Below are 72089 nucleotides of genomic sequence, written 5' to 3'. Positions count from 1 at the left end.
GACCACGGTTCAGCCACGCGACCACCCTTGCTGGAGATTGCTGCCCGTTACCGCCCTGGTTCAGCTTTCCACCTCCATGCAGCAGTTTATAACCTTGGCTGTGCTTGTTGAACTTTTTGGGCTATGTTGCAATGGTCAGTGAAACGTTCTTGTTTATATATCTCTTTCAACAAGAACAAAACATGACGCTCAGCAGCTAAGGATACAAAATTTTTTAAACCAGCTTTGCCACCAGAAGAACCGTAACGTGAAACTATATCCCTGTTCATCTTTGCAAGCAGTTAATCTACTCTGCCATTTTGAACCTTAATACCCTTCAATTTACCTTCCCTTATTCACTAAATGTCCTTCTCTCCTCTCTCCACCCATGCATAAACCCACTGAAACATATGAAAAAGCAAAATGTGTTCATGCTAGAAAAACATGAGGTGGGTGAAATGACTGATCTTGGGTTTGTAGGAATCTCTCTTTTCTCCTTTTCCTTTTCCTTTGCCTTCTTTTTGTTTTTGTTTTTTTCTCTTTCTCTTTTTACTGTTATTTTTACTTTTACTTTTATTTCTCTTTTTCTTTCTTACTCTTCATGCCAGGGCTGGCCAGAAACAACAGATTTTTTTCATGTATCAAGGCAGAATTACTTTGTGCAATCTGGAGAGGCAGAGCGCACGAGACACACAGGTATATACTTACGTATGCGTACCAAATTCTATAACTGACTCTGCTTCTTTAAATAAACAGTATACATTCATTTAGCTTAAAATAGGATGCCTGTCAAGCTCCTACCCTAGAGCAACTACCCATTGCACTGTCAAAATCACTCTCTGCGGTTCTGAATAGGTTTCTTAATGAAAGAGCAACATTAGCTCTTTAGAACATTTTGTCCCTGAAGGATGCAGCAGCAACAGCCGCTGAATGATTTCTGGCTCAGACATGCTCATAAATGGTAGGAAACATAACGGTTTAAAACACGAGTATCAGGTCCCTGGAAATGCTTCGTAACAGTGATTCAGGGAACCAAGAGACAAATGGATACGAGGAACGGTACCCACTGACGAGCGCTTTGTTTCCCCGGTGCACACTGACCCCCTTAGGAATAATTATGGTGTGGGTATGTTGTCACTGAAACAATGCAATAACCGGGGAAGGAAATTATTTGGGACCCAATCCAAAGAAAAATATGTTCTGGTAAAATGAAATCTTAATGTCTGCTGGTTGCTGGATTAAATAATGATGAGCATCCGAATGAAATTCTCTGTTTCTATTTTTGCAGTCTGGTCATTCTGACTGTCATAGTGGTCATTTTTTATTCTGGCTAAACCTAGAGGCAGCAGCAGAGTGGAATTTGACTTGAGTAGAAATGTCTAGATTCAAACCAAAGAAAAAGAGCTTTTGTTATAAAATGCTTGGTTGGAGGCAGGACTCAGGTGTTCCCTTCTTTCTTTAGTAGGGAGGATGTGGCTGCACTTGGCTAAACTCCCCAAACTGGGGCTTCAGCACCATTTAAAGGCTGAAGAATTAGATTTACCAGCAGCCTTGTGCATATCCCCAGTCTCGGTTCCAGACAGTTTCAGATCAAATGTCACTGTTCTTATGCAGGAAAAACCCGCAAGCAGCTTTTCCACAGCACGGAGGGTATCAGCATCAAACCCAACAACAAAACAGATGACGTTTTTCATCAGAAGATAGAAGTATCTGTCCATGCTTTGTCAGAATTTTCTCCCCGGCAGCAGGAGAGTGAATTTTTCCTGGTGTGTTTGATCCTGTTTCTTGCTATTTTTCTTTGTAGTTCTAAAATTTATTTGTTCCTTTTATGCCCCAAGATCTGTTTATAGGCAAAGAGGAAACACACCTTATATATGAAGCCAAGAATTTATTGTAAGTGTAGTTGTAATCCTTGCAAGAGCCACTATCAGCCCAGACCTACAGAAAAGAAAAATTTCAATACTAATAATAAACCAGTTAAAATTTCTCTTCCTATGTTCTGCCCTGTTTCCTGATGGCAAGGCGGCAGTGGTGGGGGGCTGCTGCAGCAGGTCATCAGCATCTGGAGTTCTTCGCCAGGAGGACATGGTGTTCATGTTGATAGTTTGTCTTCCTCACGCTAGGATCCACTTGGGTTCATTTTCGTATGTTTGCTAACCTGCTTTACAGCTTTCCTCTTTCTTCATTGTTCTGCAGCTCTGCATCACATCCAAATTTTCTGTGTACAGCACCTTTTAAATGTGCTAGATACTATTTATTTGTTATCTTTGTTATCCCTAAACCCAGTTTTGTCCAGGTCTGCGTTTCTTTGGCAGACCGTGGGCGAGTTCATCGCTGTGGGGTGTCTGGTGCGAGGCATGTGCCCCATCCCTTTTCGCCCCATGCCAGTATTCCTCTGCTCTAATGTTCTCAAGGCCTCAGCCATCGTACCAGCCCCGTATTTCTCTGTACGACGCCATGACGTTACAGTGTAGAACCACAGCAGTACCATTGCAACGATAAGCAAAGTAAAAGAAATCAGCCATAGCCGTCTAGTCAGAAGGAAAATGGCTGTTACAGCTAAATTGCATTAAAACAAAGCTGCAGGCAGGTCAATAAAAGTTCAGACAAAGCAAACCTGACGTGCCTCAGCCCTGAGGCCTTGCAAATTCAGCACAAAACCTGTGGCCTGTTACTAGCAATGGCAATATGCTGTAACAGGGTTACATGGCTGCTTTATTATTCTGTTCTTAAGTTTCTCGTTTCCTTCCCATCCAACTCTGACACTGCTAATAGCCAGCTTCATAGCCCGAGGTAGGGAGCTGCAGGCACGGGGATCAGCCCCACATCAGGAGTTTGCTGCTCACCTGCCTTAATGAAAAACCACTTATTAAATACTGCGTGTGGGATTGGTGCCTCCTTGGCTGTGTTTATAAAATTTCAGGGAGCCTGGGGGATGAATGGTACTGAATTAATATAAAGCTATAAATAGGTTAATCAGGTGAAATCCTCAGCTGCTGAAATAGTTGAGTTACACAATTATACTGACCTTGGCTCATGATGGTGCAAGTTTTCTTTATCGAATTTCAGACTCAACCTGGAGAAGATCTTTATCTGGCATCTAGGTCAGCTTACTCTTGAAGTCCATACTCTTCCACTGAAGTAACAAATCATGGAGCCAATGTTGGAGCAATTTCTTAGGGGCTTCTGATAATGGTTCATATAGCTGCTGAGCATAAAATGCTTCTGCAGAAAACTGAGTCAAGACTAAGAAGTCAAGACCCTTCCACCACACAGTTTAATATCTGAAGAGCTGAAAAGATGAATTGCACCTATATAGCTTGTACTTCAAAAAGTTAAATGAAGTCTATATATGTAATTTCTCTGTGACAGCTTCCTCTACTAATAGACTAAGTCATCCAGCTGTCACATAGAGAAAAAACCTTATTTGTCACTCAAACTCAGAAACCCAACAAAATTGCTAAGATTACTCAGCATCACCTCAGTGTGTCGATAGTAAGCAAACTGCTTAAAAATAACTAAACAATTGGCAGAACAAGACACAGTGATCAGGGGTAAGAAGTAGTATGTTCCTTGAAATGGCACCAACTGCTGCATATGCTGCCTTGGGATTATTAGCATCGCGTGACTTCCAGCTCCCACACCTTTGCTACCTTCTCAAATAAAATGAAATAAACGAATAATGGTTTACAGCATAAGTATATATACCATAACCCCAAACTGTCCATCATAATGTACTTCCACTTTCTACCTCAGAGGTAAAAGATAGAAACTTTTCATGTTGCAGCTTTTCCATCTTAGACAAAAGCAGCCAGAAGGCTCCTGGTCACCACCTCACTTGAGAGACATAAACTTGAGAGAGTGGTTTTGAAGTTGTGGTACTGTCCCACTGGTTGAACAGATCACATTTAATCATATCAAGGCATTTATTTTTTCATTATTATGTTTGGTTGATATTTAGAAACAAAAAGGCAACCCTATTTTAGAAATTTGGCAATTAGAGTCGTATTAGTAGATTAAATTGACATTTGGAATTAATTATAAAAGGAGGAAAAAAGGGCTTGTGCTCCCTCTTGATCTTTTAGAACGTAAAAATAAGGTCTGATAGATCTAGTTTCCTGCATATTTTCCATCTTGGAAACATCAAGGTTTATTGTGATTTGTTGATTGATATTAAACCAACTCCGTATTTAATGATCCAAGCTGAGTTCATGGCTCCAGAGAAGCAGACATTTAATATATATAGCATGAAACTGCTCGCACAATTTTGATGCATGATTTACCCAGTGTTACTATTACTTTTCCTAAATTTCAGCAAAAAGTCAGGCAACAGCAGAATTCTAAGCTGTTGATGTAAGGTGTTACTTAGAACAGCAAAGCTGTCTTCTGGCATATGGCTATGAGAGGGTAACACTTCAGTTATTGCTGGCATAGACGTGTATCTTACATGATCCTGACAAGTTTTGCCTCTGTAAGCAAGGCCAAGAGATTTGGGTGACTGAATTTTGATCCCAAATTCATCAGGCTTTGGCTCCTTAGGAATTTGTGCTCGATTATTTGAACGAAGAAGCACCATCAAAACAATAACATTTTGAGCCATTGGAAATATGAAATATATGAAGTATATATTTCATACCTATTGGAAATAACGATTCTCCTGTCCTTGGCTTACGCTTTACCTCTGTGGTAATGCCGTAAGATCCCCTCTGAGGGTTACAAACTATGGCACTTCCCTTGGTCCAAGACACCAGTTGTCCCACACCTGCCTGAGCAGAGCCGGGTCCTCTCTCCCTGCCCCGAGCTGGTGTCAAATGCGGCTGTTGGAAGCTCCGAACTGTTGCCAGGTCACTACTAGTGCAGACGTGTTCTTTAAATCAGTAGACGGTGTCCCCTTAAATGTCTGTCTTTTAAACACGACCAAGCTATGTAGTTTTCTTCAGGCATCGTAAGAAACTCAGGAACCCAATTTTTTCTTCTCTGGTAATTTTCACTCCTGTTTTCCTTCTGAAAAACATAAAACGTTATCAGAAATGCCAAAATGAGCTTGCAAAGCAGAGAGCGAAGACTTCATATCATTTTCTAACGACGGCAAAATCCCCATCGGTTTCAGCGTGCTCGGGTTTTCCTTCTGATGCCCCATTTGCTCTGTAGATAAGATTTCCCCTACAGATCCTGCAGCTGGACCGGGGTGGACAGAAGCAGCCCCGCTTTTGGCCGTGTTGTCCTTCACACTCCCTGCTGCTGAGCCGCACAAACTGCTGGCTGCGGGATCCCCGGCATGAAGGACAAGGCAAAAAACATTTTCAGGGGTTTGAAAGGATGGGATTAACAAGGCAGGAGAACGTGAGTCCCAGAAGGCAAGATAAACAATACAAAGATCTCTCTCCCTTACAGGAAGCTGAAAGGAAAGTTGGCTGGAAGCATGCACAGTGTTGATGGACGTCCCGCTAACAGTAAAAATAGGAGTCTCCGAAAACCTTAGGAAATAAAAATTCATGACCCAAATTAAGAAATACAAACTTGACAGGTGCTTCCTGTGGATGCGGAGATGAGGGAAGTAGAAGTGGGTTTCTCAAGTGAAGGATAATGACGATTCAGAGCACAGGTAATCTGCTCTCTCCGAGGCAGCTCGGCATGGGGGGTCCTGGCCCCGCTGATCAAGCTGTACCGCCCGCTGCCTGTGATGGCTGCCGCTCCTGCAAAGAGCTTGTTATGTACGTGGGTCGCGTTTTGGAAGCCTGAGAATTGCTTTTCTCAGGTTGCAGCAACCGTCCTCATTCAGAGGAGACGCTTGAGTGGGTCGGTCCGTCTCACTGCTTGCTAGCAGAACAAATGCAAGTTATTCAGGAGTCGTTAATTAGTGGAGTCTGAGGATGTAAAGGCATGTTTACTTCATCTCCTCACCGACACGGGCTGGTTTCTCCTGAAACATTCAATGTATCGCCCAGTGTGGTTTTAGAAGTGTGAGGTTACAGGCTCCTTCCACTTCTGGTCTAGCGGCATTCATGGTCGGGAAGTTTTCATTGACGACCAGTATCAGTTTTCCTCAATGACATTACTTCATTCTTAACTGCATTTTGATAAATTATGCTCCCTAACTCCTTCAGTCTTGGTGCTTAAGGCTTTCAGATCTTTTCATTGGGAAGTAATATTCCTCTAATGCTAAGTCATAATTTAACTCGCTAAACTTAGTTCTGTCTGTTGCCCTCCTCTCTTAAATCAGTTTAATATCTTTTGCTGTTTTCGGCAGAATTTCCTGCAGTCTTGTTATATTATTACTTGGTGCAAGAACTTACATTTTTGGCTGCTTCATCTCTCCAAACTGGAAATGGGATACTATACACCTTGAAACCTGTGCAGATGTCTTGCTTCTGCTGTCCCCAGTGCAAATTTCCAAAGCAGGTTTATAGTTACCACCTAGGGCTCGCCGTGGAGGATACCCTCCCTCTTTTCAACAGTTATGTCAGAGAGCTGTTCACTTCAGAATATAATAAGGTTCACCCTTTCTGAAAATGAAGGTGATTAAGAATAATAGGCTTTTCTTCATGTTCCTACAGCCTAGGACTGTAACAGGATCCTTCCTTTCACGTGTTTCCGTAATTTTTCCGTATGTAAAATGGTTTACCAGCGGGAGGGGACACCATACAAACCCCTACTGAACTATGATGCCAGAAAGGCAAAGCCAACAAGATATATCTACTTCATTAAAGTTACAAGACACTGACAAAGTTGTCACTTCCACAGCACTATTCTAACAGATTTTATACCACCAGCAGCATTTATTGTAATAACCAGCAGGAATTTAACGAAACATAGTTCAGAATATATCTACTATCCTAGCAAGGGCAATTTAAATAGCCTGGTGAGATACTGCATTCCAGGATGCATCTTTTTATCCTTCCAGATCTGACTCCAAAGGCAATGCCAGCAACCACTCCAACTTGTAAAGTTTAACTTTCTTTCCTTTCTTTTCTGGCATTCCCAAGGATCTTATGACACCTGAAAACTTTAATCCGCCATATGCTTCACTTGATTCCTAAATTGCTCTTCAGTTCTCTCTCATCCTTCAAAGGGAACCTCAGCTGACAAAGGATGTGCCAGGAACATACGAGTTTAGGCTGAAAGGGCTCATACAAGTTGTGACAGATTCACTTCTCTGAGCATTAATCCATTTTAATCCAATTGGATCACATATCAAACTATCAAAAGCCTCGAGACTTTGACAGCACCAGTTCTGTTAATATTTAAAAGTTAACAAATTCAGTAGATCCTGTGCTACTTGTATCTACATTGAGAGCTTCGCCTGAGAATCTGCAAAATAAGTTCATGAATATGAAGTAGAGACCACATGCTGATAATACTGTTTTTCTTCCAATAGGATGTAGAGCCCCAAAATCTTGCATCAGAATGCAAGTTCCATAAGATTATCACGTGTCAATAATCCAGTCATTTCAAGGATATCAGAGTAAGAGAAAAATACAAGAAAATATAAAATGTGCAATTTTGATACAATTTCCTTACTGCTTGAGGAAGCAGTGTCCCTAAATCTCTATATGCCTCATGCAGGCACAGCAAATAAATGATCTGGGGTGGGAGATGACAATCTCTAGGACCCAAGAGGATGGGGGAAAGATGCTGAGAGCTATAAAAAAAGCTGTCAAGTGTATCATCTTGCTGTAGCGCTCTTCTTGTTAAAGATGCAAGAGCACTTGCAGCTGTTAAACACTGAGAAGGAGAAACAGCTTAACATCCAAGTGTAGCCCTCAGAGGGGATCTTACAGAGCGATGAGATTTTAAAAAAGCTGATGAAAACTCGAAGGACACCAAAACCAGATGGGCTACTAAGAAAAAATACCCAACACACCCAATTCTAAAATATATTAAAAAAATATAAAAACCTACATAAAAACGTACATATAAAAGCCTTCCTCAAAGGCCCTGAAGGAAGAAATGCTTACTCATGTACATGACATTTGTACCCAGTTCAATAAACTAATGATGTGACTGACGCACTGTGCACTCAAATGCAATACAAAACCAGGGTCTTGACTGGCTGCAGCCTTGAAAGATATTAGGGCTCTCAGGAAGAGCAGACGTTAATCTGGGTCCAGGATGACTCCATCCTGGCCATTGCCCTTAGCTTTCAGTTTTCACGGGCAAGAGTAGCTGATTCACTCTGAGCGCTGCACAGCACAGTACAGGAAACAGGTTTACTCCAGAAGATGCTGCAGGGACAGACCCAAAATAAATGAAAGGACTTCAGGATGCAATAAAAATAAATGACAGGACTTCAGGATCAAAGGCATGATGTAAAAATGTTAAAACATTTTCTGTCTGAAGGTCATCCATAGAAAACCCATCATGGATTCTGTAATAATAGAAGCAGTCGCTTCACTGAAATGATTTTGAGAATATCCCCTTTAATCCTCCATGCATTTTCTAGCACAAAAAGTTGGACTTTATCACCACCTCCTTCATAAAACTTAATATTGTATGTCTGGTAATGTGGCTGTTTCAGCAATTCCTCACTGGAAATCCCACACCTGTGAAACCTTGGCAACACTGTCAGTAAGTGACCTACACAAAGTTTAATAGAAAAATTTTACTGAATATCCTCTGTTTAATGTAAACAAGGCAGAAGGCAAAACAAGGAGTATATATTTTATAGAGTTACACTGTTTTACAGGGCACAGAAAGTATTGAAGATCATGGTTTGAAAACCCTGTATGATATGCAATATCAAATATGGATTTTCCATGTAGCCCCAAGTCTCCAACATAATCCTTTGATTTTACCTAGCACTTCAGTCTAGTATTTCTTTCGGCAAGACAAATAGCAATAATAAAATGTCATCTGTGAAATTACACAGCAGGTTATGGTAGAAATTACCACACATTTACAAAGTCATTCCATGATTACTTGTGCCCTGTAAAATCAAGTGCAACAATCTTTACACTAATTGTAGTGTAAGCAAGCTTGGGATTCTGGTCCTTTTTTTTATATATATATATATGTATATATATACATAGGTGATGTACAACCAGACTCAAGCTGTGTATCAAATCACAGCTTTTATATTGCACAGACAAATACATAGTAAGAACATTACACAGACAGGATCTGAATACCAGGAATATTACAGTCATATGAGAAACTAAGGACAAACTTGTTCTACCAGAGCTAGCACATGGCTTATTACAAAATTTTCTGTATCAGAGTCTAAATCAAATACATACTATAAATGGGAAAAAAAGTAAAAAATGTGTCTATTTACACACATGTGCATTTAGGGGTAAAATGTGGTTTGGATCTGCTTTTTGAAATAAAAAATTATTCTAGTATTACCTCTCAAGTATTTCAATCTAATACTAGAGGGCATATTTTCTAAGGTGATAAGCACTTGCATTTCCCACTGACATCTGGAGGATCTGCATATGCTGTGGACTTCAGGCCATTTACTTTCTCAGGTGTCCATCTCTGGGTAATAAATAACCACATACAAACACACACACACAGAAACAAAATAGGAACCTCAATGACATGCATAGATCGGAAACATGAAAACATGGACCTGAACTAACTTCTAAGCTTTTTTTTTTAAAAAAAAAAAAGTGCATGAAAAATATCACCACAAAAAATAACTAAACGAGTTCCATTTCTTAAGGAAGATTACATAACTTTTACAAAAATAAAGGTCATTGTCATCATGTATGGTAATTAAGGGTTTGTAGGCAGCACTCGCAAAAGCTGTTTAGGCTGAAGGAACTTTAAGGATTCCTTCACTTCTATCAAGATGGATCCATGTCTTACAAATTTATCAACTAAGTAACATTTGGCTTGCAAGAAAGTCGTCAATGTTGCTGAAGACTGAACAATTATATCCTGAATTTAAGAGTGCTTATTACCTACTTATTCTTCTCATGGACAAGCATGAAAGAGTTGTGTTTGCAGCTCGGTAGACTGTTTTGCATTAAAATGCCACAGAGGTTGCAGCAGTCCTTCCAGAGGCTGACTGATGCAATCCTTACAGTGAAATCAGCTCAGGTATCAGCAAAAACAACAATAACAACAAAAGAGGTGATGTTAATGTTTTCATTTGAGATCAGGCATCTCTTGAATGGCTTTATAAATTGTTATATTACTTGGAATGCTCTTGCAAGTTTTGTTTAACATTTCTCTCACTTTCATTTATAGTAGTAGCATCACTTCCAGCTTCCACTGAAATTGGGACATTAGAAGTATTCTGGAACGCACACTTAAAGAAAAATAAATAATGAAAATAGAAATTTGAGGAGTAAGTAAGCAAAACCAACAAAGAGCCAAATTCAGTACAGCATCAGCCTTTGTGCTCAACAGCTTAACTTTGTTCATGTAAGAGGTTGTGATTTAGGAATAAAATTCTTGAAATTAAACTTATATTTAACTGCTTTGCTGAATTGGGACCTTATTTATAACAAATGTATGTATTAAACATCACTCTTCATAGACATTTACATGTTCTAAACTATGTGTCAAGTAAGTTACATTAACGAAGCTTCTAATATGGACTAATACATATCACCAAAAATTGTTTGCTACTTTCAAGGTATTGTTTCTAAAGAACAAAAATGCAAGAAGTGTTATTTTTTTAAACTTTATCCTACTACGCTACTTTGACCTGCAGGTACTATCCTACCTGCTACTTTTGACACTCTGGGGCTAAATTCAGAAAAAAAAAAAAAGGTGAGAAAGTAAAACATGCTTTTGTTTGCCAGATAAATGCAACGCTCTGTACAAAAGCCTTCCAGTACAGAGAGCCACTGAATGCAGGTTTTACCTGCCAAAATGTTTCCCCATTTCCAGAACTGCCCTCTCCAGCTGAACGTGTACCGGAAGCTTTTACAGCAGGACCCTCTTCACTGTTGTGACAAGTATAAATTTAGCCCATTAACTGTGACATTGTTCTAATTAACCTGCTAATTTAAATGGCCTCTCAACATCCGGGTTCCATAAATATTAAAAAAAAAAAAAAGACGTCAAAGGCATGGATTCAGAGCAGAATCTGATTCTAGGTAGTCATGTAAATCCAGAAAAACTCTAGTGACTGAGAAAAGTAGTCCATATTTGCCTATGAGCAATGACATCTGAAATGGGCATTAGTTGTGCAAATAGGATAGTAGGAAAGGCAAATGAAGAAATACAACGTAAACACAAGGAGCTAAACTCTACCTTGCCTGCCTACAATATTACGTTCAGAGGAGGGGAAAGAGGTACTACACACCTGTGAGGAGAGCAGGACAGGTCTCATCCAAGTCACTCAGTGTGACTTGAAGGTTAAAGCACAGCCACCTGAGCCTGCCAGTGCATATGTGGCAGTGAGCAGCAAGTACTGCCTCAAGTGCAGGCTGCCATCACGCTAGAGAAGCAGAAGCAAAGCATGCTGAAGACCAAATGGCCCTCTGCTTGCAATGCAAATGCCTGCCCTGGCTGAGAGTATTCATATTGAAAAAGGTTCACTGAGAGATATTTCTGCATCCCAGCACTATGAAAAGCAGACATCAAGTTTGGTCCTATATATGGTATCAACGCTTTAACTGAATTGGCATCAGTCAAATCTTTTGCTGGGCACTATTGCTATGGTTAGATAAGCAATAACAACATTTCTAAAAATGACAGAATGTTTATGCTGCCAATTTTCAAGGCACAAAAGATTCTTAAACCAATTCAGGCTAAATACCAATTTAAGAGAAATTGAAAACACAGTTTCAGCAACAACTACTAATGACCTGTAATTAACTTCCCTGTAAAGGTGACATGAGTCAAGCAACTAGAGTTCACATACAAAAACCTAAAGCAAATCTAGTTACACAGATAACCTGAAGAGCAATCACATGAGAGACAAACATGCTAGAAACATGTACATTTCAAATATATTTGTTATGGATGTGATGCTGAATTAAGATTAATTCCATTAGTATTGATTTTACACTGGTATATCTCCTCAAGTAATCCATCAGGGAATCAAGCTGAGAGTTGCCTTTAAGATTCACCAAAACAAAAATGATCCCTCATTAATATATCCCACCATATATGGATTGGTGGATTTTTTGAACCTCTTCATTTTTAATAATATACATTGCAGCTATAGTTCTAATTTCCTTTCATATATCCAACTGAAAGGAACAAGAATTAGGAGGTAAAAATGTTATAAAATTAATTTGCTTTTTAAAAGTAATATGGTCACAAAAAGCGAATTGGTGCATGTGAGCCCCAGAACATACAAAAGACCCAATTCTCTAAACACTGTCATTGTAACAGAATAACCGAGGTCTGATGTCTGTGGTTCTTCATGCAGCTTTTGCAGCTCTTCACACAGTGGCTAGAAATGCTATGTATTGGTTTCTCCCAAAATGCCTTCAATCATATTCTAGGTCCATTTGAATCCCCCTCTCTTGCAATGTCAACATCTGGTGAAAGTAACTTGTCTTCCAATTCTGCCAAATGTCAACTGACACTTTGCCAGGAGGCACCACCTCTTCTTATCTCGGTGTTGTCAACAGTCTTTTCACTGCAACAGGCGAGGTGGTGTTACGGCATGGCTGCTCATCAAGGCTGCTTACGGTGTAGATGAGGCATGATACTTCACAAATGCAATTGCTGCCAGCTCTTTGCAGAATTCTTCCAGCACAATCACGCCCTCTAGTAACGTCATGTGGTCAATGCTGAGAAAGAGAAAAAAAATGAGCAGAGAATCAGGACGGGCACACACAAAAACCAGCGCGGGTCTTTGAGAATATGCAATGTTTTTACTCACATGGGCCCTTCGGGCTCCAAACCCAGCAGGCGTTTTCTAACCAGCAGAAGTTTGGGAGTGAAATCTGGGATGCGCTGGATTCTAACCATGAGATCCCCAACGACCTGTAAAGCACAGTGCCATCAACACACGAGTTAACACCTTTGCAGAGTGCCTGGCAGCAAGATTAAATGACAGCCTTCAGTGCCCAGGATGCAGACCCACTTCAGCATCCTCACAGGTTCACAAAACAACTGGCTGCTCTGACCCCAAAAAATGGGTGTAGAAAGTAAAAAGAGATAGAAAAGGACAGGAACTCGAGCCTTACTTGCCATTGCCACAAATGGCATTACTTATTTTAAGTACGTCAATGATTAATTTGTATTAGTAAATGTTGATGCAGGCAAATGACCAGTAAATTCCTGGGTTTAGGGAAAACACAAGGAAAGAGAGTGAAGATTGTATTTTGAAATGGGGAGGGCTGCTGTGAAAAAGGGAGCTAAGCCCTCTGTTAGTATTGGGCAAGCACCATTAATAGGCTCCTGACCATTTTAATAACAGCTGGTGCGAGCGGTAGGTGAGGGATCACTGGCTGAGAAGACTGCAGTGTGACAGGCACCCAGCCAGCACTTCTAGGATGCAGGTCTGGCAGGAAGGGATGGAATCAGAGAGGGAAAGGAAGAGGACTTTTGAAAAATCAGGACTTCATTGTCAAGAAAGGCCTTCATCAGAAAAAAAGGAGGATGAGCAGATATGCATCCAGCCACAGGGTATTCAGGAGTGTCCTTTCCCATCCAGGTGCAAACCTGTACTTAGCCTGTTCTTACAGCACTACCTGACATTGCCTGCAAGTGACAACAACGTGCCCTAGTCCAGTTTAAAGCAACATCATTACCAGATGGGATATTTTGCATCTACACAAAGAAACAAAGCAAACAAACAATTTTGAAGATACGCAGAATGAAAATAAATGCTGGGAAATACATTTTCCAATGTTTTTGGCAGAAAATCCATAATTCTGATTTTCAAAGCAAGAGGGTAAGTATCTATTTTCAGTGAGAAGCCATTTGACAACTTAAACTAGCCAGCAACTACTACCACTAACTACAAAGTTACTAAATATATCACTGCTGTATAGCCATATGTAAATATTAATGGTGTGCTTACTCACCCTGACAATAACAGAGAAGAGAGACCTGCAGCCAGGAGCTAGGTTTACATAAGGATCCAAAAGGTATTCATGTATATGAGGATGGGGAAACAGGGACAGTTTGGACAACACTGACGTAACTTGTAAATTTACATCATAGGGCTGCAAAAAATGGAAAACACAGTGCTTAGTTATTTTCATGCTGGTTTCTTTTCATCCAGCCAATGTTTATTTAACTACTAGAACCTTATATGCAGGGTTATGAATATAAAAAGATTAAAAGTTAGATTAGAAGACAAGCCCAAAACACTGCTTTCCACAGCAGGAGTGATGTGAATATCACAGTTAGAAATTAGATTTTATTATCCATGTAACTGCTACAACCACCTGAAGCTTTTGCACAATTGTTTGTTGTAGGGTAAGTCCTCTGCCTGTGAAATATTTCTTCAGCCCAGTAGCTAAACAAAAAACATAGAATCAGCCTAGATTAAACATCTGCTTGCTTCTCCTCGGTATCTGTGATGAGCTCAGGAAATTGAGACAAATCCATGTTTATGGCTAATATGGTATTTCTCTTCTACTTTCTTTTCTCTTGGAAAGTACCTTTGCAGAAGGCCTAGTCATCTTGTGGCAGCATGATATGGGAGGTGAGACAGTCCTAGGCTCGGAAAGCAGCATGACATTCTGAGCTTCTTCGCTACCTCCTTTCCCCAAATCAATCAAATGGGAGAGGCAACACTGTCAGATGCTGGAAAATGCTGATCAGTCATGAGGAAAAAAATAGTACCTAACTTTCTAGCAAAAAAAGAGTGCCTAGCTTAAAGGATTTTACCATTCCAGTGAGAAACTCACTTCCGTAAAAGCAAGTACTTTCACCATAGCTTCTTTTATGTTCCAAGTACTTTTTCTTCCATCTTTGATTTTCTCATGACAGTGAAAACAAGCTGACAGTTTAATTCAGCCCAAAATTTGCAAACTAATGGAAATTCCTTCCATCTATTCAGTGGTGGAACAGACTACATTGACAAGAGATGGACAGACATTCCCTTGGTACATCCCTATGCCACTCTGAAGGTATCACCAACACCCAGATAGTTTAACTTAATCTTGTTGATTTTACCTGAAGTGGATTACAGGGCCCTCATTCAATCTCTTTGACTGCATATTGGCAGTAACATCCTCAGTGGCATAATCACATCTAGAAGAGGATGATTTCATGGCCTCAAATTATCATCTTTATGCTCTCAAGTTAGCATTCCACTGAAGAATCAGAGAACAGATTCTTCCCTTTTCTAGACTGCAAGATTTGGAAGAATTCAGCTTTAGATTAAAACAGATATATTTAGATGCGTCTACATGCCTAAGCTTGCATTGGCCTACTCAACAGAGATCTGACACTCGATACACTTGCCTACATACAAATGTCTCGTGCCATCTCAAATGCTCGAGACTATCTGCTGGTCTCTTGATGGTTCCACAGAGGGTGGATCCTGCAAGATCTGTGTTGTAACTGCAAGCTTGTGGGAATATCTTGGGCATCACAAAAATGGCAACAGATACCTCAGTTCAGGCAACTGAGTCGAGCTTTCAGTCAATGCATTAAAAGGAAGCTGAGATGGTGATTCACTTCCCACTAAAAGAGACACCTACTTGCTTTTCAGTCCAGTAATTCCAGAGACTACTGGGGCTGTTCTGACAAAATTTCCGCTAACTAGATGTGGACACGTAACTAATATTTAGGTACCTTATTCCTGAATTCATTACTACACATTGTTGCATTGCAAAGGGAGTTGTCTTACAGATCTTTTAAAGTGAAAGCACATATTTGTCCCAGTCAGTAGCAGTTATTTCTGTACTTGATATTCCAGCAATAGATTCATCCCAATCTTCTAACAAACGAAGCTTTCAGACCCTGGACCAGAGATGTTATAGGTAAAAGAGATCACTACATTTTGAGTTACTGTGGAAAAGTTACTCTGCAGACAGAGACACAAATTCCTTCCAAAAAATCCATTCCTCTGTCTACCTAGCTGAACTGTAGGAGAATGTCTTTAGGGTTGTCTGAGTCAGTCAATTCATTAGGAAGCTTTGAAGCCATGAGCATTATCTGGTATCCACAAAAAGAGAAGGAAACAAAGTAGGAACACGTGCTGCAGACAGATTGTTGTTGCGATTTGAACTAACTGAGAGCATTAAGGAAAGCTGCTTCTTCACACAGAGCTTTTATTTCTGCCCATATGTGTCATCAGACTCAGTACAACAGCCTTGTATCAGATAACATCCTAAAAAATTTCTCTATAACTAAAAAGGTTAAAACCAGCAAAATCTGCAGTTCAGGAAATTCTTATAAAATTCTTGGGCAACAGTCAGTTCCATAGAAATACGTAGTATTTATAACAGGAGGAAGGAGGTACTGTCTAGCAGATGAGGTACTGGATTTGAACAGCCTTGAAATAAGTTACTTCACTTGTGTGCCTCTGACAGAAGACAGCTGAAACTAGGTTAATGACACCTACTACCTCTACAAAGTTTTCTGGTATCTACTGATAAAAACTGATAAAAACACAAGCACTACCTGTATTATCGTGACAAAGCAAAAAAGACATTGAACACAATGTGTAATTAGTACTGTGTCACCACTAAAGGCTTTTCAACGTTTTTCACTTTGTCTGGACATTAGCACCCATTATGTCAAATTTGTCATTGATAGGGCCCAGGTTTTGACAGCTTGGGTTTTGCTTTTTTCCCTATGTGATTTATGTGTTTCACTGTGAATAATCCCTAGAAATTTCGGTTTGGTTTTTAGGACAGGGGTTTGGTACAATATCATAAGAATTTATCCCTTCTGTCTGATTCAGGCAGTTCATTTTAATTCTTCTGGGGTCAAGAACCATTTTCGACACCACAGATCGTAACACCTTGCTTGACTAACCCAAATGTGTGTCATGCTGACAGACAGTATATCAAAATGGGCACTGTGCTTCCATGCCAGATGCTACTTTTGCTGTAACCGTACATATCTGACACTCAAGTGTTTCTCAAGGGATGTAACTTGGGTTCTTTACTTTTTGCAATTTATGTGTCATTGCTCAGACAAGGTTTTCATATACATGAGGCTTTTTTTCCCTAAGAGCTGATGATGCCCAGTTTTCTTCATGACTAATCTATAACCATTTCAGCTAATGAAGTGTGCAGAACATGCTTACTGGAAGCAAAACCCCGAGAATACACAATGTAACTATGGAAGTATTTGGCTTTCTTTTCTGACTTCTGAATTATAAAAGTTGGTACTCTCAAACATCCTTCTCCACTGAACACTCACAGAGCTGACCTAGAGGCTACTACCGGCTTCCTGACATGTTTCCTACACATTTATATGTTCAAATGGCTCTTGTCCTGCTTATGACCAGGAAGCCTGGCACTATCACAGCTAACTGTTTATTCAATAGATAGCTCCACATGCAGAAAAGAAAAGAATTGTACAAACTTCTGAAACTGGTACTACTGCATCTGTAGCAATGCCAGCTGGTATTACAGGGAGGGCAATCTAGACTTTCAGGGCTTGTTTTCACTGGTGATAAAAGTTATCTTCTTGATCTACAGCAGCAATATTGACTTGACTAACTTAAGTTCAGAGTTTATAGAAGGCAAACAAACATTAAGTTTTCACATAGGGCAACCGCCTTTTCACCTCCCTGAAACTTCACTTCCTCTCAGAAAGACTGGCTCATGCAGGCTGGCTAAACACAGAAACAAACATACATCAGGAAAATTCACTTTCTTTAAATTCCTTTGTACTAATCTGGGTCTGACATGTCACACCCCCTTTTCAGAACAAGGAGCCAGTCAGATCATATCTCATTTGTTTGCCCTTGGCAACTGTACTTTTATTATTTGAAGATAATCAAACAGGAAAAAAAAAACCTATTTTACATTGCCAATGGAAAAGGATACCTTCTAGAAACCTTCCATGCACTGGTAACAGTTTTTTCTAACTGTGAAAAAATGGGGGAAATGTTAGCAGTGATACAGTAAGTTCTTTTCATCTTACACAGTGACGTAAACTGCTTCCAGAACACGACTTCAGACTGAAGTTCACTGAAATGTGGCATAAGGGAGCTGTACAGTGTTTTATTTACTGAAAAATGTACATGCTTTCTAAGTGTAAATGCTAGAAAATGAAAACAGAATCAGTGATGCTAGCACTGAAGGATTCCGAAGATACTGTCTCACCCTTTTCTTTTACTTAAAGGATATTCTTGTCTTACTCATTAATTTAAATTATACTTCTGGTCAAGAAAACATTTGGTACACAAAGAAGTGAGTAACAAAGATAAGAGAGCTTTTGTTCTCTGCTTTTGTTAAGTTGATCATGCTGATCACTACAACATCCTGCCATCTACAGAGACCTGCACCAAGAACATGGGACATTCCACAATAATACAATGCTATAATAGACATCTGAGTGATGGGACTCCATGGGACCTTGGAGATCAGCCTTTTAGTAGTGATAAAAGTATCAGAAATGGAATTCATAACCTGCTTTTCCTTACCTGGTCAAGAATCCTGCCCATTCTTTCAAACAGGACTTTCAAGAAGTGTCCTTCAAAAAATGGTGCTTCTAAATTGCACTTTTCCAAAGATCTGGGAGATCCAGGCCACTCCCACCGTAAGCAGATGACACAATAATCTCGGAACTAGAAAAAAGTAGCGAGGAAAACAGATTGAAACCTCCACAGAAACCATTTCTTTTCTTTTAATACTCAATATACCTTAAAACCATACATTAAAAATCTAAGCCACAAAAGAACAGTCATTCTAAAATAAACACAATTGGTTTCTGTGCAGGCACCTCATTTTCTTCTTGATATTCATGCTACTCGGGTAGTCTCAAAAACACAATGAGTGGAGAACAGCAGCTGGGGCCAAAACACAAAGCAAAGCCAACAATACATATTCTGATAAGGGTTCTTCTAAAGCAGAAATTGCTTTCATATACATTCTTGTTGTCAGGACATTACCACACTTTTACTGTATTATGTGTAGCTTATCTTGCTATCCAATCTATATTGCTCTCTAATTCCCAGGATGGGAAAGGCATCTGTATATGCAGGAGATACAAATAAAAAAAGTACTTGAGGGCTTCCTCTTCCTTCTCTTTGTTTTCTGTCACCCATAACAGTCTTTCTCAACCTCTGCCTCTGCCTCTGATTTGCTGTGGGCTGCCTGATGTCTCACTTTTAGGGAATTACATATTGAAAGGAGCACAGGTTATAGCAGTGAAAATAAGGAACACAGGAATAAACAGCAAAAGAGAGACAAAACAGACTCAGAAATTCATCACTGCATGTGGCTTACCTACTTGTACAGGCTACCAGGAATAGAAATATGGAGCAGAACAGCTATTTGGATGTAGTAATAGCAATAGGCAGGGCTATTCTTAGGGGGGAAATATTTTAAGAGTAGCTGTATCATTGTCAGGAAGTGACAGAAACCAATTCTGTAATAACTCCCAGAATACTCTTTTTCCCAAGGCATGAAAGAGATACAAAGATTATATGTGTTTTCTGAAATCCAAGAATAGAACATAGGGGAATTTTACATCAGCCTTTGTTTTCTATTCTTTGTTTTCTATTCCCTTGCTTTTCAAGGGAGACTACAGATAAAACAATATAATAAATAGAAAAATCCAAGCTTCCCATCTTAAACTGCTGATATCATAATTCAGAGGTTATGGGATTTTTGAAGTACCTACTAAATATAGCGCTCTCAGTAACTCTACTCCTTTGCATAAATTTTTCAATTCTAGAAGGAAGATTCACAGGGCTTCAATAAGAAAGCTGCAAATAAACGGTGAGTGTCCTCTGACTAATGAAACTTTAGATTACGTTTGTAAAAACAAATCCCGCATTTATTTCAAAACAGTAAATCATAAAGCTTTCCTACCTATCAAAACTCCCAACTTCAAACCTGAATGCCTTAGGCTGCGCATTCCCTGTGATGAGCCTTTATTTTTCAAGTCCCAGATTGCATAACTCCTATGCAGCATTTTAATTTCCCTTTAGTCCTTTCAAGCAGCTTGGCAGGCAATTCTCCAAGAGAATGCAGATAAATGCAAAAGCAAATTAAGAATCTATCCGCAGTTCAGATTTTCTCTCAGTGTATTTGTTATATAAATATTAATGCGTTTAATGTCATCCATTATTCCCACTAGAGTAAGACAAGGTATATTCACCATCAAAAGGTCTCCACAGGTAAGTTTTTATTAGAAAATAAAAATTGAATTTTCCCATCTTCCATTATAAAAAGATGCATTTAATAGGACTATTTATAGAATAATTTATATAGTCTCAGAAGCATTTCAAATGCTGAAGGACCAAGGAAGACTTCACTGACTTACTTGTCTGTGGGCATCTCTGAGGTAAGTATCATAACCTGTACCCTCCACATGGTATGATGACTTAGCTTCATCAGGTACAAGACAGAGAAAACTAAGGAAAAAAAAAGTACATTCATGAATATCTATAATCCACAGAGCACCAGATCAATACTTTCTCATCATCTGTAACAGGGTACACAATACTGAAATGTGTGGCCAATTAATCCACAGATTCTACCACAACTTTATGTGAAGTACAGAGAATACGAAATCTGTTTAAGCATGTCTATTTGTCGTGGTTTCGCCGAAACCAGGACACTATTCTAGCTGCTGTTTGTAATAACAAGATACATACTTCAGAAATTTTTGTACCTAGCACTAGAGGCAAGAAACTCAGCATTTTCTGAGCCTTAGCAGAGAGAATGGAGATGAAAAGGAATATTCATAACCAGGTCAAGTATTTGCTATAGGTCAGACTCCATCTTATTATAAAGCATATGGAAAATCTACTGGGGAATAATGAGCTAAAAGAGGAGGAGAGTTACAGTTAAAATTCTTTTTAACCTACTGGACAGGCAGCTTTATTTACCATAGTTTTTTGTCGTAAAAAATGAACATCTAAGAACACACGGGAATATTTGCATATAAATGTCCCAGTTATAAATACCTGCCTTTGCCAGGTATGTAGTGCAAATACTATATGCCCTTATTACTTCACCAATATCTGACATAAAAAGCACCAGGAAATTCTGAATCTTCTTAGAGAGGAACTGTCCTTTAAAAATAAATAAAAAACCCTAAAGTTTCTGGACAGCAAAATAAAACTCCGTCTTTGGACCCTGTTTCCAAATTTCAGCTTTCTCCACACCCCAAGAACTGCTGGGGGCCGCTGTAAGATTTATATGCAGAAATATGTAGTAGCTGACTCTTTGTATGGGGTCCATCTTATCTGAAAAAATATAAATTTACAAAACATTGCAAATCCTGAAGACATTTCTATTCACTGATGGAGATTACATGAGTTGAATTTAGGGGAGTGTACTTTGCATCTTTGCTCCAAACCATGTCCACCATAAACTATATATAGCAGTACTGGGGGAAAGAGGGCAAGAAGTGACTACACCATTCTATGCTGACTGTCCTCAGGCTGTTTGCTTCCTTTGGCTAACACCTTTGATTATTTCTGGGTAAGTAGATAGGTCAGCACTGAAATACCAGTGCTGCTTTGCTGGCATGTATTAACAGAGCAAACAGCATTTGTCCTAATATTAGTTGCTAAGAGAATTACCATCACTAAGTTGCTTAGAGCAGAGCCTGTCCTCTTTGTGATATCCAATTTGCAGTACATCTAACATGCAGAAAGGTATGTTACCAGTGACAGAGATGTCCCTCCATTTTCAGGGAGCACAAGGTTATCCCTAGCATGGCAATGCTTTACTTATACATATGTGTTTAAGGAACTTTAGGAAGTTTGAGGGGTTCTTTCCCCTAAAATGTTTATGGCAAGACTCCCCAAACTTCTCCAGGAAGGTCAAGTCCTGTAACAGCAGTTTAAGTACAGCAAATATTTTTGAGAAAAGAAAGTTTTATAAAGAACAAGCCTTTCATCATGAAATCTGAATATTCAACTAAACTATGAGCTGTAAAATTCTTCTATTTTTCTCATTTATGTTGAATTATTTTTACTTATTGTAAGCTCTATTCTTTCAGGAGTAGCTTTCTGATAAAATGCCACATAATTTCCTTCTGTGGAGTCATTTTACCAGCTGGCACAGAGTAACATCCATTACAGAGTACATTTGATTTGCACAGTATGTGCAGACACCCACACATTCAGAGATTTCTTTAAGTGTTTGTTTCAACTTACCTATTTACAATTTTATGAACTTCAGTCTTCCCATCATTTTTTGGATGTTCTGGACTGACAGGTGGTGAAGCACTGAACCACTCTTGAGTTGACAATGTGTTATCTGGAGACAGATCAGTAAATAACGGATCTTCTTCTAGGTCTCTGTGAGATTATATTAGACAAAAACATAATCATTCACAGCATGTTATGGAAGGCAGGAAAATCTCTAGGTCAAAGGGCATGCTTTCTATTTTTCTTCTCTGAACAACTAAGATGTTTAGAACACGATCATATGCATGTCTTTTTACCTAATTAATATTCATAAATATCAACCTTTACAAATACCCAACAAACTTGGTTTTGAAGAAAAATCCTAACTTCTTGATCGGAACAACAGAGTAGACATTTTTGACTCGTACAAAATGACTGCATTAAATCAGTTAAACTCTTTAGCCACATTTTTTACATGAGAGAGAGTCATACTCCAGGAAATCATTAGATTATTTTAAATGACTCGGAAATATCTAAATTAAAATGCCTAAAATAGCTGGTGTGACTAGTTCTTACTCCTCCATCAGTAAAAAAGGGACTTACAAGAGTTATGTAGGGTAATTAAAAGGATTTTATGTGAAGTGTCTCAGAAAAGTTCTTCCATCAAAAAATGATTCAAGAACATAAATGTAAGTAAGAGACCTAAGTGATTGACTTCAAGAATAATCTCACTGAAAACAATACCAATATGCATAGACTTAAGCTAGGTAGATGCATAAGTAAATTGATATGAAGACCTTTGTGTGCCTATTGTTCTGGAAACAGGCTTTTGGTAATTTTAGCTTTTCTTTTACTGTTCTAAAGTTTTCCGTAAGTTGCTGACACAGTAATTTCTGCACCACCTTATGGAGAGGGATTAATACATACAGCACTCACAGTGCTATCTATGCTCACTTACTGAAAAAAACCTGTTTTGCTCTAAAAATAAGGATCCAAGTTAGCTGTTGTGAAAACTTCCCTTAAAAAAAACTTACACTGCTCCTGCAATCTGTCCATTTTCAACCACATCTTTATCTTCTTGACAGAGAGGCTTGTATTCCATATAGTTTCGTTCTTCTAAATTTCTCAGAACCAAATTATAAAGAATGTGCTCATTGGGTTTTTGCAAAAGGTGCTCAAACATTCGTAAAGTCATTATGCTGATCTGCAACATAAAAAGCAAAAAACCTGATGAACCACTGCCTTATGCTTTTTGCCTTATATCTGGTTTGTACATCCTAGAACATTGCAATCACTTATTTACATTATGGAAGGAAGCAAAAATCCTAAGAAGAATTAGGAAATTGTTATGCTGAATGTGGTATAAACATGGATGAAGAGTTCACACACATTTGAAGATCACTATGTGGATGTATTTTTTTCCTGTAAAATAAAAATTACTCTAAAATCTGCCAAAAGTACAATACAAAGAACATTCGGAGAACTGGCAACTTAGCTTTGCATATTACAGTCAGATCCATGCTGGAAGATGATTAGCATTGTGCAAGTGAGACACAGAACAGGACTTAAAGTTAGTGATAAAAACCCAGAATGAAACAAAGTAATACTGCGATATTATGACTAGAACTATAGGCTAAGATTTTTACATGGGGATATCATATAGGTTTTTAAAGGAGACTGACTTTAAGCAATACAGAGACAGTTTTTAAAGACAGCTTTAGAGTGCTTAGCTTTGCAAAGATCAACTAATATATACAGATAACTCGTTTTGACAGGGTGAGCAGATAAGTGTACTGAAAAAATGGGTATGTGAAGGCATAGATTTGTATTTCAGGCAAGCTTGGTTTTTATTTGAAAAAGAAGAGGGTGGAAAAAATGAAACAAGCAGCTCCTGAGACGGGATTTTAGTGAAGTCAATTATTTTAACAACGTTTACTGTGTGTGAAGTGCTTAAAGTTATTATATCATCTTTTAATTGGCATTGTGTATATTCTCTGACCACAGTTACTTTATATAAAAAATAACAAGCTTTTAACTATGCCTTATGTGGTAACACGACAGAATTGACACATGGAAAATAACAGCAATGCAACATATAACAAAGCATGAATTAAAATGTAATTACAGAAATTGATTTTGCCGTATCTTACAGATGAGCAAGCCCAACTAGATATGCATAGGGGGCAAGCAAATTCAGCAAAGAATCTTTATTAACAGGAACAATGTGCTAGCTGGAGAAAAGAGCTTGCCTTTCATTTTCTAAAGGGAATTTATAGGGCTGGCAGTCAGAACTCTTTTCCTTGGCAAAATAAGTTAGCTGACACAAATACGAAAAGACCTCACAATGGTGTTTTTACAGACTCTGTGCAAGACAGAACTGGCCAGCAGACATTACCACTTCTCACCTCATCAGAAATATGATCACAGTGTTCGATTAACCTGTGTCGCAATGGATGTCTGTTGATGTCTGTCAAAGTTTCTGGCTCTCTGTGTTCTCCAAGTATGAAATAAACTACTTCCTGCAGCAGGACATCTGAAGTCACTTGACGCACAATGCGATGCAATAGCGCAGTTGATGTGAGGATTCCGATCTCTGAACTGAACAAAAGACTTCATGTCAGATATGCCGTGGATTTCAGATGAAAAAAAATTAAGCTTGATTCAGATTCTGTTTTGCTGTGTCTTGTAGCATGCTACTCACGTTTGCATCAGCTGAGGTTCCATAACATCAATGAAAAATCGTTCCCGCACAGCTTTTGCCATAGCAACAGCAGTGGTCTGAAACAAAAGTAGAAAATGGTACGTCTCAAACTCAAAAGCTAAGAAACAACTGGAACTACTTATTTGATAAATATATTCGTATCATTTGTAAACATTTCAAACCTTTTGTGCTTCTTTGATGAGTTGATCACAGTAGTCAAACCATGAAAGAAACGAAATCAACGCTCTTTTCCCTGGAAAAGCAGATGCATCTTCTTTGTGGCTATAGGAATCCAAACTAGAGAACACAGGGAAAAATACTTAGTCTACCAGTAATTGAAGAATCTTTGACTTTATTCTTACTGAACTTAACAGAGTAATAAATGATCTACTTGCAATAAAGTGAACATTAAAACAGCTTTTCTGCTGGTCTGTACTATTCTGCTAGTGCTATTACTACATGCTTTTTCAGTGGCATGCTAAAGGATACATAGTATGCACAGCAGAAGAACTCTGTTTGGTTAAGTATTTCTTGAGTCAGAAGGGAAAACTGATCACCTAGCTTTGTTCTCGCAGGAAACAGACCACAGAAAATGAATCAATAACTCCTGTAGTCAGAGAACCGTAAAATAAAGGGAATTGCTCTTCTGTACTCTTTAAGTGACCTCAATCAAGTCCACCAAAATGACAAATGTGTACCTGAACTAGATTGTATCCTTCAGAAAAAAACATGTATCCCAATTTAAAGACTCTACAAATTCACCATTTTTCATTGGTAAAGCACTCCAATACTTATTTATCCCACTATTCAAAGTTGTGGGTTTTTTCCCTTCTAACTTCAAACTCCAACCACCAGAAATTTTGGTAGTTATTTTGCACATATCTACTTTTTGTCTCAGCACCAATAGATCACGAGCAATTCATAATAATGAAGGCAGAGTGGGGAAGAGAAATGTTTTGAGAATCTAACACGCAAGCAGTTAGGATAACAGGCATGTACCTTTTGCTTCATGCTGATGAGTTATGCAGTAATTCTTTCCTTTTTTGCTGCAAAAATTTTGCAACAGGCTGCTATCAGACATCCTTCCTGTCCCCTGCAGCAGGTTACAGTGCTCACTGTGTACAGTGAAAAGTTTATGTTTCCTAAATCCTTAACATCTGAACATGAAAATAATTTGTCCCTGATACTGCAACTACACCACCACAAACTGCTAACATAATTCAGTGGAAAAACTTGCCCCTGAGGAATCTCTGCAAGGCACTAGCAGCCAAACCTGGCCCCATGTCAGAAATCACACATACACTGGACGCCCGAAGTTGTACCACTATGCTGCAGCTGGGATCTCAGCTCTGCTCTTGAGACTTTAGCATAGGGATGTGAATATTTTATACATCTTATCTTCCTATAGAAAATTAGTTTCAGGGAGGGGTATAAAGTTACCTTGGGTATTAAATACAAAAATAAAATTCTTACCCCCAGTTAATTGCCTCCACTGTTTCAATGTCTAAGGGATCCAGTGACTGAGGCAGGGCTTTGTAGAGGGTGGCCAGCCTGTCTGTCAACAATTCACATAAACAAGTGCTTTGAGTCAGGCACTTGGCAGCTGCTGGTTCTGGCAAACTCACCAAAAGCATGAGACCTTCACAGGCCTTCACTGCTATCCGGCCATCCTGGCAGAAGGGCATGGAAGAATTAGTCAGAGGGTGAATGAAACTCACTTGGAATCAAGAAGCAAACATCTCCCAAATAAAACCACTCCATTCCCCCACAGTGAGTGAATGCATTGATTTTTGTTGCCTTTCCAGCAATTACAATTTATTTCTACTGAATTTGGATAGTACAAAATAAAGAATCTCACCTGAATCCATGTCAAATACTAAGAATGCAACTGCAGCCTTCAGGTTGACAGAACTAGTGCTGAAGGTCCGCATAAGACCAAGATATTAGACAATGTAAACTATCCCTTAACAATAATGAGGCACATCGGTAGATTTGGTTTTCTGCTCTCAACACTGCTGTAGCAATTACAGGCTTACCCTCCTCTAAGTTTTCTGAAAGAATCCGAGTATGAAATCGAGGATGGAGCTGGGTAAGACATATACCAGTTGTTTTTCAAAGAAATCAAAACCCTAGAGATAGCCCAGTGCTCTTCCAAAAAAAGTGGATTTGGTTCAGTCAGTGCAATTGTGAGTAGTTTTTAAAATATTCTCTTGTGGTATATTTAACCTAATGATTACCCTGTGTAGCTTGTCTGTGAAATATGCAGCATCCTACACAAATTGCTCAAAAAACACATTACCATCAACAAACTTAATATTAATGTAAAAAATAGTATCTTTACTTCAATCTGAATTGGCAAAGAAAATTGCCAATTTATAAAAACCACCTGCAAAAGAAACCTCGTTTTACTTCTTATAGTTAAAATACAGTTGTGTACATACATGTATATTCACTCCTTCCCACTTCACACAGCATCCACACTTTTTCATCATTTTATCACGTTAAAAAGAACAACAACAAAAAAAAACTCACAGGACTTTTAGTGAGGTTTAATAGAGAATTCACTAAATTGTAGTCTTGATTGGGACAAACAGTGGAGGACTCGGGTGATGATGTGACATTTAGTTCATCCAGACTGAAAGAGAGATCATCCGCCTGTTGCGGGAGGTCACCTTCCTTCTCCATTTGCTCCACTCCAGCAGCACTAGATATTTCTTCAGGCTGAACAGGCTGTCCCGTGTCTGTTGTCAAAGAGTCTTGGCCTCTCAGCATGTCTTCTGTGATTACACTTGCTGATCCTTTGGAAGCCATTGCTTTTAACTTACTCTGCAAAGCATTTTGTTGGAATTACATGGTTGAAATTACTGTCCATCCTGAAGCAGAAATTTACTAAAAGCAATTTTTTTACATCAGCATTTGAAGTAGTTCTCTACAAGGCTGGATAGTAACCATGTAGAATGTAATGGGTTGCAGGAGCATGGGAGTTTTTAAACTTTGCACTTTTTTTAACCTGCTTAAATTTCTCTTAAGCCCTGTACCATTTTAGTTCAAGGCTGAATATGCCGTTTACAAAGAGGTGGCATCTTTTTCTCTCCACCACTGAAGGCAAATATACACTTGATTTGCCCACTATTTGATGGAAGTTTTTTATTCACCTTGTGAGTGCACCTTTAGACCCTAGCACACAGTGTAAAACGTTCCTTCTCGGTCAAGGCCTCAAATTCATCTAGCGTCTGAAACACTACTTCCAGTTAGAGTCATACAATTAAATTAATTCTAAACTTCTTGAGATTTTATCTTCAACACAAAATGGAAAAAATGTCTTTTATGACAGCTGAGTATTCTCAAGTTGTGTTTCACATGAAGAAAAAGTTCAGTAGATTGAATGGACAGAAGATACTAAAAGTCAGCACTGGGCACTGAATACTATAACAGATCAAAGAGAGCCTTCTTGGAAGCTACAAAGCATCTCTGCATAGCTTGAAAGAAAGCAACCCATCTCTCTTCCCATAAATCTGTCTCCGGCACGTAAAAGAGACATTTAAATTTGTGCTCTGTAATACCAAAAAGAAACTCATGGCAAGGCAAGAATTCAGTGCTCTTCTGGCATAAGCAGAGGTGAATAATACTATATTAGAACTATAAATTAGGTTTCAGCACAAGACATTTTTTCAAGTGAGTACAGTAGTGAGATTATAAATCCAAAGCGTTTCCCTCCTCTGTGGTAACACCAAAATTATTACAAATGTATCTCAAGCATTAATAATTTAAAAGAGTAACCATTTGGGGTTAATGGTGTTGAGTACATACAAACCAGCAGGGACTAATTACATAACAGTCTTAGGCAGCAAACTAGAGAACTACTGTGAATGCTTGCTTGCTTGATGTGCGTTCATTGTGGAGAGTTTGTACTGAATGTTGTGATACACTCATATAACCAATTCCCTGGAAAGGCAACCCAGTGGTAAAAGCAGCACACTGCATGCTACAAAAAAAGTATGATTCTTGACTACAATAGAAAAATTACTCCTTCACCATGTATTTTTTTTACAGTGTGAAATGCATAAGGCTGCAAAGCAACCAAAATGTGTGTCTGAACCATGTCTGTCTCCCTCTAAATCTTCTAAAGTCCTCCAGTATCCTCCCGTATATTTTATCAATACACAGGAATATCTGAATCACAGTGATGAGCCTTGCGTATAAAGCAAAACTAAAGGAACAGCATTTCAATCCTGGATTATACGTTGTTGCTGGCACTACTCAAGTAGCAGGTAGGGTTGCCAAAGAGAAAAGCTACTTTTTTCAAAAACTAGATAATATTTTGTAAAATACTTAATTTATCATATACTGGCCTGTTACTTCACGACTGGACTCTTGTGTCATTTGAAAGGCCATAGTTTGTTTAGCTAAGGCATCGATGAGAAGACCTAACCTGCATAAATGCCCCTAGAAATTTGTCCATAGCTCATTACTTTTACATTGGCAGGTGACACAAAGCAGTCTGTACATTGAACAACAGAAAGGCAGAGTTTTTGCATGTATTTAAGCTTCCAATTGTCTAATCATGCAACTCTGCAGCTTAGCTGCTCACCTGCCTCCTGTAAAGGTGCAAAACAGGATCCTGAATGACCTAATAGAAAAGGTTATATAAAATACATATTCAATGCTTTCTAGACAAAATATTCCTCTAAGTGAATTCAGCATCAACAGCAAGCAGACGATATAAAAATACATTTTTATATTTTTGTAATATGTAACTATCAGAATTTCAAAATCTGTGGTGGATGATGCCATGTCTAAGTTCAGACAGGTTTAAAAAGAATTCTGTGAAAAAATCAAGTGGTACCATAGCTAATTAGAATCTCTACTCACTCATGGTGAGAAATATAAAGCTGGTAATTTGTCGTAACGAAAGTAGAAGTGAATAATGAAATTATTGTTCATTTTATAAAATGAAGGTACAACTTTTTAACAGACACTATATCAGAACTTGTTTAAGGTCTCAAGAGCAGAAAGTGAAAGACAGAGAAACAAGTATCCCTTTACATGGAACAATCAGTTGCAAGGGAAATCTCGCTTAAGATGAAATGAGATGCGATGGGCCAACTAAGGACAAAACAAATAAGGAAAAACACGAGTTAACAAGTTTAGCATAAAATAATGACCAAGATAGAGGTGATAAATCAAACATCCCTATGTCTGTTCTTTCCCTCTACACAACAACAAGTAAAACACAGTTTAAAGAAAGGAATAAATTAAAGTCAAAATAAAATTAGTATATGGATTTTAAAGGTTTCAAAAAGTAGAATGCAGTTCTTCCACTTCTTATTTCCACAACAAAAGTCACTTGCCCAAGAGATACAGTTGTGACATATAGCCTTATTGGTTAATTAATATAGGTAAAAGATTCTACTAAAATATAAACAGCTTTCTAATAACCAACTATTTAACATGGACTCACACCGAGGAAACCCCAGGTTTGTACCTACTTGGTTTTTCATGTTCATGAAATACTGTAGAAACTGATCAGGAAAAGTCAAAGAAGGAAGCAAAACCATCTGAGATGCAAACAGAGTGCTTTGGAAAAGTGTATTTGCATTTCAGTTTGTAAGTGTTGGAGATTTGAGAGATAAATGCCACTCAGAATTCTGTAAATTTACCCTTTCATGCATTTGAAGGTCAAAACCAAATATCAAGTCACAACAATAGCACCTCTAAGAAGCATAGGTGTGAACAAACAGAATACTGTATTCTAATAAAGGACAATTCTGCACCACAAATACTGGAAACAACAATCAAAAGTTGTAAAGACATATGCCTTAGGTGATGACATTTAGAGTTATGTCGTGAAAGAAACAGGAGAAATGTTCTTCAGCTTGCCTGAACTCTATTGCCAGCATTTTGTGAAACTAGAGATGCCTCTGAAATTTGGAATCATCTGTTTTTTTCCATGTCTGATTTTTAATGTAATACTATTGCTCTTTTGAGGAAGAACACTGAAGTCTGACAGAACACTTGTGGTTTTTATGATTGGGGTTCTCAGGTTTGATTTCAAGGGCAGTACTTGAGTGTAAGAGTCATTCAGAGGGTTCTGTTCAAACCCTACAACTTACATAAATTATGTAAAAAGTAATCCTGGTTTGGACTTCTACCTACCATATTCTGCATGTAATGTATCTAGTAGTTTGCTTCTGAGTGCTTCTAATGTTTAACCACGAACTTTTCAATCCTTATACCATTTCTACTTATTCTACTTATACCATTTCTACTTATACCATTTCGTACAACTACGGTGGATACAATGGCAATTAGGGTGGTATTTACTTATGGTAAAAATAAATGTAAGATGGGTCCTTTATTAACTGACTTATAAATTATATTCATATACTTAATGGAAAATAATGTATCTTTGCTGTTTAGCAGCCTCTGCTGTTACAGATTTTGTCTACAGATGGCTTGTAAAATAGTCCTGGGGTACTGTACCTACATTTTTTCACCTATGTATCACATGCTTAATAGACACTGTGTCACCACATCAAAGTGGTAGCAGGAGGCATTTCTAAATGGACTTTTATAAATTAAACTTTTATATGCTCCTTCTAAATGGGAACAGAAAGCCAGTCTAGAAATTCTTTCTCCTCCCACCCCGATTTCATCAATGCCACATGTTAAGTTTGAAGAGGGAATAAAGATATTTGGCTTTCTTACAGATAGAAAATAACGTCATATTGTAGATTTTGAGCTGGCACTGCAGCTAGACCATATGTGCCACTACCAAATAATGGCCCAATCCTGCAGAACACAGCAACTTGCAAGGTTTCAATGCCTCATGCAATCTGTCCCTTAGTCTTTATTGGGCTGAAGACAGAACAACATAAGAAATCCAAGGTCTCCCTCACACAGCATTCTACATTACAATTCATATCCCTACTATTTCCCTGGGATAAAAAAAATGCTTTTCTAACTTGGAGAGTGCCCTCTAAAGGCACTCTCACTGCAAAGGAGAAGGACCGCAGGCAGGTATATTTGTGAGCCCTGAAAGAAATTCTAGTAAAAATAATCAGATGTATCAAGTCTCTGGAAGAAAAAAACCAAACACAACGCCCCCCCCCCCCCTTCTATTATCACAGGAAAAAAAATCACAGAATGAATGAAAACTAAGCTATGAAGCATAATGTGATACCTCCAGTTGTCTATTAGATTTTGTCTGTGACACAGTAAATACACCTTGAAAATTTTTATTTCATTTACCCACCTCAAGGAAGAAGTTGACCAGGTATGGATCTTGTTTCAGTTTTGCACACACTATACAGAGAAACTGAATTTCTTCATTTTCTGTTGGTGTTGCCAGAACTTCACCACACAGCCTGATTAATTTCTGTCACAGAAAGAAAAGTGAACAATTAAGACAGAGAGCGAGTTATAGCTTTTTCCAGGAATGATGGACTGAATTATTTTTCTATATACATAGTACAATGAGGTATGATTATTGATTTGAACATTTGCTTTAGATTTAGATTGCTATGAACAAGATTTCTTTATTACTCATGATTTGCATTGCAGTGACAGTTCAAGGTTCTAATCATGAATACACTAAAACTGATATTGCACTCAAGCAGTTTCTTTAACTACCTCAACAATAAAGAATTAAAGATACCATTAGGTACAGCAGAGTAAGAGAAACTTGCCATACAAAAATACAGTTTACTTAAAACTTGAACAGTACCTGCACTGGCCTATGCACATTTATGTGGGGAAGAAGAGGTTGCCGTATTCTTCCAAGAAGTTTTGTATAAAAAGCCAAAACTTGCTGTTTCATTCCTGGAGGGCACTGCAACAAAACCAAATGAAGAATAAGAAAATACAACAAACTTGGAGAGAAACACAGACACAAATTTGTCACTCAAAATGGCTAATCAAACAGCAATAATTTATCCAAAATATTTTAAAAAAAATCATCATCTGTTAACACATTACTTTTATCGATTTTAACAGAGCTCAACAAAAAAAGTTGCATCTCATTACTGTTTTCTTTTTCAAATTATTCATACTTTCAGTTAATTGCTCTTGTGCAGACTTCTACCAATCTTTCCAGGAAATATTGTCTATCAATACAGTGATAAGGGGAAATTAACTCTTAACCAATTGGCTACAGGTCAGCTGTCTTACAGCAGATGCCACAAAATCCAGCAATTCAGTGAGTCAGTACATACAAATATACGGTGATAAAATATAAACTCTTAAGGTCTACAAATGTTTTTTTAAATTCATAAGCAATTAACCTTAGACAGATAAAGTGGTTATAAATGCACAGATATTCCAGGACAAAAGCAAGCTGTTGTCTTGCCTGAGATTCAGCAGAATATAAATAACAAATATCTGTGGAATATCCAGACCCATGTTCTACTGTCACTCAGGTACCATGTCACATGAAAGTACTTTCCTATCTCCACGAGATCTGATGGCTCATGGTCCTTTAGGTACCTTTGTTTCTAGCTAAACCTTGCCTTGACTCCAATGTGTTCTACCATGCTAATAAATGCTGTTATGCCATAGGTTAATTTTAACCCACATCATTTCCCTCATGTGGTTCACTGCATGGGTGGCATCAGCTAGGAATGACAACTGCCTAATCTAGTCCTCCTTCCAAGGTAACTATCCCTAGATTATTAATCCCCAATTATTACTGGGTTGTCAAGCAATCCGTTGAAAAGAGTGACAAAATGTGCACCATCCGGGTGCATCTTCAATAAGGTACTAAGTCTAAGTGATTCTGTGAAAGGATATTATTCTTTTTAGAACAGATCTTTGCAACATCTTGCAAGCACTGAACTCTGTTTACTTCAGATGTAGCAACTCTGAAGCAGCAAAGTATAAAGACAGGCTGTACAAGAATTGCTTGTATAGGCGTATTTGCATGAGTGCAAAATGATTTCTCTCAACTCTTAGAAACATACTACTAATTACCCACTTCACATATGTCTCCATTTCATCTTGGTTTCTTGACAAAGTTTATAGATTCCTGAACGAGCTGTATTTCTGAGCAAGTATTTTCAATACATCAGGTATCTTAGCCTGATTGTAAGACAGCTGGTATAGTAACAGCAATTGTAGAGCCATGGTCCTTCCAGAACAAGGAAAATTCCAGTCTCTGACAGCTAGTACCCTACATTGTCTACATACATAAAATCAAGCAGATTAAAAACTCATGACAACGTGTGAAAGGCTGAATGAGAATGAAACCATGGAGATCTCCACTCATCCTTGGAACAGGACACACCATGCTTTCCTAACTGCATCTGTATCACGATACAAAAAGTTCTAGCACAAGGGCTGCCAAGTTAACTCACCCTGTGATCCATCCAACCCCATATATCTCAGCTCATAAGTCTGCCAAGAAAGGTATCAGCAAGAATGCACCAAGACCGTAAAGCTAATTTCACTTGTGCCACAAAGCACACATGAGAAGAACCAGACAACGTTGCCAAGGGCTGCACTCATACCAAAGACTCGGATGTGAAAGCTGTCTGAGGACAAGCTTAAATCAATGCTTTCTGACATGGAAGTCTTTCTGAGCAATAACTCGTCACACTGTGAAAAATTAAACAAAATTTTTATTTAGTAGAGCATTCTTCATTGAAGAATCTCCTAATACTTAACAGAGAAGGATAATACTGTCTTGTAGAAGCCAGAAAAATTCTAGACTGAACAAAAATGTTTCTCCTACTTCTAGCTTCACAGTCAATATTATCAGAGTGGTGAGTAACAAATCTCAGGGTTCTGCCTTAGCAACTCACTGGTTGTCTCATTTTGATCACACTTGTAAAAGACTGTTATTTGTAGTAAGTTGGTAACATAAGCAAACAGCTATTTGCTAGAATTCAGTGTCCCACACTACCACCTACCGTAGAACTTCAGTCCCTATTACAATTGTGAGCCCCCACAAAAGATAATCTGTTCTGCTGAGAAGTACATACATCAGCTTTTCCTAATGTGTAGAGTGTCTCCAAAATCTTGTGATGTAGCAAATATTCCATACACGGTCCTGTTTCGCCCGATTCCCTCTCATTTTCTTCTTGAACGAGAATATCCAACATCTGTTCCAGGTGAGAAGGAATGTTGGTATCAGTCACAGGAGCTTTGTCATCTAAATAGAAGAGATGTGCAATTACGAATGATTAAAATATTGTCCTCAATTTTCTTAAGTTCAATTCCAAATTTCAAATTTAAAAACATGACCATTCATTTAAAGAATCTCATATGTACCATATAAGTTTTTTAACACATCTTAAATCCAATTTTCAGAACTCTATCTGGAAATGTAAACTGGAATATGCATTAGGCAGATATCTAATCTTGCAATGGGGAAAATGGTGAAATGCCAAATTTCAAAACATGCATTAATTACACAGTCAAAAAGGAAAACTTTTACAGCCAGAAACCAAGCTTAGGGAGAGAAAGGTTCAACTCTCAATCTTCTGGTTAGTATCCACCCTGTCTTGATAACTTCCTCTTTGACTCTTCACATAGTATTCTGAAATCTATAAACAGCTTCTAAGATCAGCTTAATTTGCAGATGATCAGCTCCTTTACAAACTAGGTAACTAAATAAATGTTTTTGCTAATAATAACAACAAAGAAAATCCAAACTCTATGCTGTTTATTCTTCAAAAGCTTTTAGATTTGTCTTTTATACTTCCTGCATTAAGAAAGCATTCTGTCAAACTTGAAGGAAAGGGCAAGACTGATTTAATTGCACTAAAGTCATGAAACTGTTGTGGATTTATGCCACTGGCAGGGAGGAGCTGGCATTAACATGTTGTAGAACACACCCACATGTGGAGATTTTCCTTTTTATTTTTTTCAGCTAAACTCTACTTGAACAAATATCCCACTAGGGAAATGGTTACTACTTCTTATGCAATAATCTAAAAATAACTGTCACTTGCATGTAAATGGCAACAAGATCACAAAGGAAAACTGCCATATCACAGTGATTTTGGTCTCTACCACAACCTTCAGTTAGCCTAGAGTGTTTTGCTTGAGTTTCCTTGAAATAATTCTGCTCCCACTGCAGAGAACAGAAATATATCCACTGAGTGGAAACTTGTTTTTCACAAGACTTTTGAAAGTCTGGGAGAGAGGTCAGCTTTTATTCTATACCATGTAACTGCAGGTGTCAGCTTCCCCCTACTACCTTGTCATATCTGTGTTAGGAAACATCACATAGCGTTCCAAAAGATGGGCATCTAGAACCAAGGGTCGAGTTTCAGCTTCTAAGAGTAAATATTGATATAAACAAGATCACCAGTCCCAGACACAAACATAGACTCAATAGGTACTCTCACAGAAATGCAGAACTAATAAGTTTGAAGAAAGCATGGTAACATTCAATTTTAAAACTTAATAGTTTAATAACTAGGACAAAAATTAAACATTGAAATGTTTTATAACTGTTGTAGGAAACAACAGGGAAAAGTTTAAGAAAAAAGCAACTACAGCCATATTTCATCAGAATACCCATTTTTTAGAAGAGCAGAATAAGGTCTGGATAAGTTTTAACAAAATGTGTTCTAAACCTGCTCACAAACTCATTTTTCAGAGATATGTTATCAAAATACCTTTCATGGAGAAAAGACAGTAAATAAAAAACACCTATATACTGAGCACACAGAATTCAGATATGTCTGATAAAATCTATGACCACAAAATTACTTTTGTTAAAATCTTGGAAAGAAAAATAAAATCCCTGATGTAAAACAATAAAAGCTGAACAACAGGGACCACATTTCTGTAGTTGTCTGTTTAGATTAAATAGAATATGTGAAGACAGAAATTGGGTCACATATGAAAAGGTACAATTCTCTACATGGTACTCAGGAAAGAAGACCTTCCCTTGCATCATTTTTCATGCCTGCTTTTTAAGGGATGAATGGAGGTACACAATATTTTTAATTACTAATTACTATTGTTGGTATTTTGATAAAAGACATGACTCATTTTAGTATTTCTTAATCTTTACTTTTTAACAACACTGAAATTGGGAATTGTAGTTTTCACAATAAAGAGACAAAACCAGAATGTTTTCTTCTTTTACCTGACGTCTCTATGTAGTAATGGGTGATTGCTTTCCAGTGGTAAACGAAATCTTCTTGTAATGGAAGGGAAGGTGCGAGCTATGGGGAAAAAAAAAAACAACAACAAAAAATAGTTAGGAATTAAATAAATGTATTTCCTCAGAGATTAAATTGAATTTTATCTTATACTTGGAAGTAAACTGCTGCAGACTAGTGCTACAATTCTTAGTGTGTGCTTTTTTACCTTTAAGAAGGACTATATATGTTATTCATGGCATGAGCTCCATGTCATACTGCCTAGCTTGTGAACACCAGTAATAAACTCGGTGATGTCTCCATGACCAATCTATTTGAAGCCACAAAAGCAATTGCTCATACAGCAAAGCAACACTAGAAACATAGGTTTGAATTGTTTAGATTTCAGGGTTTGGTCCTGTAGGAAAAAAACATGTTCTTTTACATCTGCTTTTGATGCCATCTTGCCTTTCTGTATGCTCTGTTCTCCTCTCTCCCTCTACTCCCTTAAAAATACCTATTAGCTGCTTCATACAGTTGTTGTGATGCCTTTTTTCCATTAAGCACAACTTTTAAAAGATCTGCATTTCACTTTTTTTGCACATCAGGCTCATCCACAGAGCTTGGCAGGTTCTTTTTTTAAACAAATACATTTCTTTCTTCATTTTTGAAAGAAAAGGAAGTTTCTTCCTTTCTGGAGGAATTTGGGATAGTCAGTTGGGTGTGACTGGCATCCAAGAATAACAATGCTGCAAGAACAAAACACAGTCTCCCACCCAGTCAACATCAGTACTGCTCCTTCCTCACTGAGCTTGAGAACTGGGTGCCCAGCCCCTGCGGCCCATTACACCACAGGCACAAACAACTGCTACACCACAGGCAGCATGTGAAAAAACAAGGACCATGATCATTTTACCACGCTGCTCTCCAAAGTAAGACTTGAGGCAAGCACTGAATTTGTGACCACAATATAAAATGTTCAGAGCTGGTAAAATCAGGAATCCTACAGGGAAAACCCCCACCACTCAACAGATCATGAGTTGTTTGTTGTTATTGAGGCCTAATCCTACTTGTTTGAGGCTTTTTTTTCCCCCACAATCAAGTCCTCAAGTAATTCTTTTACAGGCAATCCTTAAATAAAGAATTATCACTTGACATGATGGTAGCAACGAGACCTATGAGTAAACAGAAATAATCCCATGTATAAGATGGAGTGTCCATTTTGGAAGGATAAGGAGTTGAACCATCCCAACAAGCTGTGGACTCTAGTCCTTCACAGAATCACAGAGTGGCTGAGGTTGGAAGGGACTCTGGAGATCATCTGGTCCAACCCCCCTGCTCAAACACGGCCACCTAGAGCTGGTTGCCCAGGACCATGTCGAGACGGCTTTTGAATTATCTCCAAAGATGGAGATTCCACAACCTCTCTGGGAACCTGTGCCAGAGCTCTGTCACCCTCACAGTGAAAAAGTTTTCCCCCCCAGAAGCTACAGATACCACGTTTGAGATTAGTAACTCTGAATTCCTCTAGTGTCTCCTCATACGGCCTAAAAAGTGCTGAGTTGCCTCAGTTCTTGGACAAACAGAAGCACAGAGCTCAGACATCTGTATACTCTTCACTGGGTAGTGTTGGTCCCTTTGAAAAACCCTTGGAAGTTTTCCACATCGGTCTTTTCCTTGAATTTAATGACACTTAATCTTAGTAACAATGTAAAGCCCAGTATATGGCATGCCCTGCCGTGATAAGAAAGTGGAATGCTAATTGTTAATGACCCCTTGCACAGAGGACTCTGAAATGCAAGACTAAAAAAAGTAAGTGGTGGTGCTTGGTAACCATCTACGCCTGCATCCTGTGTGGAAACGTGCCCTCACAAATGGCAACTAGGAAATCAAACTGGCATTGCTTATCCGTTCCCTCACAGCCTGCAGACTCATTACGTCTTCCGCATCTCCATGGCTGGGCACTGAGAGTAACACTTTTAGCACACCAGCTACCACAGAATAAGTATCAGGACATTGCACACTGGACAAAACTAGTTTATTTGACTATGAAGTTTACTAGGTTATTAAAATTCAGAAGGATACCTGACAAACTGAAGATTGAGCACATGATATTTTGTATCATGTTTCGTATGTCACACCTGCTGCTGTAGATGTTTATTTCAAGCAATGTAATGATCATTTTGCACCTTTCTGTAATAAAACTATACCAAAACCTCAACTCTGGCTGATGAATGGCACAGAGACCAGTTTTGAGGAATAACAGGCCTTTCAGACCACTCTATTTCCAAAGTAACACATGATAGATAACATTAAAGATTTATCCTTGACTGATGTGATTTTCCTCTCCACTTCTTCTAGTCTCATCTGCCTCGAGATTAATTTAGTGCCCCTGAGCACTGCCAGGAAAAGGATTTCACTTCTCAGCACTGTCAATAATTTATCCACCGTGGGAGAGGACTGTGGATACAGACATTCTCCCTCCCAACAAACGCCTCCAGGGACTCCTCTCAGAGGTGAAGAGGTAATTCAGGGACAGATCCTGCCCTTTTTAATTAAAAGACTCAGTGATTTCACAGAGTGTTCTCTGATGAAGGACTGCTTTGCCTGCATTGGGCTACCAGCCTCAGCAACTCCTAACAATATAGAAAAATTGGATTTCTTTACTTGTTCAGTTAAAGTATCCCCACCCCCAAATACTCCCACCCCAAAATTCCTCTTCCCCCCGCAGATGGACATAGTATAAAACTGCTTTTTACAGCATGGCTATTCCAGGGGATATTTAACAGAGATGTAACTCCAGCAATGCTATGTATTATTCTGAGAGAAGTGTTTTACTGACAAAAAATGAAAAAAAAACCCCAAAACCCAACTCTCTTAGCATAGTTATTCAGACACAAAATCAAGGTAAAGACCAAGACTAAGATACAGGCTTATACACAAACAAAGCCCAGCACTGGAAGGCATTAGCAAAATGTAAGCTTCCAAACACTTGCTTGACATGCTTTAACTCTACTAGGCCAGGTAATTCTAGGAGGAAGTTGTAGTTTCTATTCTAGGATGAATTATTAACTACCCACTGAGATGAAACATGTTAGAGTTGCCAATCTGAATAACCACTCTTTTGTAAAAGTACACATACTTGCATCAAGATTCTAAGCAAAACAAAATTCACTGTGAAGGCATTAATTCCTGCTATTTGTCTAATTTGAAGAAATAACCTTAAAAGTGCAGTTATTTCTCGCAGTTATATTAATTCACGTTGATGTAATTACGTATGGTTCTTACCAATTTTAAGCTATTCATTCCCGATCTCAAAGTGAAACTCTCCTCCTTTGTGAAAAAAAACCTCCAACATCTTAAAGATTGCCGTGTGGGTGTTGGTATATTAAATAGCCAAAACTCACTGAACACTACTCAAAACTAGCCCATCTGAACAGACATTGATTAGCTCTTCCATCTGGTTCCCAACTCCAGCAGCTTCCTGGGAATGAGCGAGTGAGTGTTCTCATTTAGGAGCTAAACTTAACACATGCTGCCTTATCATTCTGGTGACAATATGTTACTAATGATTGAACCCCACTCCTTCCAGGGAAAGTGCTGTTCTCAGGAGAACTATAGATCTTTGACCAGAACTAGAGTCTGCTCATTATAAGATCTGTCCAAAATACAATTCCACAGTTTTCAAAAATACATAGAATTTGTGTTGAAGCAGGAAAGGAGTACTATCAAGAGCAAAGAAACCTATAAATATTCAGTATTTAACAGCAATTCCTTTATGCGTGTAAAAATCACTGTCATATTTTTCATGTATGCTTTTCAGAAGTGCAATTCAATACTGAAAAGAATGGAAACAACTGAAGCTGGTGATATCCCTCAATATCTTTTGGACAAGTCCACAAAGTAAAGAAAACACTATCTAAAAGAATAAAAGGTACTGGCTGGTCAGATGCCAGAGTAAAAAAAAAGCGGAAACTGGGTCAGAGAAATGAAGGGGAAGTGCATGCACACTCTCCTGACTGAAACAACGAAAACTACAGCAGTCACTTGATGTTTTTCTTCGATCTTACTACTTTACTAGTGTGAAGGTTTGCCCCGAGGGAAAATCTGAAAAAGGACTAATGCTGGAAGTTTACTTTATTTCTTCAGCTGGTGAATGCACAGAGTTTATAATGGTCATTGCTTTCACATATAAAATTAAGACTGCACATGCTTGCAAGCCATGCGTTAAATTTCATCATCAGAATTTGTTAATAGCAGCACAACGTTAAAAAAATTAGCAATGTGAGGTCATTACATCAAAAAAAGTGTGTTCAAGAAGAGTAAATCTTGTTCTGTGCAGTTACGCAGCTAATGATTTTGGAGCAGTACCTGTAGCAAGTGACTCAATTTCTTTCAAAGCTCAGGTTTGCCTCAAAACATGAACTGAATATAAACTACTTAAAAGCATGCTAAGGTACCAGTGTAAAAGATACAGTGGAATAATAGGTTGGTAGAGAGGGGTCCCAATAAAGGGCAGCAGACACCAAAATCAAAACTCACTCCCAAATACCAAAAGCGTGATACAAATAATCTTCTTTGACAGCAAATTGCAAAATTCAGAACAAGCCCCTATTATTCCTGCTCAAGGTACAGAGCTCAAAAACATCCTTTTGAGTTCACTATTAAGATGAAACATCTCCTGAAAGCCCAAATTAAACACAAACAGAAGTCCCTTGAACACAGAGTGACCGCTTTACAGACAAGCTATTTTGTCTAGGGAAACACGAGTGAAGAGCACAAGATAAGAGAAAAAATAAGTCTAACTGGCTGCTTTGTTATTGTGCACTATATTTGGTATGTTGCTGAGAAGGTAGCACTCCTGGAATACATTTGGGATAAAAGTATATCAGAAATGCATAGCGAGGAGAAAACATCTTGGGGACAAGCCATATTTAAACTGTCACAGATTCATTAATATTAATCCCATAAAGCAACAACATTTCTATTCTTCCCTGAAGTGAGGCAACAGAACAAAGATTGCAGCCCCCTCCACCATTCTTTCTCATCAACCCACCCAACCCAACTAAAGGATGCTCTGTCGAGACGATACCACAGAGGTGCTTGCTCATCCGGATGCTGCAGAGAAATCCAGAAAGGGCAAAAATATCTAAACTACTGGCAGGATTGACATATGATAAGAGGTGGCAAAAATTAGGATTCAGTTGAATGTACATCAGGAGTATGATTTCACACACCTGGACCATTTAGGCAGAAAAGACTGAAAGTTTTGAGTTATCCAAGGTAAGAAAATTCTTAATAAAAAGCAACTGGCCCCTTATGTTTGCCTCATCACAGTCCTGTCATGAAGGCAGTCAATTAAAGAGGCGTACACTCATAACAAGCGAAAGGCAAATACTCCTATGTGTATTAGACTGTCAACCTTTGGAACTCCTCGTCATCGTTCAGAAAGATGGCATACTGAGGGTAAGATATCAATGATTACCTAATAAGGTAGAAACTCTGACTATTTAAATGCATCGCTCTCAAGTTTGCAGGCCCATGGGCCCCAAGGCAGGAAATGAGCATTATATAAGTGATGTGCAAGAGAAATGACAGCAGGGGAGGAGGGTTACCCAAACAATTCTGATTTAAAGTAGTCCTACCAGTGAAAGCTAGAGCCCAGGCATTTCTTCAAGTGTATTTAAGTGTCCAGCACAGCTGAAAACTGTTCAGTTGCAACTGAATTCCTCTGGGAAGTAGGCACCCAAAACCTTTGAGAGTTTGTATCTTAGTTACTAGTTTCGTTGCTGATATTCGGGGCTGAAATGAGTCCACTTGAGGCTGCATGAGCTATACTTGCTTCGCAGCAATAACAGTGAGTAAAAATGAAGCTCCAAATTCTCTAGGTTCTGAAAACAGCAGGCAGCATCAAGGTGGACTTACCTAATATCAAGGATTTACACCAGTTTTCATTTTCAGAGTAGCAAAGCTAAGTAGCCCACATACTTTAGTTAAAGAGACTGAAACAATGACCTAAAGTCATACTGACCCAAAATGGGTTAAAAGTTTCTATTTCTTAGTTCTGTGATTGAATTTCTAGGTCAAACTTCCTAGCTAAAGTAAGAAACATTCTTAACATCCTCTTGCTTTTGTGATTCCATGTTTCATTCCTAGCATGTGGTGCTCGGTATTTGTCACAACCCTGCAAATGCAATTCAGCACAGTATTTATTATCAGAAGGTCCATCACAGTAGTGTTAGCAGGATGAGGTAATTCTAACAGGGACACCAGAGTTGAGCAAAGACACAGAGCATGTTTGATAGCAGTGACTTGCAAAACGATGTTATCAATCTGGTTGTAGGTTTTGTTTATTTTTAATTAAAAAAAATTGTCTAGTCTCTATTACTCAACTCATTAATTTTTCCTAGTTTCTTACAGATCTCAAATAAATACCATTCTGTTTATTTTTTGTATGCCATCAATAATGTAAACTTCTAGGAATAACTTCTATTAGGTATCTTGAATCAGTAGGCCTAAAAGAACAACTTCTCCTCCATTCCTGCATCTCTCAGTCATCCATTCTTACTCAAAATGTGGCACAGCTCACCATAACAAGATTTCTTTAGTCAGGCAGACACTAATTTCTGTTTCTCCCCCAATGAAAGCACTGTCTATTGAAGACATTCATATGTGGTCATAGAGTGTTTTCAAATAAGTCGTTTCATCATTATTTAAAACATTTCTTTCCAATTGCCACTCTACCACTAAAAGAGCAAAGAAGGAACCTGCAATTAATTAATACATACTTAACTTTAAAACCTGAATAGTCCAGCTAAAGACTGCAGAACAACAGGCACACAGAAAGTCAAACATATGCTTAAGTATTTGCAGCATCGAGGCACGCATTAAGGTACAAAGGGTGCCCCTCACATGAGGTAGGATTTGGCATACAGGCTTTTTTCAACCATTTGAACCCTTTTCCTTCAATGCTTTCTGCTTTCACTTCCAGCAGTATTTTGCTGCCAGTTTTTAGCACCTAACCAAGGATGCACCTCTTCAAACTCAATCTTGGAGGTGTCTTGGCTTACTGACAAGGGTCCTGGAAGCCAGAGACATTACCACCAGGACCCCACCTCACCGAAAAGCATACAAAAATAAATCGTGTAGACAGTAAACGAGTCCTGATAAGCAGGCACCTGAACGCGGCCTACAGAAATGGCAGCTTCAGGCACAGGCCCCGCTACCCTCCTCTCCCGAGTGCGGTGATGGGCACAGACATGCGAGTCTCCATGATGAAATCTAACTGAACAAACACAAGCCCAGGTCCCCTCGTCCTCTCTTTCCCCCTTACCCCATTAAAAAAGAAACCAGAGATGAAAACATTGGTTTGGAAACTACAACATCACACAAAAGTGACTATCGTCTGCTGGCCACGACAAAAAGAAAATCCCGAGGAGTTTCCTGAATTCCTCTCCTTTCTTACTTGTTTCGCAGAAAAGCAGCCGGCACGGCCGGGCCGGGCAAGGGCTGCCCTCATGCCCGTCGCGGGGCACCGGGGCCTACCAGGAAGGGTCGCTCCCGGCAGTGACAGCCCGGAGGCTGCTCCCGCTGGCCGAGTGGGCCGCGCTGGGGCCGCCCGGGCCCGCCACGGAGCCCCGGGCAGCAGCCGCTCTCTCCTCTCCCGGCATCTCCCTTCGGCTCTCAGCAGCCCCGGCCGGCGGCGGCCCGCGCTGGGGCCACTCACTCCCTTCCCGGGCACGGCGCGGGGCCCACCGTTGGCCGAGGCCCGCCCGGGCAGCTCGGCCTCCGCCTCCCTGCCCCGCGGCAGGGGCGAGCCGGGAGCGGCAGGGCCGCAGAGATCGGCGGATATGCCGGCTCGGCGGGGTCCCTCGCCGCGAGCCCTGCATCGGCAGCAAAGCCCCGGGGGAGGCGGCGGGGAAGGGGCGCCACGCTTAGGGAGCGGGCCGAGCCCCCGGCCCTGCGCCGCTCCTCCGCGCGGGGCCCGCTCGGCGGCTAGGCCCAGCGTGCATCCTCGGCGCGGCGTGGCCGGGCCCGCCGGCGGCCTTACCGCCTCCACGGCGTGCTGCAGGATGGAGGTGAACTTGGAGAACATCCTGTCCCGCGACTGGAGCAGCCGCTGCCGGGAAGACCGCGAGAGCTCCTCGATCCGCCGCCGCCGCTCCAGGGTGAGGGCTGCATGCGGGGGCCTGGCCGCGGGGATCGGGCGGGCGGGCGGCCGCCGGCTCTGCCTCTCACTCCTCGGCGGACACCGTGGCACTGACAGCGCCGGGCTGCGGCGCCGGCTGGCGAGGCTCCGGGTGTCCGCCCCGGCGCGGCCTGCAGGGGCCGCCACCCCCCGCACGCAGCCGGCCGCGCCGCGGGGAGGCCAGGCCGGGCCGCCCGGCCTGGCCCGGCCCGCCCCGCTCGGCCTGGCGCAGCCCGCTCCGCTCGGCTTCGGGCGCCTGGGCCTGGGCAGCCGAGAGCGCCGTCCTCCCGCCCGGGCGGGGACGCCGCTGGCCGTGCCCCTGGCGTTGTGGATCGAAGCAGGGCGATTGTGCCGGACCTTCCCGGGGCAGGGACCCGCTGCCGACCCTCAGGGCGCGGGCAGCGTGGGACACAGCCAGGGGCGCCCCCCGGGCAGGGGGGGCGAGGGGGAAGGGGCGCCCACCACTGCTGTCTCCGTGCCCAGAGGCCTGCCATCAGGCTCAGACAAAGGTCTCTGGGTCTACACGTGCCGCTCTGCTTCGTGAGGTCTGGGAGACAGCCGCCTCCACCTGTGCTGGCTGGCATGGCGCAGGTCAGGAACAGCCCTGGCATGGGTGGCCAAAGGCCCGGCTTGCTGTCTGCTAGGACAGTGGGGATCTGTCACCTTCTGCAGGGACTGCGAGGTCCTCAGGAAAACAACAAAATGCCCAGCTCCCCACAAAGCAGTGTAAGGGTGATAAGCTTAGAAAGTCGATAGCATCTTGTTTCTGCTGAGGAGGCTGACGGAGCTGATGGCGTGGTCCTGGCTAGCTGCAGTCCTTCTGGGGTTTGCGACATGAGAGGGCTTGTTACCTGTTTCACTGCTGTTTCTGTTCCTCAGAGCTCTGAAGGAGACAGAGGGCTTTATTTCACCTCCAAACCAAATACTTAAGAGAAAAAGATCATCCCTGACATTTTCCCATGCCACAGGAAAAGCAGAGGTAAGGTGGGGTGAGCACAGATTAGCTGGTGGGCCGTGTTATGTTTTGGGAACAGCTACAATCATGGGATAGTGTTTGGGTGCTTGTGCAAATGGAAGTAGGGGAACAGGATTGATTTGGCACTGAGAGAGCAGAGTGAAATGTTGGGAAGGTGACAGACCAGTATGGGAAAAGCAAGAGAACCCATAGTACCAAACAGAGAAAAACTTTCTCATTCATTTTTGGAGACAAATGAACAACAACCTCCTCATATGCTGAGAGCAAGCAGAGACAAATCAAAATACAGGACAAAACTACTATTTAACTGCTGTGTTTTAAATTGTGTCACCTGGGGTGTCTGACTATGACTGTTGATCTTGTGATGAAGTCTCACTAACGATTTTGCTGTACGTTACCACCTCCATGCTTTGCAGACATGGAGAGCTACAGTCCAAGTACTGTATGGAAGTAAATACTAGTTGCATGTGGACACCTTTGCTGAAGTGGCTAAGGAGAAGAGCTAGCTATTTCCTTCTGAAAATCCAGGCATATCAAATAATGTAAATTTAAAAGGTAATTATGTTTTGCAAAAAATTCTGGTTGTTAGGAGTTCATTAAGTTATATTCCATAGATGTTCTTAGGAAATGTAAATTTTCTGTGTGGGTAGTCATGTGATGAAACATATGTACCATCTTTGTGTTTAGGTAATTATTAACTGGATGGATGCTGCATTTGCAAGGTGCCTATCTTCCATGATTTAACATACAAATTTCTATTTGACTTTTAAAGTGTCCTCTAGGAGGCTAACCTTTCTTCAGATGAATTTAAGTGGTCTCTACTATAGTTTTGCAACACATCCAGATTATTATTAATATTTATGTATATTTTATATGTAAATACTTATATTTATTTTTATTTATATTTGTATTTTTATATTATAAGTACAGTTCAGGGGCTATATCCAGTCTGCTAATATGGTTTGTATTGCTTTCATTAAAATAAGAAAACCAACTGATTTGTAGGTTTGAATGCAAACATCTTGTCAGCAAGTGGGCTGAGTAGTGGTACAGCTTTCCTCCCATCAGTGTCAGGGTGTTTACCCTGTTAATGGGGACCTTCCCATTCTCTCACCATAGATACCGTTTTGGACCCTGCATTGTTTCAGAAGAAAATGTGGATTTAAGTCACAGGTGCTTAAGGTGTCTAAGAGAATGGGGCAATTTAAAATGCTCTTTGCAATCCATTTGTTTTTGCAAAAATTTCTTTTGGGTGTGCCTGGGCCTTCCCATCTCTCAGCAGCAGAATGAATAAAGAAACAGTAACGTATCATGAAGATATAAAAGGAGACAGTTTTGTAACAGTGAGAGTATTCCTAAGTGTACTTCACAATTTACGAAATCGTAAGTCACTTCTTCACAGATGGTGAGGTAAAGCTTTTCTAATGCTTGAGGACCTCTTTGTTCTAAGAGTGCCTGATGTACATAAAAACTTTTTTTTTAAACAGAATATTTCATTGTGGTTGGAATTCAGGTTTTGGTTGTAAAAGTGACTTCTTACTAGGAGTCCTCAACATGAAATGCCTTGCAGTAAATGAAACAAAGAAAATATCACAATTATATGATTATCCCTAAACCTGTTAAACAAATTGAGTCTCTGCAAATAATCCTGCATTTACTTACGAATATATTGAGCTTGAATTTGTAGCCATACTGCAGAACCCAGTCTGTGGTGCAAATTGTAGATATGGGTGGGGGGGTTATGCTCTTTTAAAGGAGTCTCAAATTTCTCAAGTATATGAAGATATTTCTTCCTGCTGGGAATATTAAATAAGTACTGGCAGACCAACAGTAATGCAAATCACTGAAAACTAATGGAAAAATTATTTCACCAGTGTCAGTGCAAAAGAACTCAGCTGAGGTTACATTCCATTTGGATACTTCTTGTTCTCTTTGGAGATGATTCAATTGGAGATGACTCAGTTATGGACAGGCTACCAATGTCATCTCATATGCAACGATAAATCTTCACCTGCTCATGCTTATTATTCCACTGAAATAAACACAAGTATTGCTACTTATTTTAATTCTCCTGAGAGCAGAGCTCTGCAGGTTTTGTTTTGGGGTTGTTTTTTTTTTTTTTGCAAGGTAGTTCTTTCTTTGAGTGGTGCATGCAGTGCGTGTTTTGCTTTAATGTGAGTAAAGACACAGTGAGACTATTTTAATTGACAGAGCTTTTGGGAACTAACTTTTCTCCTTCTTACAAATTAATTAAATTGTCTAGATTAAATCAATTTAAATGGAGTGAGACAGTGAGATAATGTGCTAGCCTTTCTATCTGAAAATCTCTCTGCTATTTAGATTGATGGCACCAGGCCAGTCTCTAATGGAGGTATTTGTCTACATTACAGAAGAACTTCCTGCAGTCTTGACTTCTGCTTCAGAAAGGTTGAGAATTTGGAAGGTACATTTTTGTACCCCAGAATGAAAATGTGCTAATAGAGCTATGCATAATATCCATTTATATTCTGTGCAGGTATTTATTGTGTTTATAATAACCAGATTGACATCTATGTTTTCAGTGACTACTTGGATGAAATAAAGAATGAAGTGTTAGCGGATCAGCATGATCTCTGCTTTTGAGGAGGGCTAAAGAGATGTTTAAAATCATCTTCATACCCCTTTGATTCTGGGCTTTATTATAGAAAACATTCTGTGCATTGGATATCAAACAGCATACAGTGGGAGTGAAGTCCAAACTATGCTTCTCCCAAGTTTAATCAGTGTCTTATGTGTAGTATCATGCATGCTTCTGTTCGCTGTCATATTCCATCATGAATTTGCTGGTTGTCTGTGCTCTCAGCTGCGTACAACACCTCCCTCCTTGCTGATTAGCTAGTAGCACCGTGTAATCAGCTCATGCAGTATTTCTTTAATCCCATTTTCAGGCATTTCCTGGTCTGTGCATCCTGCTCCACATCTGCACATCTAGTCCTTCTGTGGAGACATTCGTCTTCTGATGGTCACAAACTTCCTAGTCATTGATCTATTATCTAATTGCTTCCCTGTCACATCTGCAGGTGTCTTTTTATGCCATCACTCATTGCTACTGTGGAAGATGCAATACTGGGATAGACGGACAAATATGCATGCCCAGTAGGCTATTTCTTATGTTTGTACTTCAGTTACGCTGTCTGTACTACCCTGCTGTAGCTTATATGATGGGTTGTAAAGGAGACCACGATGAGGTCCGTACCGGGGAAGATCAAGGAGCGGTTCGTCTTGAGAGTGCTCACAGGGCATGTGCAGGACAACCAAGGGATCAGGCCCAGCCAGCATGGGTTCATGAAAGGCAGGTCATGCTTGACCAACATGATTTCCTTCTATGACCAGGTGACCCGCCTAGTGGATGAGGGAAAGACTGTGGACGTTGTCTACCTGGACTTTAGTAAAGCCTTTGACAGCGTCTCCCACAGCATTCTCCTGGAGAAACTGGCAGCTCATGGCTTAGACAGGTTTATTCTTCGCTGGGTGAGGAACTGGCTGAATAGCCGAGCCCAGAGAATTGTGGTGAATGGCGTTAAATCCGGCTGGCGGCTGGTCACAAGCGGTGTTCCCCAGGGCTCAGTTCTGGGGCTGGTCTTATTCAATACCTTTATTGATGATCTGGATGAGAGGATCGAGTGCTCCCTCAGTAAGTTTGCAGATGACACCAAGTTGGGTGGGAGTGTTGATCCGCTGGAGGGCAGGAGGGCTCTGCAGGGGGATCTGGACAGGCTGGATCGATGGGCTGGGGCCAACTGTATGAGGTTTAATAAGGCCAAGTGCCGGGTCCTGCACTTCGGCCACAACAACCCCATGCAACGCTACAGGCTTGGGGAGGAGTGGCTGGAGAGCTGCCCGGCGGAAAGGGACCTGGGGGTGCTGGTTGACAGCCGGCTGAACATGAGCCGGCAGTGTGCCCAGGTGGCCAAGAAGGCCAACAGCGTCCTGGCCTGTATCAGGAATAGTGTGGCCAGCAGGAGTAGGGAAGTGATTGTGCCCCTGTACTCGGCACTGGTGAGGCCGCACCTTGAATCCTGTGTTCAGTTTTGGGCCCCTCACTACAAGAAGGACATTGAGGTGCTGGAGCGTGTCCAGAGAAGGGCAACAAAGCTGGTGAGGGGTCTGGAGCACAAGTCTTATGAGGAGCGGCTGAGGGAACTGGGGTTGTTCCGTCTGGAGAAGAGGAGGCTGAGGGGAGACCTTATCGCTCTCTACAACTACCTGAAAGGGGCTTGTGGCGACGAGGGTGTTGGTCTCTTCTCCCAAGTAACTAGCGATAGGACGAGAGGAAATGGCCTCAAGTTACGCCAGGGGAGGTTTAGATTGGATATTAGGAAAAATTTCTTCACCGAGAGGGTGGTCAGGCATTGGAACAGGGTGCCCAGGGAGGTGGTGGAGTCACCATCTATGGAAGTGTTCAAAAAAACGTGTGGATGTGGCATTTCAGGACATGGTTTAGGGGACATGGTGGCGCTGGATTAATGGTTGGACTTGATGATCCTGAAGGTCCTTTCCAACCTTAGTGATTCTGTAATTCTGTGATTCTGTGAGGTCAGAAGTACATGTTGTCAGTGAAATGAGACATTTATTTTCCAAACACATCATGTTTTCCTCAAATGTTTCCAGTATTCCACTGGAAGCGTAATAATCCAAGCTTTCCTCTATAAGTAAATATATGAATGTTCTGCCATATGGTATCTGCAAGTGTTAGCGTATTATAAATTATTGAAAACAGATAAAATACTCTTGAATATGATCTGTTAGACCTTAGCCAATTTCAATGAAGTCTGCAGGATAGCAGGACCACAAGTTTACTTGTTCTTGTGGTAGTGGAAGCTGAAGCAAAGAGATTAAGGATAAACTTCTGGGCTTATGCCATATTGCAACTGTAATGACTGCAAGAGTCTGAATGTGGTGTAAACAGACCTAAAACTAGATTTTTGCCCCAAAATACTGGAAAAAAATAATTTTAGCTGTCCAGCTGCTATAAATTGGCTCCTTCAAGTCATTTGTATGTGTACTTGCAAAGAGGGAAGTCTAGCAACCAGAATCTGCATGTATTTCTGGGGAAAATTCAGGTGCTTGGGAAAATTCAGGTGCTTAACCTTGACGCTACTAAGAGATTTCTGAGTAATTTTCAGATCAGCTGTGACTGCATTGTTTGTTTTGTAATGCATAATAAGATTTGATTGTTACTTACATCTTTGGATTTAGGGCTATAATCTGTTCATCCCTAAAATGTCATCAGATAATCTGTTTAATCATAAGCAAAAGCTGATGCTGATAGTCAATATGAGTTATGCAGAATAGTTCAGGCACACTGCTACTATGCAAGTGCAGAAACTTTCAGCAGCTTGTTCTTTCGCATTAGTCCATAAGTAAAAGTAGGTTTTTGTCAGAGTTTCAGTTCAGATATCTTTGTCCTGAGGCATTACTGAAGTCTTTCATGGAGTCTGATGTTAAATTTTGGCATTGTAAAATGTCTGAATTATGAAGCAAGTGTCTACAGTAATTATGGAGCGAGGTACATAGTAGTGGCTTCATTAATTCTAAATTATTGAGAGCACAATTATCTATAAAGGTCCAAATATTAGTGTCACAATGCTCTCCAGTGTTCATTATCCAGCAGTCCAGTGATGTTCTTCCATATTTAGTTCTACCAGGACAGTGGCCCGCAACTGCTGGGAGGTCTGGGCATGGCTTCTTGGTGGGCACTTGCTCTCACCAGCGGGGGTTGCAGATGACCTGGGTTCATCTGCAGGCCACAAAACAGTAAGGCTGAGCCAGAATCCCTCATAGCTATTTTTAGGGAAAAAACAACCCTGTGTATCCTGTGTAGAATGAATTAATATACCAACTAGTAATGTTACCTCTGGGCTTAACTGCTGCGTGTTACTTGGCTTGTAAAAGCTTTGGTTGCTACACATGACAGCCCATCATCTTAGCAGTTCACTTGTCCCACGTGGTTCTCGTATGATATTATTTGAAGCTACAGGACTGGTTTGAGTTTACGAAGACATTGACTTACCCCTGTGGCTATTGCATCCCACATGATAGTTGTATCTTTGCAACCACTAAACCCCAGTGAATTTAGGAAGGTTCCTGTATTCAAAGACTTGCCCTTCTTGACAACCAGCTGAATTCTTGTGTGGTTCCCAAAGAGATGAGAGTGACCATGTGCATCACCATTGCATTATTTCACCTATAGGTGGGGGTAGAGGGAGCCATCTGAGCACTTCTAGTTAGAATTTCATGCTCAGAAGCTCTCTGAGACAAACTGCATTTCCAGAAAAAGTATGTACAGCTTGAGCCTTTGTAATTCTTTCTGAGTCGTCAGCCCTGTAGGAACGAGCACTTGGATGAATCCTTTAAGGAAGTGAGCTGGAGGCACAACTAACAACAAGCAAAGAAAATGAAGTCTGTAGTAGACTCCGGGTCATTCAGAAATGTTTGTTGCTCATCCCTGTTCTTTTGCCTCAGGCTACTTTGGACTAGTTTGACATTCAGTCCTTATGTTGTGAAATGCTGATGTAAGCAGACTTGTGTTTGTAATATGCCTGATATAATAGAACTTGTTCCTGATTAGATCTTGGAGAGGTGCTGTAATACACAGTCCTTGATTCCTTCCTGGCAGCTCATGTGCCAAGTGAAGTTTTTCCATCCATTTAGTTTCTCTGTTTTTCTGTTCAGAAGCTGTTATTCTCAGTCTCCGGGTCTCCTGGGAGTTCCCAGGTGGTGTCATATTGAGCTGTTACTTGTACCTGGAGTGCTTGACTGCTGCAGTCAGACATGTGCACTTTGCATTTCTTTCTTCCTCTCCAGCAGTAACAACCAGGCACCAGAAAGCAAATTGCATTTCGCATTACATGTACAGCATACGTCGAAATTCTGTATTTAGTCATAGAAATCTTGTACTAGCATTAATCCATTTCCGTGAGCTGTTGCAAAACATTTCATCCCAGTGCTGTATCATAGCCCGCAGAGGGCAGCCTGACCTCGTGTTTTCCAGCAATGTGCTCAGCTGGAGAATTCAGTCATCTGCTGGCATCTCTATCTATCAGTGTGACTTGCTGAGGAATAAACAACTGAATGTTGTGGAGAATTAGCATCAGCCCTAAACTCAAACAGATTCAAAGTGGACAAAAAAAAAAATTGCTTGACTAAGTTAAGCCTTCTGGATTTTTTGGTTTGGTTTGGTTTAAAAACATATTGAAGAAAAAAATTGCATGAGAAAGCTCAGCTAGACCCGAGCTTTAAATCTCTCACATGTACAACAGATAAGTTTATTGGCAGATGTGAATAGGCAAGAGAAAGAAAATATCCAGAATATGTGTACCTGAATGTACCTGACTGTACAATGGATCCTGAATGGACAAGATTAACAGGACAAGAAAAGTGTTTTTCTTTTTTTCCAAATCTCTTCAGAATCTTTCAAGATTTGTTACCATGACTGTAAGACTGTGCCTTTGGCTGGTTGGCCCATGTTCTTTCCTAAGCGTGTCCTGCATCCTTGTGAAACAGCCATAACAAGTTCAAGGAGATTTTGTCTAAGAGGATGTGGCTACATGCAGGCTTGTGCCTTAGCTGTAAAACTGATCAGTGCCAGGTTCAGGACTAGGGGTTGCTATCTTGACTTAGTATGACAAGGAACAAGGCATTCAGTTCCTGAAAAAGAGGCAGTGCTTTGTGTCTCTCAAATCAAAGTGCATCTACCAGCTAATTAAGGAATGATCTTGATGTGCTCTGAAGGGAGGCTTGTCCACTTCTATACTTCTCAGCCAGAGGGCCCTGCAATACAGTGTTCAGAGTAGAAAATAGACAGTAGAAAATACAAAGGATGTAGCATTTGAGGAATTAAGACAGCCTCAGCAATGTCTGAATTCCAAGAGTATGAGAAGAAACCTAAGCATCTCTTATGATCAGATGTCAAAGTATTCACTGATGTATTTTACCATTGATTTAGATAATTAATTTCTTTGGTCCCAAACTTTTTACCCCATATAAGCATGGCTGTTCACAGCAGAATGTATATGCTTCTCAGATTTTGGCTCATTGTAATTGCAACTACAGGCGAATTTTTGCTTCTGATTCCTAAAACTTTCTTCATGTATAGGAGTGCTGAGAGATTTTGAGTCTTCATAATATTCTTTGCTATTCTTGCTATGTTATTCATAACCATCTTTGCTAATGTGAACTTTGACCAAGGAAGTATCTGTCATGTTTTACATTGATAGCATGATGTAAAAGTTACTCTACGTAAAAGTGCTTGCACATTTAACCAACTCTGATTCCATAATTTAATTCAGAGTGGCCACAGCAAATTCTTTAGGGTAAAAGGTAAAGTAGGGCACACAGTGAGGTAATGTCCTTACTTGATGCAGATCTAAAACCCCTAATTTATAACTAACAAGAAAGGCAGTTTATGGGATTGTCTCTCTAGCTCCTGTAGGCATGAACTGAATACAAAATTAGAAGAAAAAATGATTTAGGAGTCAAGATTCACAGCTTTTGTTCATGGTACATACTTCATGTGTGAGCCTGTGAGAACTTGATGCAAAACTTGATTAAGTTTCTGACTCTTGACCTCTTTGTTGGGATCTGCCTAATGAGGATACACAGATAGGGGTGATGCTGAAGTTCTTCAGCAGTAAATGCTGGCCAACTTTTAGCTGATCTTTCCAAACCTGACTCTGATAAACTAATTTGTTGTTTTGGCCCTTGTGCCCTAAGTTCCCACAGGCAGGCTGGCCATTTTGGTGGAAGAGCAACATAGACTAGCTATTAACAGGCTTATTTGGGGCTTTTCCTTAGCTGCCAGGATTGCCAATATTTCTTGGTTATGTAAAACCTATGGCATTTATCTGATAGCATGATCTTGCATGATCTGTATATAAAATGTTGGTTTCTTGAGTCTAGTAGTCACTACTGACTCAGGATAACATAGGTTCAATATTGCATTTTTTTGCCATAAAAGTGCATATACCACAGATAACATGCAGGTAGGATAACATGCAGAGGATTAAGAAAATTGGTTCTACACAGTGAAAAAAATAAGGGAGATGACTTTGGGCTTCGACTCACTCAGAGAAACTTTCTAACTTTTAAATTTTTTTCTTTTTTTTGTTTGATGGTTAAGTGTCTTTAAATACGTATATTTGTGATATTTGGAAAAAAATCACCTTAGAAAACATTTCTATTAATATTTGGGTGAGTAATTTGGAGCTCAATTCTTCTTTGAAAGATACAAATGAGAACTCTTCTCAAAAGGGATTAGTGGGAGCTGGCCTTTAAGCTCACTGGAATTAGTGAAAGTCCATGTATTTATGTGAATTTGCTGTTCACTACTAATTGCAGATTGTAGTAAGAGTCTGACAGTGAAAGTAAGAGAGATGTCTTGCTTTCATGTCATTCATGTCACAGAGAACCATTGTGAGCTTATTAAAATTCTGATTAAATCATAAGACTTAGCAATGCTGTAGATTTTGTTGCTTTCTAGTATGAGTGCTATAGATCTGATTTCCCTAAGAAAGGAGCCAGTGGAGTTACAGTGGAACATGTGATAAAAACTCTTAGAATAACCCTGTAGTTCTTGTCATTCTTCAGCATCCCAGTTTCGGTTCAGTCAAATACACTTCAGTAGATTATTCAGGCCAGTCCTGGCCATCCTTGCTCTTTGCCTTGCCCACAGAAGTTGTTCTTTGAAGCCTACTTCTGTAAGAATTGTCTTTTGTTCCAAAAAATCCCCTAACTTTTGTCACAATGATCTGCTTTCAAGAGGAAATATAGTGTTGTGCAAAGATGGGAATGTTCTGACTGATGAGTTACCTGCATCAGACAAAGACGTAATGCTGACTTCTACCTGCTTTTTCATCCATGCTCAGTCATTCTCCCCTGATTTTAATGAAAAAAAAGTGATTTACATACAACTGATGGGATCTTAATTATTTTTAAAACTACTATCCTACTTTCCTGTGTGACAAACTGGTTCAGAAGTGATGTGGGACAAACAGTGGGATTATAAACCTCATTTCACTGGGAATCGATACTAAAAATATCAATAGTTTATTTATTCTTTTTGAGGGGATGGGGAGAGTGTAGGGAGAAGGGCAGGGACTGTAGGGACTGGTCCCAGCAAATTGTTGGAAAGCCAAAGCACAAAACTTGCAGTGATGTATTACACATATACAGCATATTATAAAGATGGTACAGTGTCTGACATTAGGTATCTGAGTCTTGGCCCAAAAGCTACTGAAAAGCAAAAGGAGAGATCCTCAGCCATGTTGCTGTGCAGATTGTGAGTGGGAAAATGTATCGGCTGTAAGAGTTCATTATTAATGTTTTCACATTTCAAACTTATGAATCCAGCCTTCAGTGGGTTAGCTGGACATTATAATTCTTTTGAGATTTTTCTGTTTGTCTAAACCTCGTTTACTTAATGGAAGGAAAACTGAAATTTCTTTTTTATATTCACACTGTGGCTAAGTGACAGCAAGGTGTGCTGCACAGAGAATAGAATCCAATATTTAGGATATTTTTCTTCAAAGTTGCAATCTATTCTTTGCTCTGACATAGATTTTCTCTGTGACCTTGGACAACATACTTGGCTCCTGAAGGGCATTTAGGCATCTGAAAATACCAATAGGGGATGTGAAAACATCTATTGTTCGGTAAAATATATTAATCTGTTTGGACATCTCTAAAAAATCCTGAGGTGCTTGTTTGCATCTCTTAAAGTCCAAATACCTTTAAAAAATGACCTTGATGGATCTTTTTTCACTGTCTGAGATAGAAGCCTAGGCTCTCTGTACAGTCAATAGGAAAATGTAGGAGGTAGGATCCTGCTTCCCAGTTGACTAATGCAGAAGCCTCAGGTAGATGCCTGAAATAAAACAATGTCAATCACTGCTCCTTAATGGACTTCTGAAGTAGTCAGGAAATGTCTCAGTCAATCAAACAGCTCAACAGCTTGCTGCTGCTCAAAAGGATCCTCTCTTTTCCCTCTAATGGTTTCTCCTCACCCCTTCCTGGCTGTGCAGTTCTGCACTTGCCTTCTGTCAGCTCCAGTGCTTATCTCAGCCTTTGGCTTCTTTCTCTATTCTTCTGTATCCTTATCTGGCAGAAAGCTAATCCAGTGCAAGGAAGTGGGTAATTCTTAGCTAATTAATAAGCTAAAGTAGTTCCTTGAGGGTCAGACCAGTGGTGATGCAGTGAGAGGAGCAGGAGCAGGTGGGTTGGAGTAAGAGAATCACAGAATCACAGAATCATTATGGTTGGAAAAGTCCACTAAGATCATGAAGTCCAACCATCAACCCAAAACCACCAAGCCCACAAAACCAGATCCTGAAGTGCCATGTCTACATGTTTTTTGAGTATTTCCAGTGATGGTGACTCCACCACCTCCCTGGGCAGCCTGTTCCAGTGTTTGACCACTCTCTCAATAAATAAATTTTTCCTAATATCTAGTCTTAACCTCCCCTGGCGTAACTTGAGGCCATTTCCTCTCGTCCTATCGCTAGTTACTTGGGAGAAGAGACCAACACCCACCTCACCACAACCCCCTTTCAGGTAGTTGTAGGGAGTGATGAGGTCTCCCCTCAGCCTCCCCTTCTCCAGACTGAATAACTCCAGCTCGCTCAGCCGCTCCCCATAAGACTTGTACTCCAAACCCCTCACCAGCGTCGTTGCCCTTCTTTGGACATGCTCCAGCACCTCAGTGTCCTTCTTGTAGTGAGGGGCCCAAAACTGAACACAGGATTCAAGGTGCGGCCTCACCAGTGCCGAGTACAGGGGCACAATCACTTCCCTACTCCTGCTGGCCACACTATTTCTGATACAGGCCAGGACACTGTTGGCCTTCTTGGCCACCTGGGCACACTGCCGGCTCATGTTCAGCCGGCTGTCAACCAGCACCCCCAGGTCCTTTTCCACCGGGCAGCTCTCCAGCCACTCCTCCCCAAGCCTGTAGTGTTGCATGGGGTTGTTGTGACCCAAGTGCAGGACCCGGCACTTGGCCTTATTAAACCTCATACAGTTGGCCCCAGCCCATCAATCCAGCCTGTCCAGATCCCTCTGCAGAGCCCTCCTGCCCTCCAGCGGATCAACACTCCCACCCAACTTGGTGTCGTCTGCGGGAGCACTCGATCCCCTCATCCAGATCGTCGATGAAGGTATTGAACAAAACTGGCCCCAGAACCGAGCCCTGGGGAACACCGCTTGTGACCGGCCACCAAGTGGATTTAACTCCATTCACCACAACTCTCTGGGCTCGGCTATTCAGCCAGTTCTTTACCCAGTGAAAAGTAAACCTGTCTAAGCCACGAGCCGCCAGTTTCTCCAGGAGAATGCTGTGGGAGACGCTGTCAAAGGCTTTACTAAAGTCCAGGTAGACAACGTCCACAGTCTTTCCCTCATCCACTAGGTGGGTCACCTGGTCATAGAAGGAGATCAGGTTGGTCAAGCATGACCTGCCTTTCATGAACCCGAAGAAGAAGAGGGAGCACACACGAGGGTATGTGACCACCCCTTGCAGAAGCAGCAGTGAGCTCTTGGATTGGCTTGTCCATCTTAGCTGGCTCAATATCTCTTATCTAAGCATCTGAGGTCTTAATCTGTAAAATAGTAATAATGGTGTCTTGCTTCTTATCTGCACCTCCCTTTTCCACCTTCCTCAGCTCCCTACCACGTTCCCTAGATATTGGCAGGATCCGAGACAGCAACTGCAGAGGCTGATTCAGCTGCACACATGCAGATTGCCTGAGTGGAACTTGTGGCTCATGAAGACACGTCTTCCAGAACTGGCAACTGTTGAGTTCCCGCTGCAGCTTTTCTCCTTCATTTTAATTTATTTTATTATAATATTTGTGCTAGATTCTACAAAACTTGTAGAGATGTAGAACTCTTTCTGAATTATACCTTTAAATCAACTTGAATTGAAATTCTCCATATCCAGATCTGAAAAGTCTTGGTGGGGACTTGATGGACAGACGGGAAAATAAAATGCTATCAGCCTCAATTCCTCTGGAAACCCAGCTAAAAAAGTCTTTTTAATAAATGAGTGCTGTATCTGATCCATTTTAGCATTCTCTAACATGTCTGTTGAACTTCTCTGTTGTAGAGACTTTATGCAGTAAATGGAATAAACTCTTTGTATTCTGTAGAAATCCAAGTTACAAATGTCTTTCCCTTCCTACTTCCTAGCAGTGTAAAGAAAGGCAGTTCTATATTAAAAAGCTATTTTCTGCATGTTCCTGAACCTTCTTTTTAAAGCCATCTATTAAGTATCACACAGGAGAACCCTTCATAGTGCTAGTCAGAAACTCAGTGAAGGAAGTGCGTAGGAAATGACTCAATTAAAAATATAAAATGCTGTCATACTATACTGACTGAGGAAAACCTTTGCTTTTTTGGACAAGAAGGAAAACTTGAGTTGTTTGCAAGTGGAACATTCTACTCATTTCAGAAAGGAGGACAGGGAAAGGAACTGTTTTTCAAGTGGATGTCAGATCACCAACTAAGGTTAATGCCAAAGGAGTTGGAAAGGAGAAGAACTTCGTATTTCTGCTGCAGGATTCAGAAACAGTTGCAATGGGCAAGAAAACAGAATGACATAATGATTACGACTGAACTGAAGTTTGGGAGACACTGAGGTAATCCATAGCAAATTGAGCCGAATGTGACTAAAAGTCATTGCTGCACGTATGCACGGACATGAATTCAGGCGAACAGATGCGCCAATGCATTTTTTGTGCATCTGTCACCCAGTGAGAAGGCATGTGCATGCTGTCCATTCTGCTGCTGCTTCCATGCCTTCCTAGACATAGGCACTCCCCGCTCCGTTGGCGTGATGGGGAAGGTGAGCAGCACAAAGCACTGCCAGAGGGTCGGTCTGGTGGAGCAAAAGTGGAGATACACTGCACTTTCAAACGGCAATGGGAACGTGTGACACCGCTGTTACTAGTACCCATTCCTGCTCTGCAGACGCACAGTGATGCGATCTTCGCCACCTCTCTTAGATACGAAGATTTTGGTAATTTTTTTTCTTTGATGGAAAAATTGTGTAGGCTTCTTGTTAGTATGAAGATGTATTGTGTATAGTAGAGCAGAGTGGAGGAGTGTGATTCAGTCTCTCCTGTCATTTAGTTTGCGTCCTGGCTCCTCACTGAATGTCGCAGATTGCGCTTTCTGTTCACAGTTGTCCATTCTGAAATCGCTATGAGTCTGCTCTAATGTTGTAATTTCACTATTCTGATGTGGTCTTCTCACCTGTAATTCTTGACTGACTAGGTGGTTGTTTTGCTTAACTCATGCCAGCATCTAATAAATGAGTGGCATAGGGGTTTTCTTTTTAGTGTGGCTTGGGAGTATTTGGCTTTATTAGACTGGAGGTTAGGCTAGCGTGGGGAGGAGTGTCCGCTAGATACTGATCTTGCTCTTTGCAGTTGGCTGCTCGCTGCTTTTGCCAAGGTGCCCGGAGGAAGCCGAGTACTCTTTTCCATATGTTGATGCCAAGATTGTTTTGCAGACAACGTTGCTGTAATTCCTACGTTTACATGCCATTTGCATTCAGACCCGCAGGTGTGGAGCTGCTATGCTCTGGTGCTGCTCGGTGGGTGAATTTCAGATCGCGCCGCACGCTCCAGTGTCGGCTCCTAAATGAGCCGGACTGCTGTCGTGCGGCACCGCCGGGGCTTTTAGAAGCCCACCCGCCTGTCCAGCACTTCAGGCGGTGCTTTCTCCAGCCCTACTGTCGCAGCCCCTCTGGCTTCCCCTGAGCGCACCGCGCCCCCGCCCTGTGCCGTTCCCGGCCGCCCTACCGGCATCCTCTGCCCCCGCCGCTTCCAGCCCGCAGTCACGCCTGGCGCGAGCCGCCGCGGACCGGCCTGCCGGGGCTGGGGGGAGGGCGGCGGGGCCGCGGCGGCACAAGCGGAGGCACACCCACACGCACACTCACACCCACGCACACACACGCACCGCAGGGAGGCACCCGGCAACGCCCCGCAGCGCGACGGGCAGGGAGGGAGCGCGGCGGCAGTGGCGCGGACCCACCCGCCCCAGCCCAGCCCGGCCCAGCGCCGCCACCGCCCCCCGCATCGGCCGCCGCGGCGCGGAGGGCGCAGGGCGGTGCGGGCCGTTCCGCCGCTGCTCGCGGCCGCCTGAGCCATGTCTGCCAGAGGTGGGTCTCTGCCGCCCCGGGGTCCGCGTCCCTGCGAGGAGCCGCCTGACCTTGCGCGCGTTGCCGCGCTGCAGTGCTCCGCTCCCGCTGCGCTTGGGCGGAGGTTGCGCGGCCGATTTCGGAGCGGGGCGGGGGAGGCGAGAAGATTTCCAACCCCCTCCTCCCCGCCACCAGCCGTGGCCTGTCCATTACCGTTACCGCGGACGGGGCTCCGGGACGGGCTGCAGCGGGGCTCGGCGCCGCAGGGCACCGGCCGGGCCGGGCGCCGTGGCCCCGCTCGGCCTCTCCCGGTGCCCGGGCTGGGCGGCGGCGGTGGCGGCGGCTTGGTGCGTTTGAAATGGCGAGAGAAAGGAACGTGGTGCTGAAGGGGCTTCGGGCCGGCAGGCGGCCGTTGTCGCCGCCTGGGGAAGGTGAGCCGGCCGGTACCGGTGTGGCTGCCGAGCACTGGCGAGGCGTCCGGCGTCTTTCCTAAAGCAAGCGCTGCCGTTCGGGCGTGGTGGTAAATCCCCGCGTCGGATTACGCCTCGGGTGGACATTTGCGTCTGGTTTGAAATTAACATTTTGAAGTTTTATTTCAAATTTGCATTCGTTTTAATAATGGCCTAAACTTGAACAGCCTGTGTCCTTTGCATGCATTTGCGGGCAGGCTCTGACTGCGTGTTGGTTAATTCTGGGCTGGGGATGCACAGAGCAGCCCTCGTTGACAGCAGATCCTGTCTTGTCCCAAACTTCTTGCGATTTAAGAAGCTCATGCAGGTGTAGCCCAAAGTCTGATGCTTTAGGTTTTTTATTATCTCTAGTAGCAATTAAAGAAGTGGAGGCATAAAGTTAAGCGTTTTCTGAATGCTGTCAGAACAAAGCAGAAATACTTTTAAGCATCTCCTGAAGAGAGAGAATGATTTGCACAATAATGACAGGTAAAACCACTCCCCGGTTATCTCTGAATTGAAAAAATACTTTGTCAAAATTATGTATTAGAAATTGGCAAACCCCTGAATGTTGGGATAAGTCTTATTTGTTTGCCCCTTTATTTCTTTGCATCTTCATGTATTGAATACTGCTGAGCATGGACCAGTTCTTTCATTTGCTCGGATTCCTGCTGATGTCCAAATGAGCTTCATGTGCATGGAAGCAGGCATCATGTGACTGCTGAAGGGTTGTCAGCATTGTGTGGTTCGGACCATATTCCTAAAGCATCACACCCATTTTAGATATAAATAATAAATGGTCTTAGAGCAGCATAATTCTTTGTGGCACATTAGAATTCTTGCTTTAGGAAGAAATGGACCATATTGGTCTCCAAAGGATCCATTTCTGGAAGAACACTAAGTATATCAGCATCAGTGCTGTGCTAAGGCTGCATTAGTACTTATGGGAAAAATGCAGCAAAGTTTTATAACATGGATGAGATCTGTTGTCATCGAAGGGGTACCTGGATTTGAGCAAGCAAGAGGAAAATTTTGTAATTTCAGCTCAGCAGATGACTCCCCAAAACTGAACCATACAGATTGGGAAGCCAGGGAATGTTTCCAGGGGCCATATTCCCTTTTCCTCCCCCCACCATCCCTGTTTTGTATTCATCTGCACAACACATGATGCTTGATTCAGCTGGGAGAGCTGCCTGGAGAAGATGGGTGAATTCTTTCTCAGCCTCTCCTGTGCCATCTAGGTGGTTTTTTTCAGAGTAATTAATTGGGGGGGGGGGGGCGGGGAGAGAGAGCGAGTTTATAGGACTTTAGGGAAGTAGTGAATAAGATTGGTAAAAGAGATTAAGATATTAATTTCTATCAATATCTGCTTTTCAATTTTAACAAATGGACTTGATAGGAAAAAAATGTTCCTGTGAGAGTAAATAAAGTTTTTCAGTACTGAGCAAAGGCTATTTGTGTGTAAAGCAATATAGACCATTGTCATTATTAACCATTTTAAACACTACTGCTGTTAAAATCTTACATATGAACTTACTTTTGCACACTTACGTGGTATGATGGGTCTTAATGAGGCTACTCATGAGAACGTAGCTCAAATAAGAAGTGAATCTGTAAGGGATTAGGGATTTGTTCAAATGCCAGAAAGGGACCCTTTGCTTCATGAAGGAAGATTACCTCATGTATATGCAGTTTCATTAAAACCAGTGTATCATTAGGGTCTGCCTGCTCAGCAAATATTGATTGTTAATATTTTATGTTGTGTTAGCTGTCCAAAAGGTGATCATCATTATTCTGAATGCATCAGACACTTGGAGCTGTCTGCTTGTTGATTATATTCCAAGCATAGCAAGAATAGCAGAAGAGTTAAACATTCCCCTGTGTGCCATTTTTATTACTAAACTGCAGAAGATATTCAAGGGGTAGTAAAAAAACATCACAGCATTATCAGTGTTCGATCTGTACAGGTCTCTATTCATCTGTCTTGCTCCAGGAGGCAGCATGGTCTAGTGAACTGACTGCAACATGACAGAAGAAACTCCTGAAATCTGTGTACTTTTGGACCTTTACTTTTAACTCTTCTGCTCTAGTTCCCTGTTGTTACTTAAACAAAACTACCCATATAGTCAATGGCTTTATGACACATTGTAAGTCAATACCTAAACTATAACTAATAACACAGATTCATGCAATTTTGCTTTAAATGGAACTCCAGATGGAGAGTTTTATGCTTCCCTACTTGTACAATGGAAATAATGGTAGCTAACTTTTTCAGAGGTGGTGTTGTGAGGATTGATGGCTCACCTGAGCTTTAAGGTGAATGAAGTTTTCCTTTATTTTCTTCCACCTGTCACAGGCTAGATTGTTGCAGTCCTTTGCACCTGTCCCTCACCTCTGGCTGTTACGAAAGTGTAAGGTCTCTAACATCCTTCAGCCGCTGTCCTCATAGTACAGCTCTAGTGGATGTTTTGACCAAATTCACTGCCAGGTGAGAAGCAGCATAGACGTGTATTCTCAGAAGCTACAACAAATAATCATTTTGTAAATCTGGTGATTGAACTGGGTGCTGAAACAAACTTTGAAAATCCTTTTGCAACTTCCTTGTCAAGTTAGAGTCCTTCCCAGGGCACTATCATGACCTGCTCTGCAGCCTGTTGGCATCAGTGGAGCGCTGCTGTTGACGTCAGTTGGGCTTTTCAATTTTGCAGTTTGCAAAAGGCTTCATATTCTACTTTCAGCTCTTGTTAAGTAGTTGCTATTAGGACTCATACATGACTGAATTTGGGTGTTGGAGTAAGCCTTATAGATTATTGCTTACCTGAGGGCTTGTTGGCAAAGAGCTGTAAATTCTCTTTAGGAAAGACGTTTTTCTAAAGCTAACTATAACTGTGACCTACTTGTGCATGTTATCTCAAACTGCTTAAAGACTGTCAAAGCTACTTGTTATCATGAAGGTCTAAGTTAATGGAAAAATGGCTATTTTTAACTATTATAATCTTCAGTTATGCTAGAGCAAACAGGCACAAATGGTAGTGTTTAAGTATGGTCAAATGTGAAGATCTTTGCTATTTTTTTTTTTCAATGTTGAAAGAATTAGCATGAGCTATATATAGTCCAGTAAGCAATTTTTTTAGGAAAATGAAGGCATGTAAAATAGGAGGTTTACCTTTTCAGGCTTTTTTTGTGCCATGACAAAAATAACTGAATGTTGGCAGAAGTCAGTGTTAAAGAAATATTATTGCTGTCTAATATTAACAGGTTGTGCTGTGCCACTGATGCTGCAAGTGTAGGTGTTGTAGAGAAGGTAATTACATTTTTTAGCCTACTCAATAGTCAAAGTAGTAGGGTTGTTTAGCTTAAGAATTCATTTTATAATACAATCCTTTTTTTCTTGTAGTTGATTTTCTAAGAAATACAGATCCAACACTTCTCATTTCAGACAAGTTGCCATAGCACAGGTGTAAGGGAGGTTTTGTCCCCATTTTACAGGTGAGACAAGACCTGAATTTGTTTTTTTTTTCTCTCCCCCAAGTCTCAGAGCTGGGTCAGAACAAGAGAATTCCTGCGTTCTGGGCCTCTTCTCAGGCTCCTCGTTTGTTCTTACACAAGTCAATAATAGATTTCTAACAGAAGGTGATCAACTTTAGCTCATTACGTTTTGCTCTGGTAACAGTTCGTTCTTCATCCGCACTGTGCACATCACTTGATTGATCTGTCTTAACAGTTGTGAACCTTCCGTGTGAGGAAATCAGATTTTTCAATGAGAAATTTACATACTAAATCTTCAGCTCTTACATATTCCACCAATAACCTTTATTTTCCTTCTCCAAGTCTTCTCATCCTCTTCAGGTAGCTGTAGACATGGCTGCTGTTGCTGGCAGCGATGGTTTTGATTGAGGTCCATGCTGACTGGTTTAAAAAGTAGCTGCTGGAAGTTTCTTGTCAACATTTTATTACTTTCTGTGATTTTCATAGTAATATTGCTCATATCTAAAGGAACCAGCCACTTAAGAGGTGGCAATATTGTTTGCCATATCCTTTTTGAAATCTATTGCTGTGTTTTTCTAGTTGCTGTCAGAAACATTTCTTTCAGGCATGTAATAATCTGTTGTTGATGTAATTTGTGGAGTGACTAGTGCGTGGCTATCACTGAACGCTCTTGGGCCGAGCAACCTGGAGATTGGGGCAGCGTGAGCTGGCTGGACATTTCCTTAATTTTTGAAGTAAAGAATTTTAGCATGTTTAGAGTAGTTAATTATTGTCGCTTCAAATGCTTCCAGTCCTACTCATTCCCACGACTTTCCTTGGTCTAGTGCTTTGTAGCCCGAAGGAGCAGTTTCCTGGCAGGATTTGGTGCTCTGCAGCATGACCTGAGATAGAGCTGTGTGCACAGTCATGCTGACATGGCTGTTTCCCACTTTGAATACCTGCGCAGGGCAGAATTTGGAACTGTCTCTGAAGGTTTTTCTCTCCCCAGCTTTTCTTCTGAATTTCTTCTGTACTGATTTCATACTGTTGTTTAGTCCTATCTGTACATTCTATTTATTTCTTCCGAATACATGTAATGACTTACTTTTTTTTCTCCAGTTACTTGTTTTAGGGCTTGAACCTCAATTCAGTGGCTTAAGTAGCTCAGGATCAGCACCTGGATTGTAACTGGAAGCTGTACTTACTTGTCTGTACATGAGAATCAGCAGCTGCAGCTGAATCTTTAGGCCCGTTAGAGCTTTTGTTTTGATGGGGAAGAATATTTTACTGAGGTATCTGAGTTAAACAGTAGTATCTCTTTTTAAGCTGCTCCTTTTTAAGTTTTCCCTCTTCATCCCGTCTTTTTTTCCCCGCAACAAAGCTTGGTAACTGCTGTTTAACTTTTGTGATTAATGAAAATTAGTTCTGAATATGTGGAAAAAGTTGCATAGACTAATGGCAACAACAAGAGGAAACTGGGACAATGAAGTAGAATCTGTTTTAGATGCATGGCTTTGAAAGGATTTGCACAGAAGGAAAATAAGCATCAGCTTATGGATGGAAAAGCCAGCAAAACTGCTTTTAGTGAAGAACACCAGAACCTCGTGTGTTTTGCAGTCTCTGAAAATAATCTTTTGGGGATTTTTTTTTTCTTTTTTCCTTTTTAATGGGTTTGAATTGAATATTTTGAATTATTTTCAATCTAATAAGTTAGTAATTGAAAATGAAAACCACATATGGTTAGTTCATATGATTGGTGTAGTATTTCTTAGATTTGCAGTGGAAAGCAGACATTGGTCCATAAGTTCTGAGACCAGCAAGTAGCACCTATTTTTTTATCACATACATAGTAGTTTAGGCTACAGTGTCTTTATAATTAGGTGTTCTTCATTAAAACACAAAGTAAACTTCTAGACATTATGCAGTAACAGCAGAAAAAACCTCTGTGACACACTTCATTTTTTAAATGCTCAGCCCTTATCGTGTGTGTTTTCAGAAAGAACTTCCTTTTTGGAAGCTCAAACCCAAATAAGACTCCTAATCCTGTAAGCATTGTTGAGAATTACAGTTGGTGTGTTTACCAGTCCCATATGTTATGTAGGGAAATCCTTAATTTGTAAACAAGGTTGGACCAGACAGGCTTCAGCAAGGTACACCTGTGATGGAGGAGTCTTAGGCTCTCCTCTTCCCATTTGGAAGCTAGAATTAGCACTTTGATGAGTCAGTTTGTTTCATGTAAACCGTGAAACGTGGCCACATCCACAGTGCAGTGCCTGCTGTTTGTGCACAAGCATTGGAGTTGAACTTAAACTCGGTGTGGTGCTGGTCGTGTAGAGCTTTAGTGAGAGCTAAATACGAGATACCTGTCTGAGTACCTGCCCAGTTTCTTATGTGGAATTTGCAGCCTCCGTTGATTTCTGTGCTGTTGTGAACAGTTTGTTGTGGCGAGTCTCAACAAACTCAGCTGTGGTGATGAGTGTGGTGTGATTACATAGCCTTGGAGTTACTTCCCCGTGGCTAGGAAGGATTGCATGCACTTCACCTTTGTTGAAAACTGTTAATCTGTCCATCTGAGCTCTACAGTTTGAAGTGGAAGGAGGATCTGTTGTCATCATTGGAAGATGTGTGTAAAAAAGGTATGATGAGCCAGGGTGTTTTGTGGCTCCAATGTGTTCTCTGCCTTCAGAGAGGAGGTGCTGGTTTTCCTGCCGTGCTGGCAGGATTGCTGTGAGAGGTGCGCAGGAGGGACGCCTGCTCTGTGCAGCTGTGGCTGAGGGGTGCTCTGGATGGAAGCATGAAACAGGAAACATCCAGGAGACAGTGTTTTCAAAGGTGAAGCAAAAGGTTCTTTTTTTTCCCTTGTGGTATATTTGCAGTTTCAACTTACAGGGGGGTGAAAGAAAAACATTCAAGTCAGCCAGCAGACCGTGAGGTTCTGACTCCCTGAAGTCCTTAGAGCTGTGCTTAGCTCTTTTTGGAGCGTGCTGAAAAGTGCAGTACATCTTGCTGATCATTGACAAGGCCGACGACGTCTTTTTTTTCTATTTCATGGGCATAGATGTTTCCTTGGTAACTTACTGGCATGGTGCTTAGCACTGATCCTTTTGGAGATAGGTCACAGAAGTGAGTGGTCTTACAACAGAGGACTTTTTGAGAACATCATGATAGGAAGTTTTGCTTCTTAATTTCTTTGCCTCTTTTTTACTGCTTCTTAATATAATGATGGTGTATTCTGTTTCTGCAATTGCACAAACAAGTCCTGTATTGTCATAGGGGTGGACACATTTTAATCTGAAGTTTGACGCTGAAACAGTTTCTGTAACTTTTTTTTAGTACTTATTATTCCCTTTGCTATACCTGGAACCTCAACTTAGTTGTTTAAAGGTGCTCTCCTTTTAACTACTGTTTCCTCCAATGTTAGTCTTGTATGAGTCAGATGTGGGATTTCACTCAGTGAAAGGATTCTGCTTTAATTACTGTTGTTATAAACCTGATTTTGTTTCATTACATCAGGCTCGCATGAGGCATCTTTGATCCACAGAGAAGTCAGCAAAACTGCTGTTCAGATTACAGTTTCCTTTTAACTAGTGATGAAAGCTTTCAGTTTATTTTTGGCATTTGAAAGTCTGGGAGACAACCAGGTTAGATAAGAGCTGAAACCTAGTTTATGATAAAGGAATATAGAACTAAGAGGGTATTATAACAGCTCTGAAAAAGATGTTCCAGCTGTAGCTCTCTGTGACCCTACACATACATAAAATGCAAAACAGTTTATGCCAAAGTACTGGCTTTCTCTGGTGTCCTAGGCTGCCACTTCTGTTAATCTACATTTGTGAAAGAGTTGGCTTCAATAAAGACTGCAAGGTAAATGAATTTCATAGAATTAGGGTGTAAAAGAAGAGATGGATTTAGGACTTGCTGTTTCACTGAAGATTGTAGTAAGTACCTTATTCAGTGGAACAGGAATATAGTTGAGCCTATGGTCAATAGACAGTGTGGAAATCAATGGTTTTCTCAGAATGAAAACAAAAAGGAGAAAACCTGTTGTTTTCTTGAATGAAAGCATACCTGAGTGAAGCACAAATCTAACTACCTTTAAAATTAGGTTTAGTTGCAAAAGGAATTGTGCTGGGTATTACCCATGAAGTAGTATTTTATGCCTATTAATGAAAGTTGATGTAATGTAAGTATACTAATTTTCTCTGACAAGGACTTTCTTTATTCCTGTCAGAAGAGTGTGTACATGTATGAACAGGCTGTACTAAGGTGTGTGTGAATGTCTCTGTTCCACAAAAGGAAGTCTGCAGATTTCTTGAGTGGTTTATAATGAGCAGAGCTGTAAGACCTATTACCTTTCACTGGAATTGTGCCTTGTTTTATTTTTTTGATCTTAGTTTCACCTGTTCTCATGAATATCCTCTGCATATGAATGTAGATACACAAGACAGGATTTTAATGTTTCTGTGGCCTTCTGCTGCTGCAGAAGATAATTTTATCTTTTATTGTCCTAGTAAGCCAATAAAACAATTAAATGATAATCAAACAATCCACTAAAAACTTGTGGCATATGTAAATAAGAACAAACTTACTGGAAGAAGACAATATTGTTATATAATAATGTGGTTATCCAAAACTGTTTATTCTACTTGCTGAGCTGGAGATAATCCCAAAATTATCCAGTCCGATCTTTGATCTAAGGAGGTATAATAAAACTTTGATCATTGTTGAATTGGCAGCTGCTATAAAAAGCCTTTGTCATATTTCTCTCTTAGTAACATTGGCTAAATCCAAAGTAACTGATAGAAGAATTTGATGATTGAAGCTTAGGGATGCTTTTTGACTTGACCTGAAGTAATCTCTGTCCAAAAATGTCTATAAATATTTTTTTCTATTTTCTGTTGCCAGATGTTTTTATATTTTAGATGAATGACAAAAATGTTTTTTGTACTTAGATGTGCAATGCACATTTGGAGTCTAGTGTTTCAGAGAAAGAGGCTCTGGTTAACTGGTTATGTTCATACATAATGATTAATTTACAATAAAATTCTGATGCCATTATCTTGTTCTCTATCTTTCTGAAAATGTCATTTAAAATTTAAACATTTTAAATGGCTAATCTCTCTGACTGTATTGTAGTTACCACAGTGATACCATATTTTGTTCATGCTTGCAACACAGTAAATATTTTCTTACATCTTTGTGTAGGAAACGCAGCTTGTGATGTTCTTCCTTCAAAGTTGCAGCTGGACAGTGGCAAGTTTTTCTAGGTTTAGTATTTTAAAACTTAAAGGAGAATGTCAAAAAACCCAACCATGTTTCCTTTTATTCCTCATAAATTGGGCTTTTTGAAAATACCAAGAATTGTAAGGGTCAACAAAGCTGACAAACGTAAAATTTTTTTGGTACTTTTGAATTTCTATCCATAACACATTCAATAAGGAAAATGGCTGAAAATGTAGACTCAAATGGCATTTGATTTTGGGATCTTTAATGTATTTTGTATATCTGGATACAACGACCCTAGTCCCTAGGTGGTGCAGGGGTTTTTCAAATCCATGTGGCTTTTCAATCCCATGAGGGATGTTGAGAGGTCCCTCTCATGTTTGGTATGGTGTTCCAGAAGTGCCATGAAAGGGCTACATCGTGGTCTTCCTTCCGCCAGGCTGGTGTGGCACTGTGCATTCGGCTTGTTCTGTACGGTTTGTGGTGGTGCAGAAGTGAAGCAGGGCAAGACTCAACCTTTCCCTGCTTTGGCTTTGAGTTTTCTTGCTGTCTGGCTCCCTGCTTGATGTAGATAATCTGCAGATCTAAAGTTTTCTTTAATAACTCTGGTTTAGTGTTTTGGGCAGTAAATCCTATCGAGTTAAACATGTTCAAAATTTAGGTTTGGGAGATTTTGTGATTTTTTGCAATAGCAATTTCTCCCTCTTTCTCTTGTCCTCTGGTGACAGCATTTGTGGATACCGCGAGCTCTCATTTTTCCTTTCTGCAAGGCACACAGGCCAAGCAGAGCAGTGCTGTAAGATGCGCTTTATTCTCCGTCCATTGTTGCCACTCCACATTTATCAAAGGCAAAAGGACGAGATGCCTGAAGGGGGATTAAGAATCCTACCATCTTGCTATTTATGATGCTCAGGAGGTATTTTTAGTAAAGGTTGTTGGCGCTGCTGCCCAAGGGAATGGCTGAGAGAGGGTAGGTCAGGAGGCAGCCAGTACTAATGAGTAACTATGGCTGGAGCTGCAGGGAGGGGGTGAGCCCGGCAAAGATACCCGAGGTGGTTGTGTGCGTGCATATGAACGTGTACGTGTACACATACAGATCTGGAGTCTCTGTATAGAAAACAGCTAAAGAAACTATAATCACCTGTGCTCACTGCAGCCATTTGAAAGAGGGGAGGAGAGTAATTCATGCTACATTCCACGCAATTCCTCTCCCTGAAAGATTATCAGAGTTATGTGGAATGATTCCTACATGGTGCTATTTCCACAACTGAACCCTCCCTCCAGATGTGAAGGTCCAGAAAGATCTGTATGTTGCTAGTACAGATTATGACTCAGTTTTCTAAGGAGGCAAGGTTGAGATTGATTCTTGTTCTGCCCTTGTTAAATTTCCTTCCTACGCTCTGCTCTGGAGACGAAGAAGTCACGAGAGCAGTGGGTGAAGGAAGCTGTGAGTAAGAGCTGGAGAGAGTGGAAGCCAAACAGAAGGGCACCTGAGAACGGTGGGCAAAACATATTTAAAGCAGAGTGAGGCGAGAGAGTGCACGTGGAAATCCTTCTTCAAGCTGGTAGAGAGACAGAACTGACACAGACCAGAACTGGCCCTGAACCTAAAAAAGTTTGAAAGAGATGGGAGTAGAGAACATTTGGAGTGTTAGAGGAAGGAGTTGTAAGTGTTTTGATGTGAACAAGCTTTTTAA

The 72089-nt window shown here is 40.6% G+C and overlaps 1 protein-coding gene across 1 annotated transcript; it reads right to left on the bottom strand.

Moving 5' to 3' along the window:
* Positions 1-12574: 12574 nt before the first annotated feature.
* Positions 12575-45008, bottom strand: FHIP2A (FHF complex subunit HOOK interacting protein 2A; the record flags this gene model as incomplete). The annotated part of the gene is made up of 17 exons (XM_082002371.1): positions 12575-12680; positions 12773-12876; positions 13923-14063; positions 18455-18598; positions 20302-20392; positions 22148-22291; positions 23155-23324; positions 24526-24718; positions 24822-24898; positions 25004-25118; positions 26295-26491; positions 27354-27647; positions 32077-32199; positions 32548-32652; positions 34799-34968; positions 36919-36997; positions 44964-45008. 17 exons carry the CDS (start codon positions 45006-45008, stop codon positions 12575-12577), a joined length of 2298 nt encoding a protein of 765 aa, XP_081858497.1.
* Positions 45009-72089: the final 27081 nt, after the last annotated feature.

Source organism: Phaethon aethereus (assembly GCF_964289735.1).
Source record: "Phaethon aethereus genome assembly, chromosome: 7".
NCBI classification, from domain to species: domain Eukaryota; kingdom Metazoa; phylum Chordata; class Aves; order Phaethontiformes; family Phaethontidae; genus Phaethon; species Phaethon aethereus.
Note: the sequence above shows the minus strand (reverse complement) of the source record. Positions and strands in the feature narration are given on the sequence as shown.